General features: G+C 38.9%; 1 protein-coding gene across 1 annotated transcript; it reads left to right on the top strand.

The window, feature by feature from the left end:
• Nucleotides 1-11383: 11383 nt before the first annotated feature.
• mthfd1b (methylenetetrahydrofolate dehydrogenase (NADP+ dependent) 1b) lies at nt 11384-48665 on the top strand. Its single transcript, XM_041276372.1, has 28 exons — nt 11384-11551; nt 17557-17641; nt 18364-18423; nt 19380-19433; nt 19781-19917; nt 20645-20745; nt 21073-21209; nt 21341-21452; nt 23281-23408; nt 23970-24067; nt 27377-27550; nt 28077-28213; nt 28381-28427; nt 28697-28804; nt 29869-29943; nt 30799-30901; nt 32209-32285; nt 33596-33736; nt 34104-34172; nt 35366-35477; nt 36154-36293; nt 36974-37015; nt 38322-38422; nt 39490-39667; nt 40776-40883; nt 41492-41644; nt 47826-47927; nt 48531-48665. The coding sequence occupies exons 1-27, from the start codon at nt 11514-11516 to the stop codon at nt 47913-47915; spliced, it is 2805 nt and encodes a 934-aa protein (XP_041132306.1). The 5' UTR covers nt 11384-11513; the 3' UTR covers nt 47916-47927; nt 48531-48665.
• Nucleotides 48666-51652: the final 2987 nt, after the last annotated feature.

Genomic DNA, 51652 nt, shown 5'->3' with positions numbered 1-51652 from the left:
GGCCCTCACTGTGCCTTCTTGCCTTCTTTAGGAAACCCTTCTCCTACCCTTGTTCGGCAGTTCAGTCCTTTGTTAGTCCCACATAGCCCTTGTAGAGAACAGGGAATCACAGACGCAAAGAACCACAATGTTGTCCAACACCGATTCCAATTATTCCATTCTGGCTCTTCTATAGATAAACCCAGGATGTTCTCAGGTCAGAAAACAAAACAAATAACTCACCAAACTGGTGGTACATGTTCTCTTTTACCAGCCAGGCATTGGGCTGTTACAAGCTACAGGTGTGGACCAGTTAAGTCTAATGACAACGTAACAGTGGTAAAACCATAACCATCTACCAAACCACACCTGCAGCCTATTAGCCTGTTAACTCCTTGATGTTATGGCTGGCACGTATTCTGCCCACAGGTCTATCTGATCATTACTGGCAACACCCGTGGGCTCGTACCAAGCCTTCCATGAACGCATCCTGGTGGTGAACTTGTGAGCTGGCACAATGTGTTTTTCTTTACTGCCTTGCAGTTTAAAAAGAAAAAGTAATTTCAGCATGATTTCTCTACCAGGACCCAGCTCTGCAGTGTCCCACTGTTGAGTTGAAATAGCAGGCTTATTTTAGCCCGCCTACTTGGCGCGCTTGGTCACCCGCCTGGCATGGTGAATGTGTTTCTCCCATAGCTGAATGGTTGTGTGTATAAGCCTGTATTTTTTTCCTATCACTGCCTTTGCAGTAAAAAACAAAACAAAACCAAAAAGCAGTACACTTTTACTCCTGCCGCAGCTCCTTGGGCCTGTGCTTCATTCTGGCATATACTTGCACTGCCACGTTGTATGACTGCACGCAGTCCAGGACCAGATTATCACCACTCTGCATCATGGTGCACCATCATGCTCTCCCCTGTACTGCTCTCCTGATTGCCTACCGCAGCCACTTCAGCCCGTGTATCCACCACGGTATATGCAATGCGCTACCCCGGATTATGTTGACTTCAGGCGGTTAAGGCTGGGCACCTCTCAGTGCTCTCCATGCCTCGGTGCTTAGCGCCGCAGCATGTCAATAACACCTGCACTCTGTGCCCCCGATGCTTCGGTGCACCAGTAGTGTATTCTACCTCACTCAGTGTCCTCAGTGTGTCTGCACCCTTGGTGCCTGAGTGTTTCTATACACGGCTGACCCTTGTGTGGCGTTGAGAGCCCCTGGCCAGGCAGCTGGTTCAAGCCCTCACTGCGGCCCCAGCTCAGCCGATAACGCTGGCCCCAAAGCTGACCCCGCCTGTACCAGTGGTGGCCTTGGATGTTACAGAACCAGATTTCAGCTTTGCTGAGGAGGACCATGATGTGATTATGTCGCGGCCTTATGGGAAAGTGGCTCCTTCCTTCAAAAGCAGCCCCTACCTCCCCTGACCATTACTTTGGACCAGCAGTTGAGGAATTGCTACAGTATTCCCACCGAGAATGCAAGGCGTCTCGGCAGGTAGATAACAAGATGCGTATACCTGTCGGACGACAGAGTAGCAGCTCTCCAGCACCAACTCTCCCTGCTTCGACATGGATCGAGGGTGCCCCTTATCTTGTGCCAGAAACTACTGGGACTGATGGCTACAGCAATAACAGCCATTGAGCTGGGCTTACTGTGCATGCGCCCACTGCAAGCGTGGCCCAATGCATTTCACCTGCATCCCAAGCGTGACAGACACCGTCGGCTGTCAGTGTGTCTTGCATGCTTGGTGGCCCTGCACCAGTGGAGGACGACCTCTCATCTGCCCCAGGGGGTCCGAATTGGAGTGGTTTCCAACCGGCAGGTAGTGATGACGGATGCCTCCAACTTGGGTCAGGGTGCGGTCTGCAAAGGCAGAGGAGTCAGCGGGTCCTGTTCGGGCCGTTGGAAGTCGCTGCATACCAATATGCTGGAGTTGCGGGTTGTTCTACTTTCTCTCCAGCACTTCCTACCTGTGATGCGCAACAAGCATGTGTTGATCCGCATATGTTGACCCGTTTGAGCCTATATACTCCATTGAGTTGAAGTATCTGTCTATGAAGACAGCTATGTCCTGTTCCGCGGCGCATGTGCATGGAAGGGGTGTGGGTAATTCACTGACTAGGAGACAGACAGGTGTACTTGAAAACACCACACAGGTGCCCAGTTTTATTTTCAGACAGTTCTTACTTTTTCCGGCAGAGGGCACTGTTGACCGTGGGCTGCCTATCACCGATGATAGACAGCACCATGGAAATACCACAGCTGGTACGTGAACAGGAAATGCACTCGCAGGTGCTCAAAGAAATAATAATGAAAACAGAAGGCAAAAAGAACAAGGGAAAATAAAACAGTAACAAAACTACAAATAAAAGGTGCTGCACTCGGCAGCGTTATCCCGGTCGCCGCTACCCGCACGACCCGGATCACCGTCCTACTCTATCGGCTATCTAGCCTGCTCTTTCACAATACGCCGGGGTCTGCCCAAGGATTCCCTGCTCTCTCTCTCTGTGAATCTTTATTTCTCTCCCGGCTGATTCCCGGTCCTGAATCAAAGCTTCCGCACTCTTGGTGCGTCTAAGTGGGCAGACCTGAGGAAACAACAGAGCGTTATTTTATAGGACCAACAATCACCCAAGACCCGCCTCCCAGCCATTCAGAGAGGGGGAAAGTCCACACACACCCTTTCCCACCTCCCCGTGTCATTGCCATGACTCACAGGCGGCTGTTGGGCGACTGCCGCCCTCTTCCTGCAGCCCGTGAACACGCCAGCAGAGTCAGCACAGATCTCTCCCTGTTACAGTGCAGTAAATACATTTATTGCTGATTGCACATGCCATCGATGATAATATCTATTGGCAGCTTTCAGAAGCGGGTAACAGGAAATTTAAAAGCTATATCATAGCAGATATATTTTATTAGTTTGTTTGTGTATGTTAATTATTTGTGAAATCATTTTATAACAAATGTATGGATGAACATTACCTTTTTTTACCTACTTTGTCCAAGTAGCTACCGGCAGTTTGTAGTTTTACTGTACTATATTGCTGTGTCTTGATCATATTATGTTGTAATGTTATGTATTTCTAAAGTATCCAGTGTTACCGGACTGTTAAGATTTAATCAATACGCTTCTTTAGAGCGATGTTTCTGCACATGCGCCACCAAATGGGACAGTGCTCAGAAAATAGCATTTTTCATAATACTTATGTATTGTCATAATTTGCTAATGTTGTCGTTTTCTTCAAAAGGCCTTGGGTAAATGTGAAATATACTTTAAAGGCATTTTTTTTTTTTTAACATGGCGAAAACCAGCACAAACTAGCAAATTTCTTATGCCTCCCTAGAAATTTGTTTACCAAAGTCTCCATTGAAAATCAGCGAAGTTGAGTATCTTATTAAATAGGATAGCTTTTGAAATGCCCTTTCTAATAGACTGCAATTATTGGCTGAAGCTGTTTTGAGTGAAGCTGGATTTTCATTGGTTAAAATATTAGTGTGTGCTCCCATTGGCTGGAAAGGTTGCAGTGTTTTCGTCACAGTGCGAGATTGACAGTTGGAACTGAAGCCTCCTTTTATGTCAGGTGGCTGGGTGCTGATTGATCGTTAATTATGCCAATCAATTCCCCAGCCACCTGAGCACAATAAACTCAGGCAGGTAGGGGAATTTAACCCCATCCCTGCCAATCCATACAGGGCAGAGCTCTGCTGTGCCACAGGGTGCAATGCAATATTTCAAGGGACTGGGTGCATGCTGCTCATGCAGATATTGTTGTGTCAGTCATCTATACATATAAGCATGAAAGACAGTGAACACGGAACCTTGTTTTTGAACTCAGTAGATCTTTCAGTGTGAAATATAGACTTTGACAATACAAATCATGAACACAAGAAAAAGTAGTCACAGACCGATTAAGAAACTGAATCTCTTTAGTCTTCAACAGAGGAGACTACATGGGGATTAGATTCAAGTATTCAAAAGCTGAATGGGCCGAATTCCTCTCGTTTGTCACCTCTCTTATGTTCTTATTTCCAATTAGGAATGATGGGATAGAGTTAATGCAGAAACTCACTTGTGTGATGTGATGAAAAGCAGGCTTTCTGAATCACCACACTTTCCTCTGAAATTGACCTGAAACCAAAACCTTTCTATGGATTCTCATGTAGACTTGGAACGCTTTGATAGCTTTCTGACAGTATTCCTGGAATGGTACCAGAGGTAAAGCTCCACGTGCTTCATGAAATGTTCTTTTGTCATGTGTGGCAAATTATGTTTCATTTTCTTGACCTGTGCATTATACTGCAACTTGCTATCTGTTTCATGTTTGCCCGCTGTTTTTGTATCAAAATCCTGTTTGGGCTGGGATACATACATATGGGTGACATAGAAGGGTTCCTCCTGTGTGAGAATCAGCTTTGAAATGAGTGGCCCAAAACGATTTAACCCCCAACATACCCCAGTTACTTATTCAATTTGTGTTACATTTGCAGGATGCGATTAAGAAGCTGGAATGTGAATAGGAAGCTGGAATACGAATAAGAAGCTGGCAAATAAGAAGCCAACTTTATGCCCCATTTATAAACAAGTAAGAGCAAAGGGATTCCTAAGCATTTTTTTGGATACACTTTGGGGTGCTGTTGCTTGTGGGGTACAACTTGCTCACTGAAATCTTTACTGTTTTTGCAAAGAGGATGTTATAACCTATCTAGAGATACCTTAATATTTAGCGAGCAAGGTGTCTACGGTGGGTAAATGAGGCAAAACAAGTAGGCAATATAAGGTACCGCTATGCTGCTAATACAGATTTGTTATTAATATTTATTTTTTTTTTTTAAGGAGTGATTGTTTTTTTAAATAGTAGCAATATATTAATTGAGCAAATAAAAAAAAAAACACTGCAAATAAAAACCCTGGAATAAGTAATCAACTTCCAGGTGGTTTTCTAGTTGGTTTCCATTTTCAGCGAGGTTACTGCGCCATTAAGGGCAGATGTTACTCCCATCCCTCTCAATATACCAGACATGTGGCACTCAATTGTGGACATAGTGTGGGGCCAGAAAAACAACCCCTCACTGGTGCACAGTTGGGGACAGGTCCAGTCTATTGAAGATAAGGATGTTGAAGGTGCTGGGGCACTAGTATTTCCACATTTCATTATCAAGGGGCAATTACTATATAGGGTAAAACTTGCCATGGGCACAGGACAGCGTGTAACACAATTATTACTTCCCCCATCCTGTCGGCTGGAGGTTATGAGGCTGGCGCATGATATCCCTTTTGCAGGGCACCTCGGAGCTGACAAGACAAGGGAACAGATATTGGCTCAATTTTTTTGGCTAGGACTTTATAAAGATGTGTCAAAATATGTAGCCAGATGCCCAAACTGCCAGCAAGTACCTGGGGTCGAGTGTGCCACGCCCCTTTGGTCCCACTGCCGATTATTTCCACCCCCTTTGAACGCATCGCAATGGACATAGTCGGCCTTTTGCTGCCTTCTGACTCCGAGTAAACGCATATATTAGTGGTGCTAGATTATGCAACATGATACCCAGAGGCAGTTCCATTGAGGTCCACTAGTGCTGCTGTGATAGCTAAAGAAATGGTGCAGATTATGGCAAGAGTAGGGATAACTAAGGAGATAGTGACTGATCACGGAAAAAAATTCTTCTCAAATACGTTACAGCAAGTATATAAAATACTAAAAATACGTCCCATCAGAACGTCTGTTTACCATCCACAGATGGACGGTTTGGTGGAATGTTTTAATCAGACCCTGAAGGCGATGCTGAGGTGGTTTGTAAATCAAGAGCAAAAACATTGGGAATCACTTCTTCCCTACCTCTATTTGTAGTGAGAGAGGTGCCGCAGAGTTCAACAGGGTTCTCCCTCTTTGAGCTCTTGTACGGCCGACAGCCTCGCGGCATTCTCGATCTGTTGAGAGAGGAGTGGGAGGAGCACAAAGGCTTGTCCAAAAATTTAGTGCAGCATGTGCTCCTACTTAGAGATCGCCTAGATTTGGTCGATCGTTTGGCCCAGGACAATCTCAAATCGGCTCAGCACTGACAACAGCAGCATTACAATCAAAATGCATTGATCCGAACCTTTCGACCTGGATACAAGATCATCAGAATGTGTTAAATGAGAGGGACCATATGAAGTGATTCGCCTTAATGAAAAAGAGATTTATCATATAAATTTATTAAAGCCCTGGCAGGCAAGAGAGGTCGTATTTATAGCCGCAGGCAATGTAGAGGATGATTTGGGCCCCGAGCTAGAAACCTCTAGCACAAAGAATATTTTGATAGGGGAACAATTACTTCCTGATCAGCAACGTGAGCTGCGCATGTTAATTGAGGAATTTAGCAATGTTTTTTCTAACGTGCCTAGTAGAACTAACCAAGCTGAATATGACATTATCTCTCCACCAGGTGTCACCGATCATCAGATCTCAGAAAGTTGACGAGGTGGCGTTTGCAAAGAGGTATGGGACATACTCGAACTTGGGGTGATTGAACCTTCCAGAAGCGAGTGGTGCAGTCCGATTGTGATAGTGGCCAGAAAGGATGGCACCAACCACTTTTTATGTTGATTTCCGTAAAATAAACGCTATTGCCAAGTTTGATGCTTATCCCATGCCTCGGGTCGACAAACTTCTTGATAGACTGGGGAAGGCAGGGTTTATTTCCACTCTGGATCTGACGAAAGGATACTGGCAGATCCCGTTAACTCATAGTTTTAGAGAGAAAACTGCATTTTCAATGCCAGAGGGGCTGTTCCATTTCACAACCATGCCGTTTGGGCTACATGGTGCGCCTGCTGCCTTTCAGAGACTGATGGATCAGGTTTTACATCCACATCTTGAATATGTGGCAGCGTATATTGACGATGTAGTTATTTACCGCTCCACCTGGCAAGAGCATTTGGCTTAAGTCCTTCAGTCTCTAAAAGTAGCCCGGCTAACATCCAACTTGAGAAAATGTGCGTTTGCCAAAGAAGAGACACAATATTTGGGATTTATAATGGGGAATGGTAGGGTGAAATCCGTTGTCACCAAGGTCCAGGCAAAACCAAGGCTCAGGTGAGGTCTCTATTGGGGTTAGCTGGTTATTACCGCTGCTTTATCCGTGAGTATGCCACAGTGGTCAATCCCTTAATTGACCTTACCAGAAAGAGCGCACCAAATTTAATTAAGTGGTCAGTAGAATGTCAGGGGGCATTTGATACTGTCAAGCAGAAACTGTGCCAGGCCCCCGCTCTCAGCACTCCAGACTTCACCAAGAGATTCATCCTCCACACTGATGCCTCGGATGTGGGTTTGCATGCAGTCCTGTCCCAAATGGTAAACGGAGTAGAACATCCCATATTGTACATAAGTAAAAAAATACTCCCTCAGGAGTACAACTACTCCATCGTTGAAAAGGAGTGTTTAGCTGTTAAATGGGCTACTCACTCTTTGAGATACTACTTGCTGGGGCACTCATTTGATCTTGTCACTGACCACGCCCCACTCACGTGGTTAAGCACAATGAAGGACAGCAATGCCCGAATAACTCTGTGGTATCTGGCATTGCAGCCCTTCATGTACCACATGGTACACTGTGCGGGGAATTACCACTAAAATGCAGATTATTTTTCCTGTGAGGGGGGAGTAATGGGAAAGGTAGATTTAGCCGAGTGTTCCTTCGACTCCACTCTGAGCGGTGGGATATGTGACAGAGATCGAATGATTCTTGATGTTGATCTCACTCACTGTAGGAACTGTGTCTGTGAGTTTAATCAAATGGCATGACAATTTGTGTGGGTGAGAAAAGACTGGACTCACTGACCCGGACGAGGAGATGACTGGACTTTTGTGGATTGGGTCAAACCCGTGGGATTTACAAACAGGAGTGATACACGCCGATGTAACATTTCCATCATTATTATTGTTTACAGGTTTTGCCGTAAGGCTCTGGACATTATAATCATTAATAAACACCCTTTCACCCGTGAATCATTGTCCGTGTGATTAATGGGATTTTACTCTGCACTGCACTCACCTTCATTGTATTCACCACTTTGCCACACTTCCAAAAAAACACTTGTAGAAAATGTTAATCCGCTCTGCACTTATATATATATATATATATATATATATATATATATATATATATATGCAATCTCTACACCAGTGGCTAAAACCTCATTCTCTTTCCTAGTAAAATGTACAGCCCTGCTCTTCTTTGACGCCATCACTTAAACACATATATTCTGTGGTGCTTCGGATGGTGTCAGGTACCAAAGCTGGAGCTCTAACTTCAATTCAGACTGGATCAGTGATTTACATTTAAGATTGGCATTACATAGCATGAGACGCTTAGGAAATTGTAGACACTGCTTGACTTAAGAAATGTTTTTGTAAGTTAGAAAAAAACCTCATCAATGACATGAAAGATAAGGTAGGAAAGCAAGTTAGGAAATTGTTCTGTAATATGGCCCCTGGAACACACATTCAGTATTTACCATTTACGTATTTTCGCAATCTAGGATTTTGGCTTACAAACCTTACACTTGAAAATTTAATTCTGAAGAGTAATATAGCTTCAGTCTTACCTTCTTAGGCAGCCATTCTGAGCTCTGGTTTCTATTGCTCTGATATTGAGTTGTAGTCATTTTTCTCTATCTCTTTCATGAACTTGCCTTGATCATCTTTTTAGTTGCCAAATTGCCGGCTGACCTTGGAAAATAAAATAATCCTTGAACTCATTTATTAATGTAACAAGAGCAAATCTACAGAAGTGCAATACAAAGTATAACAAATCCTGACAAGTTTTCACCATGATAATGAATCATTTGTGAATCAGTCAAAACCTTCCCACACGTTGTTTAGACAGAGTTGAGAGCAATAGTACAGAGGTGAAAGGTCAGATTTTTGCAGAGCACAATCTATTAAATATGTTTGTTTACCATGCTTTTGGGCACAGATTCTCTACAAGCAGAGGTTGTAGTAGCATTTTGCTACTACACTGTCGGGCGTGTGTGTAAGAGAACTTACACAGAGGTCCTGTTTTATGTAAATCACTTGAGTAATCACAAAGTCAACCTTGCCCAATTGAAATCTATTACCACAAACATTAATATTAATATTTCTTGATAAACGCACTTCTGCAATTATTGATAGCCTACATCAGTTAATAGTGTCAAAACTTTTAAGTATGTTAAAACAAGCATTGCTTAAATACATTCAGAAAAATTGTTTTAATCTTAAATGCCACACATTATAAAAAGGTGATCTTTAAACCAGGTAAATTATTTTTATGTCTTCTGTAAAATTACTTTGCATTGTTTCTATTTTACTTTAAAACAAGAGGTTGTCAATATTTTTCAAAATGTATCACAAACAAGAAAGCAAAATTGCACTACAGTGTAAATATGTTGTGCATTGTCTCTTAGTATTAGGCCTGTGAATTAACATAATTGAGAAGTGCCACTTTATGGAAACTATGGTGTGTTTCTGAAAGGGGAAGCCACCTGCTAATCATGTACATAATCAAATGGTTCCCATAAATAGCCCTGTCGTCTGCACCTCCTTGTCGTTTCTTTGTCTGGTTCTCCTCCTCCACTGCCACCACCCTGCAACGTGCCTGGTCCAGAGAGATGTGGCCCAGAGTACAATTTTTCCAGCCTGCTGGCACTAAGCTATGATTAGTCATCATTCATCATAGTTGGGCAGCACATGGGGCAGCTTTCGAACTCCAGTGGACAAGGCCAGATTATATGACATGGTCATCTGTCAAATACAATAAAAGAGTTCATTTCAAATATTGTGGATGTCTCCTTTTTGAATTGTATATTAAAATACATATCCTGGGCACAAGCTCTAGGGGGCCTGGGCCAGAGCTTTGTTTATTGTTTTAATTGTATTGCCAAAACACATTTCCTTATGCCCAGGAAATATTTTCAAATAATGTTTGCATTCAAATCATACAATAAGCTTTAAATGTTTTTTCTCCCCTTTCCTTTGCTGAGAAATGGTTTGCTCGTGAGCGCGCGACAGACTTCACACATACCGTCATCACCAGGGACCCTAGCTTTCCAGAGTAAAAATAAATACAAATTCTCAGATTTAAAAAAAAAAACCTAAAAAAAAGTTACGCAACCTGTGTAAATACATGGCTACTGTACAGAATGTCAGAATTTAGTGACAAGGACCAACTACAGTTCAAGGCATCCGAGCACTTATCAATGCTGGTGCACCACAGCTTGATGGAAAAAGAGGCAGGCCAAGTTTGACTCCTCCTCTGACTGAAGCGCAGGGCAGTATCAAAGGCACCCCCTGAAATCAGGTTCAGTGTAGGACATCACTGGCCAAAGTTAACTAGTGCAAAACATGCCAACAGGTGCCATGAAGCTACTGCACACGAAAAACAAAGTATATTTGCGTGAAGTGCCAGGAGCCATTGTTTCCAGGTTGCTTTGCAAACTTTCACACCAAGCATTAACATCCACAAAATTCAGTTTACATGTAAATATTAAACAGAAGATGTATGGTAGGTTGCACTAAATGAAGCATGCTTTGAAGAAACCAATACAATACACACACACACACACATATATATATATTTTACATTCAGGGTATTTTTTATGTTTACAATGTGGATGAAAATGTGAACAAGACGCTACAGTATTCATTGGACTGGTACAGGGAGGTTGTCCTTTGCATTTGTGTTTACTTTATTTGCATAAATAAGAATTTCAGATTTCGTTTTACAACTAGATGTGCCAACAGCATGGAGTAATTCTATATTTCCATAATGTTGTTGTCCATTAAAATAGGCATTTCTGTAACTTCTTGAATTTTTACCTATTTTATATTGCCTAAAATGTAATAAAAAATATTTGAAAAAAAAAAAAAAATGTTACTTGATGCTTTTATAATTCATGCATGAGAGGGCTTGCTATTAGGTGCGCCCTCGGGCAACTAACAAGATAACACAATTCCGTTACCGGAAACACAATATTTAGAAAATACATCACAGCTCTCCAACTTAAGAGATGCACAGCTTTATAATGTTACAAAAAATATGTAAGCATAAAGGCAAAAAACTCTGATCTGCAATAAAGCTACACATGCTTTCACTGACAAAACACTACAATGCTTGTTCTGCATGCTGCGATTTCAATTATGGCAACGCTCATTCCACCGCGTGGGTTCTTAGAAAGTAATTAGAAGCCAATTCCAGTCTTGTAAACCAATACGGCGCGCACTTCCTAGAACGCTGGTAAACCCACTGCATGTAATCAGCCTTCTGATTTGTTGGAGCACTGTAATATATTAATCGAAAAATGAATTACAAAACCCGATTGGTTAAACATTTTGCCTCTTTCTTGCGTAGCGGGATGCGCCAAGTTCTTAGCTATTCAGAGAAGCCTGTACGATTACGACAAGGCAAGTTGAACGGGAGGGTTTAGTCAGAAAAGTTTGTGTAGGGATTCGTTCCTCATAGAGTGGAGTTGCCGTTTCTAGTTCTGCAAAGGTTATAGCAACTGTGTTCAACAATGTCTGCACAAGTTCTCAGCGGTAAATCTGTCTCGGCGTAAGTTAATGTATTTTTTCTGACACTTTCTCCAGCGGCAGTTCTTGGGCTGAGTACATGCAGTTAGTTAATACGAATCTTGTAACTAAAACACGTGGTATTTTTCTTTTAAGTGGTGAGTACGGCAGTTACATAATAAGTCGATTTTCAATAATACAGTATTCTTCAAATTTTGTGAAATACTGAATTGTGGCGAATTTAAATTGTATCTCATTGTGGTGTGTTTTGGGCGATCACGTGCAGTCAAATCGGTGCTACGTCTCGAGGTAGGGTACATAACAATTAAAAGTTTTAAGTGCTGTAAGGTAATACAAAATGGACTGCAGCCTGAAAAACACATTTCCGACTGTGCTCGTGATTCTGCATGAAAAGTTTAGACATCTGTTTGCAGATATGCCAGCAGAGTGTTTACAGTACCAGATTGCAATTTACAGTGTCTCATAATGTTGTAGTTCTGCACAAGATTGAGCCGGTACCGCAATGCATTCAAAATGTTTATCCTTTTTACAAAATCCTAATTTCACTGAAAATTGGAGATTTGCATGCATTTTGTCTAAACAAAGGTGAATGGAACCTACTAATGTGCGAGTTTAGAAATACTACAATACACAGAAATGTCAATGACACGTTCAAACGTGGAGTTTGCACAAATGTTGAAAGTAGTTGACTTTGAGTATACCCATACTGACTAATGTAAGGTAGGTGATGTGGAGTGAAACCAAGGTCACATATTTGGCCCTTGTTTCTCAATACTGTAATTAGTAGATTGGAAATTTTAAATAACCTGACAAATGCAGGAATGGCAACATTGTTTCAAAACCAAGGAACTGCAGTACAACTGCATTACAGTAGTTTGATTTAGTGTGCTGTCTCCTGAGTTTACACCAAATGTTCACTGTTAATTTGTAACTTTTGCAGTGTTACTGTGAAAAATAGTCTACAATACAAAGCAAAGCACAAAATAACATTTTCTCACTCAGTAAATTGAACTGTATACTGTATTGCTGCCGGTTAGCTTTAGTTACAATAGGGGACAGTGTCTGCTACCCACATGTCGTCGTTTGCCAGTTTTTCTAGCACAGGGCTGTAATTACATTTTAAATAGCTGGGATTAAGGAAATATTAACAAGGGAGTCTGGGGACTGAAAACATAAAGGTAATTGAAAAAAAGGTATATTTTCAGAGAGGAAGAAAAACCTAGCAGGACATGCCTTAGTTGTTGGAAGGACCAATTCAGGTATTATTCTGAAGTTTTATTTCTCTCTGAAAAGGATGTGTGTGAGGAGAGCATTTTGTTTGCCCAACGGCAGGCTTGAAAATGAACTTCATCCTTGTATGCCCTGTTCAAATGAATTTATAAAATAGCACACATGAGGATTGTACTCTGAGTGCAGGGGTAGATTTGTGTTTAAGTCTAGATTTGAGATTTCCTATTATCTACTTCACTTTCTGTATTAAGTAATTCGATTACCAATTGTGACTTTGTAGTACTAGACATACCCTGGATTAATTATATTAAGGTCATGTGCTTCAATGGTAATAAGTTCCATATGATTCAGAGAAATCTGCAAAAGGGGTACTATAGAGTATTGAGCTTGATGCGTAAAAGAAAAAAACACTTGAACCATTTAAACCAAGACCCCAAAAATGTACTTTAGATTTACGATTTATATGGTCCAATTACATTCTCTCACTGCAGCAGCTCCCCACACAGCTCAGGAGAACTGAAAGGCCTCCTCCAGTCCCATAACCAAGCCAATTGCCACTGAGGAACTGGAGCGTGTCAGTGAGCCATCGGGCTCTAGAGGACAAAGGCCATCTTGAGCTCACCTGGCGCCTGGCCAGCAGGGTCTGCTGTAGCGTGATGGGTAGAAACAGTCCCTGTGAGGGGCTTCGAAGTGGCACATCTGGTAAAGTCAGGATGCGCTCTATATCCTGGAGGTCGCTGGTTATAGTCCAGGCTATTGTGTTGCCAGCCATAGACGGGAGCTCCCAGGGGGCGGTGCACAATTGGCTGAGCGGGGGTGGGCTTATGTCGGCCAGGATGTCCTTGGCGCACAGAGCATCAGTGACCCCTGTATCTAGCCAGGCGCCAGCGGGCTTGCCTGTAAGCTTCCCAGAGCTGTGTTGACCTCCGATGCTGTAGCTCTGAGGTGGCTGCACAGTGAGTCTGCAGTGTGGAGAAAAAAAAGCTGTCAGCTGACAGCACACGCTTCGGAGGCCAGCGTGTGCTCGTCTTCACCGCTCGCGAGTCAGTGTGGGGGTGGTAGCGGTGAGCTGAGCCTAAAAATAATTGGATATACCAAATTGGGAGAAAATGATAAAATTATTGCAGATTTGCTAAATAAAAAAAGCGATGCAAACCCCCTGTTAGTATTTTATTAGCATCTTTCACCTGCCTAACCTAAGCAAGGCTGGTACCAAGCTACTGCACTCTGGAGACAAGGGTACATCCTGAAAGTCAGTATATTTACAGACAGTGCATGCTTGAGTACAGGTTTGTGTTAATACTATCTGGTTAAAATCTGCATTACATGCTATTTCTCTGGTGTTCAGTGCCAACAGCGTGATACTGTGTAGACTTTGCTTTAGTCCAGATACATGACCTGTCACAAGACAAGGTCCAGTTCATTGATTTTATTCCTCTTCCTAGGTACTCGGTTACAGATTAATCATAAATTGTCATCACAGGAACAGAGAGGGCCTCTACATTGAAGTGCATAGCTGTTGTTTAAAACATGCCTTATTGAGTGTATTAAGTGGAAATTCACTTTCATCAAAGGACTAGCTGCTGCTGATCAAAGTTGACCTTTGTATAAATTGGGGCTATTGTAAAACCAGTATTTACTCTGCTTACCAAAACATTTCCCATACAACGCTTGTATTCCTAAATGTGTCCAGCTAGACCAGAGATTTCAATTTGATTCAAGTCGAGCCTTTGACTGGACCACTCTAGACATTCATTTTCTTGTTTTGAAACCACTCCAGTGTCGTTTTGGCTGTGTGCTTGGGGTCATTGTCCTGCTAAAAGGAGAATCTCCGTCCCAGTCTTAGGTCTTTTGCAAACTGAAGCAGGTCTTCCTCAAGGATTTGCCTGTATTTAGCTCCATCCATTTTGCCCTTTACCCTGACGAGCTTCCCAGTCCCTGCCGATGAAAAGCATCCGCATAGCACGATGCTGCCACCACCATGCTTCACAGTAGAGATGGTGTTACCTGGGTGATGTGTTGTGTTGGGTTTGCCTGACATTGGTCTGACCATTGCCCTTCTTACCTGGCTGCTCAGTTTGGGAGGACGGCCTGCTCACAGCAGATTCTGGGTGGTGCCGCGTTCCTTCCACTTCTTAATGATTGACTTGACTGCACTCCAAGGGATATTCAGTGCCTTTGAGATCTTTTTTTTTTTTTTTTTTTATACCCCTCCCCTGATTTGTGGAAAGACACAGTTTTATCCCGGAGTTGTTTTGAAAGCTCTTTGCTTTGAATGCACTACCTAACTGTGGGACCTTACAGAGACAGGTGTATTTAATCTGAAATCATGTGAACCACTTTTATTGTATGTGTGTGTGTGTGTGTCTCTCTCTCTCTCTCTCTCTCTCTCATATATATATATATATATATATATATATATATATATATATATATATATATATATATATATATATATATATAATATATATATATATATATATATATATATATATATATATATATATATATATATATATAGTGTGTGTGTTATATATATATATATATATGTGTGTGTGTGTGTATATGTGTGTGTGTATATATATATATATATATATATATATATATATATATATATATATATATATATATATATATATATAAAATTGCAGCTAAGGGTTAAACTCTTATTATTCTTTAGCAATGTGTGGCCCGCTGTACACATTAGGTTAAACTAGTGTTCTGGATATGCGGCCCGTGTGGAATGTGGCTGGGTCGTAGTTGAATAATTGATCATCAATTATTATTTAAATAACATTTCAAGTAATAATCGGTAATTGTAATTAGCAAGCAATTCATTGTTATGAGTTTTAACCCAATTTGGCTACTGGTATGAGCTTAGAACAGTGTTCTTCACTAATTTTCAGAGGGGGGCCACTTTCGCAGATTAGACATCAGTGGGAGGGCAGCTACACCGCATTCTTCACATTTGTGTATTGTCGCGGGCCGCAGTAATGTCCACCAGGGGCCGCCAGTGGCCCACGGGCCTTGCAATGAAGAACACTGGCCTAGAAAATGGAAAGAAACTAATTAATCATGTGTTTACTGATTTGCTACCTTTGTTGGATTTTTGTATTATATTCTTAGGTTTTAAAATAGAGTAGCGTGAAGTCTGTCGTTGTATGGCCTCCTGTTTCAACGTGGAAGTATGTGATGGCCTTCTACACCACTGTGTTGGAACTGCATTTTAAACCTTACTTTCAGTGGTCACCCTCCCTCAAAATAATGATTATCATGTCACTAGTATTACTAATAAAAGGGTAAGCGAATATGCTAGGTGCTAGAGCCTGAAATTTGTTTCTGAATCATAACCTTGTTACAATACATCTTTGTAACATTATACAAATTCAAAAGAATAAACATACAGCATTAGCATGTATTTGTTTATAAGTGTATTGGTGCTTGGTGGTTTTACATTACTTTTATGCTTGCAGATTCATCTAAATTCAACACATGTTAAAACTGCAGTTTCCTCCGCAACCAATCTCACTCCCTGTGTTTATAGGTCTGCTTTCCTCTAGTGGTCTTGCTGCTGTCTTACCATGTGACCTACAGCACAGGAAGTGCTTTGATACCACGAAGCAGCACTTTATAATGAAGTGGTGTATTTGAAAGATCAACGTATCATTATTCCTACACAAAATGTGTGAAGTCAACAGGGCAGCAAAGAAACAAAAAAAGCTAACAATTCATTGGTCATTTGTAACATGAGAAAGTTTGACACATAGAGACATACAATGCATATGCGCCCCTGTGTCTGATGCACATAGTTTAATAAGAATTGTATAGGGGCTCTAGTAAAACTTTTAAGCGTAACAGTCAGTCAGTAGGACGGACATAAAGCCTCCATATACCTCGATTACGGTACAGTAAATTATATAACTGCTAAAGAAGGTCTTCATGACTATTGAACAAAAGATTATCTGAATTATGGCAGGGAATAATCAGAGATATAAAAATATATACATTTTAAAGCCTGTGTCACTTTAAAATAAAATATGGCTGAATGACACAGTTGGAATAAAACCACAACTTCATTCCTCTCCTTTTATGCTTGCTGCACACTCCCATCTGCAGAGTTTGCTGATTGGCTTTCACTGCCCTCTGAAAACTCACAGAACTCACAGCTGTATCGCCCGTTTACACTTTAATCAGCTATCTGCTGTACTTTCAACACTGGAATCTGGCACGCTGCAAGTCAGTTAGCCTTGGCAATTCCTGTTCTAGCCTCATGCTTTGCTCTCAAACCTGTAGTAGATCATGGGGAAAAAACCAAAGTGCTAATCCAATACCATGATACGGTACTGCAGGAAAACAACACAGCTGTCATGCATGCTGCTGCTTGTTCAACAGGGTTATAAGAATAGCCAGGTTACAGGCACGGGGCTTTAGACTGGCAGACTCCCAAAGACTCCTTTTGTGGTGCTGCTGGAAACACGTTTTGTGATTCTGCACAGGTTTAATTAGTCCACTGGGCTTCTTTCAGCCATTGCAGGACTGAGTTTTGAAAAATAAGCAGACTCTGTACCCCACCTTTTTCTAAAGGGGCTTCAGTCCAGCTGTTTGCTATGTTTTCCTGTTTAGCTACAAGGCTGAAACCTCTGCCAAACTGCTTTGGAGGAAGAAGGTTGTTGGCTGCCATTGTTTCAGGATCTAAAACGTCCTTGTAAGAAATTTACAAACCTGTCTTCAAAATCTTACTTGATAAATAATGGGCTCCTTACTGCTTCAAAACTGACCTGTAATCTTGCCTTTCAGGCTAGTGAGAGAGAGACTGAAGAAAGATGTAGCTCAAATGAAGCTGGACCTGCCTGGCTTTAGGCCGGGTCTTGCTATTCTACAGGTATGTCTCAAAAAAAAAAAAAAAAAAAAAAAAAAAAAAAAATCTTTTCTTAGATTGGCAACATAATTTTTCATTTTTAAATGTAATATATAATTTTCTATTTCCTAACCATTTGACATTTAGGGAATATCTTTACCCCCTTCAGGCACTCGGTGTAAAGGAGATTCATTTATATGTATGTCAACGTGACAGCTGTTTATAATCTCATGAAACTTTTAGTATTGAAAAATATGGGTTAGTAAAGCCTAGATCCTTGCAGGCAAACACTAGCAGGATTAACACAGACTTAAAATCAGACCTGTGTGTCTCTTTATAGCAATAGCTGACTCTAACACAGTTTATGATATACTAAAACTTTAGTGGGCCTAAACCTGGCCTTTTTTATTTCATGTTTATGATTGCAAATGTAGACTATGGTCAAGATAAGTCAATCTGTGCTGTAAAATATAAAACTGTATGTTCTGACTGTCTTTATATATAAATCATTGAATGTTTTCTTTCTTCTAAACTGCAGGATTGAAGATGTAAGTTTTGAAAACTAATCTTAATAAGGACCAGACCAACTGTTGACTGCTCCCAGGCCTTAAATATAAGACATATAACGAATCAGGATATTGGTTTACATTTGGGAAGTGACTAAGAAAAATGAAAGTTCAAGTAAAAAAAGATATATATGAAGGGCCATAAGCATATTCAATACATTACATGTCTTTCCTTTTCAGGTTGGTGACAGAGATGACTCCAACCTTTACATTAGTATGAAGCTGAAGGCTGCAGCTGAGGTAATGGTTAATCAAAACAGTTTGAATGTATTTGTGCTAATCAAAATACTATCAGTTTAAAAGTGTCTCCATCAGGTAAATGTTGTTTATCTAGTAGAGTAAATTAAAATTACAGATGACTGTGTGTATGAATTTACTATTACGCAGTCCAAACTAAACCATGTGACAACCACTGTTGTTTCTTTTCTGGAACTTTTAAAGGCCTCCATTTTTTTTCCCATTTAGTTGAAAACAGATACTTAATTGCTGCACAAATGCTGTGTAATCATTTGTGTTCTAACAGATTTGATAGGTTAACTTTCTGGAAAACCTTCATTATTTTGAGTTATTTTAGTTGTTGCTGACAATATGGCGCTTGTGTCCAGCTGTTTTCTGTAGAATTAGACAGCTTGTCTTAAAGACCAATGCAGAAACATCTCTTATTTGCTAGGAAAGGCAGATGATCAACCCAGCCAGCCATGGGCCAAAATAAGACATTGTTTGGCCAAAAAAGACAAAATAAGACATTTGTACCTTTTTTTTTTTTTTTGTCAACAGTAACCCCCAGTTCCTTTTAATTAACCTACTGCTGCAAGTTGTTTTAGACTTTAACACTTACATTTCTTATTGTCACTTAGTATTATAAACTATGACTGAAAGAACATTGCCTGGTCAGGTTTCAAGCACAAAAAAGCTGTAGACACAAACTAAAATATTTTTTGTGAAGAGCAAGTCAAATTGAGGATTCATTTTTCACACCAACCATGGGCCAGAAAAAGGCATGACCTGGCTGGGGCCTTGTCTGAGGCATAAAACAGCAGCCTGCTTTTTCTTAGTCTTCTTTGTCAATCATGACATTCAACTTCAAATCACTTTCAGACTCGTGTTTAATATCTGTTGCTTAACACTTTATTACTTTAAATACATCAGTTTTTTATATTTTACTGGAAGTTTGTTTTCTGTTTCTTGTTTTTCAGATCGGTATCAACGCCAGCCATGTCCGGCTGCCAAAGACTGCCACAGAAGAAGAGGCAAGTTAAGCAGATAACATTGTTTTGTTTACACATGCTCATTTATTTGTTGAGCTTTAGGGACATATACAGAAAGCCTTTGTCTCTGCTTAGCAAATATACTATAGTTAAGTTCCAGTAAAAATTAGTCCTTTCACTGCTGCATTGTTTTAACCTCTGGCTATATCAATGATACAGACCACTCCCTTTCTTTACAATTGGTACACTACTGTGCTCTAGGATTCTCCCAATAAAGTTCCATTACAGGTTTTTATAGAAACTCGTTCAAACTTTTCATTGACACATCTGGACAAAATCAGTGATCCACATCTTTTTCACAGTTTCGTTTTGATCTTCTATTGTTCTAGGTTTTAAGAAGCATTATTCAAGTGAACGAGAACCCAGAGATACATGGGCTCATAGTGCAACTCCCCCTGGATTCTGTCAACCCCATCAATACAGAGAGAGTCACCAATGCTGTAGCACCTGAGAAGGATGTGGATGGGTAAATGTCTGGTTATTTATATACCAAATGTGCTCTGCCTGGTCGGTCAAGGTTCTGTGAGCCAAGGTCTGGTCAAGGCTCTGTTTACAATCATATACAGTAGGTGCCCAGAGTGCCTGAAAGTTGGAGTGATGTTAACCAGATTCACAGGTTCAGTATTGCAGGTAAAACAAGTAGACAAACGATTCTTCTAGAGTCTGTTTCATCAGCAACTGAACAGGGTGTGAATAGTTTTCAAAGATTGTATGAGCTGTATTTTGAAGAAAATGCAAATGTTCCATAAAGAATAAAACTATCAAGAAACAATTTGGTAAGACAGGTGAACTGTTGTTTAAGTCGGTTTTATGTCGTTTCTTTCTCTTCTGTCGTTTGAAATGACTGTATTCATCTGAAAATGTGCTTTTGCTGTTGCTCAAAATAAGTTCTTAAGATTAAACACTGCAGAGAAAGAATCTTAATTTTAAGTATTTTATATTTTGTATGTGTGCAGTGTATTCATTTCTAAAATGACCTGGATTAACATTGTCCTAAAGCATAGTTTGTTATTGATTACATATGTTAGGTAATGTGGAAGCATCTAGGTGTATGTTAAACCTGCAGTTTTGCTTGTGCTTTCAGTGGATGAGTGTCATGAAGATCTATTTCTTCACGTTACTGATGGATCAAGTTTTGTAATTCCAGTCTTGGCTGGGGATGACTGCCACTGACAAGCTTGTTTTTCTTTTAGTCTGACTAGTATAAATGCAGGAAAGCTTGCTCGTGGTGACTTGGGAGACTGCTTTATCCCCTGTACTCCTAAAGGATGCATGGAACTCATCAAACAGACAGGTTTGTATTTCAACTTTGTTTTGCTCAACCCTTCAATGGGTTCTTTCCTATCAATAACCAATCGGCTGCTTCCCCCGTTGAGTGACATGCTTTCAGCCAGTAGCAGGCTGCGACCATGAAGATACTGAGTTGAAATAACCCAAGTGCAAGTTTAACATATTTCCAAGACAGCAAAAATGGAAATTTTCTGTTAACCTAGTGTAGTAACAGACATTACATTTTAAAATGAAAATCCAGTTTGCTGTAACATGTCGAAATAGATACGATTTATGGAATTGTTGTATTGTATACAATTCTGTACTTGAACAGAGCTCTGTCTCTCTGAAGGTACCTCCGTTGCTGGGAAGAACGCTGTGGTTATTGGGCGCAGTAAGATCGTCGGGGCACCCATGCATGACCTGCTGCTGTGGAGCCACGCAACAGTAACAACCTGCCACTCCAAGACTGCCGACCTAGCTGAGCAGGTAAAAATAATGTTGAGTCTTGCTTCTAATCAATCAAAATTGTGAGTTCAGTCTTATACACATGAATAAGCAAGTCCAGACAGAAATTTTATTTATTTCATTTTTTATTTTTTTTCACTTTCCTTGTCCAGGTTCACCGGGCTGATATTTTAGTCGTTGGGGCTGGCAAGCCAGAGATGGTGAAAGGATGCTGGATCAAGCAAGGGGCTGTTGTGATTGACTGTGGCATCAACCACATTCCAGGTAGGGGGCTGATGGGGGAGCAGTGATGGTACTTGATGTGAAAAAAAAATCGTTGGTTCAGGGCTACCTGTCAGAAAACCATTTGCGAAACTGAGTTTGGTAGATTTTTTAAGTGTAAGTTTCAATTTTTCTTTATTTTATTTCCCACTTTGTATGGTGTTTGGTATTGGGTTATGTTGTTCCAGTACTGAGTTATCATTTGTTGTGAGCCCTAAGCAGCCTTCCTCCTTCCAATACAGTCAGCCCCACCTACTCTACTTATATAGACAGATAGTCCCAGCAGAACCCAGAACCACTTGAAATAATGCAAATTGTAAAGGGAATATTCAATTAAAATGACTATATCCTGTTTAAATGTTGTAGTTCTATTAAACAGGCGTATATTTTAATAACAGTTATGTGTTGACCCTCATAGAATGCAGAGCAACAGAACGCAAATTTTGCAGCAGCCACAGAAGTAAACTATACTTAAAAGGAGTTAAACACTAGGTGGCGTCTGAGTTCTTGAAAAGGTTGACTTCTAGTAGTCCTCAGACTTGAAAGTACAATTTGAGTTTCCCTCAATTTTATGGACATAAAGGGAAGTGGCTACAGCGTGACCTTTGTTTTATAGAAAGCATTGACTACAATGTAGCTCAATCATTTAACGTTGTCTGATTTGTTTTGTAGAGTTTAAGTTTAATTCATTGGGCTCTTATGTGCAGTTTAAATTCCCCAGCCAACTCTCATTTTACAGCAATTAACATCCTCTCAAAGTAATTTTTTTTTATTTTTTTTTATTGAGACTAGGAAGCTCTACACATCGATTTATTTATTTTCATAAAAGTATAAGTAGCCTTTGTGCTAATGGAGATGTGTTTGCAAGAAAGATTCAGGCAAGACTGTTTTTCGGAGTGTATATAACCGGCTGCCTTTGAAGGTTTTCGTGAAGTCTACATTTTATTGCTTCTTGCATTTTATTAATAATGTTTTCACAATGCTTATTTTATTACTGTGTGTAGTAATATGCATATGCAGGTTTTCAGTTCTATTTATTGGCTTGTGTACAGAATCTCTACACACTTCTTGCTTTTGAGTAACAGTGTTTCTTAATACTTGGCTGCTGCAACTGTATAGGTATTGTTAAGCATTCCTGTAGGGGTTTTAGAATCTGTCATCACTGTTTTTTCAACGTTGTATAATTTTTGAACACATGTCCCATTCACTGTACAAAGAAATTACTGTCGTTGATGGTAATCTAGCAAGAGTTACCAGAAAGCTTAACTGTCAATGTGGTAAAACCACAGTTATTTTATAAGGATTTGGATTTCACTAAAACAAACAGCGTGTGGTATACTATTATACCTAAAAGAAATACACTCCAATTTCTGATGGTTTTAAGATTGATAATAGTTATTGTCCAATGCTAACTAACTATGTATGTATGTATGTATGATCCATAAACTTAATAGTGCGTAGAAATACTAAAAGAAAAAAATATAGCTTGAAGACTTCTAGTCGGACCGTTTAACATTAAATTTAAGTTTCTTTTGGTATTTCAATAAAATTAACTGTTAAGTGGTTAAAGAAAAAGGGCTTGTAACGAGGAGGTCCCCGGTTCAAGTCCCGGCTTACTCACTGGCTCGCTGTGTTACCATGAGCAAGTCATTTAACCTCCTTGTGCTCAGTCTTTCGGGTGAGACATTGTAAGTGGCTCTGCAGCTGATGCAGTTCAAACACCCTAGCCTCTGTAAGTTGCCTTGGATAAAGGCGTCTCCTAAATTAAAAAAAATAATAATAACCTTAGTTATATGTCTAGTTCTACTAGTTTGTTGTTGTTCTCTTACAGACAGCACAAAGGCAAGCGGGAAGCGAGTGGTTGGAGATGTTGCCTACAGTGAAGCCAAGGAGAGAGCTTCCTTCATAACCCCTGTACCAGGTGGTGTGGGACCAATGACCGTGGCCATGCTGATGGAGGTGTGGACTATAGATTGCTCTAGACTCTATAGCTGTATCTTTCTGTGACATAGGTACAGAAAGACTCTATAGCTGTATCTTTCTGTGACATAGGTACAGAAAGAAAATGCATATGGGTTTATATAAAGCTAGTTAGACTCCAGTAAAAAAAAAAAAAAAAAGGCCTTTGTTCATGTGTCATAAATATCATGCAGTTTTTATATTGCTCATTCTTTAGGCACACTAGTAAGAAACATAACCATTTCCAAGGTTAGGACAAAGCTGTTGAGTGTCAGGATCTAGGGATATAAGGAGGTGACTGCATGTTGTGTGTATATTGCTCTTACATTTTTACACATATCTAGAGTAGCTTAGCCAATTGTGATGAAACTTGGGTAAGACATTCATTAGCACAAGTTATTGACAGTCTCAGAATCTCTGTATATATGAAGGAACCTTCTGTCTCTATGTGTGTCACCCTTTCATATGTACAGTTTTGTGTATTATATGTGTCCCGGGAAACCATGTACAAATTCACTGCTCTCTGGTAAATATATGTTGTATTTTGTTTATTGTCAACAGAACACGGTAGAAAGTGCAAAGCGTTTTTTGGAGAACAATAAATCAGGAAAGTGGCACATTCAGCTCACAAGTCTGAATCTTCTAAACCCAGTGCCGAGGTAAATAAACTGGTTTACATTAAGATAATTTAGGAAACACCTACAAATATTAACAAAGCTAGTAGTTTATTATGGTGCTGTATGTATACAGAGCATCAGAAGAAGCATATCACTGTAACACATTTATTTTAGAAAAAAATAAGGTATGTAAATGACGAAATGATATTGACAATGTTTTTATTTTCTTTAATCACTTGATCATTCATCCTTGGCAATGACACACTTGAGTGACTATGACTGAAGCACATGCACTTAATAACCTAGTGAGACTAGGGATGGGTCGGTATACCGGTTTTTCGGTTTACAGCAGTTTAGTTTCATTATGGTATTAATAAAGTTTCTTTTATTCTACACCGCAATTATCGTAATTCTGTTATATACCAGTTAATGCATTTTTTTCAACTGCAAACACGCTTCTTCTAAATCAAGCGGTGGTATTTGCAGCCTTAGCAAAGTATCGGAGGTAGATCTTTCTGTGAACTGATATTTTATTTTGATAATGGTTTTGAAGGAAACTGTCAACGACAGAATACACGTTTCAAGTGCAGCGTTCTGTTATCCAGAGTTTGCTGCGCCGGCTGCTCTTGGCTGCTGTCTTTCTGACATCACACGCAGCTTTTTTAGAGAAATGCCTTCTCCAAACCTTGCAGCAAAGCACACGTTTTCAACGTGCTATATTTACATTTGTCTTGATTATCAACAGTCAGTTCCATGTAATAGATAAACATTAACTTTATTGTAAAATTATACATCACTTATCACGGATTTAGTACATTGTTTGTTTTAATCATTGATTTATTTATTTAATATAGTGTGGACAAGGCTGTTCACGGCTTATATAATTCGTATAATGATAACATGTCGTTAGCCTCTGCTAACAAGGTGGCAACGATAGTTTTAGTGGTTATTTGCAATACGATTAGCAGGTCACTCATGATCTTTGCATCAACCCTTTGGTTCACAGTCGCAGCCAGCCTCCCGTAATAACGTTTCAAAGCTATCCTGGGCTATGCAGAATCTGCACAGATTTCTGTGGGTGTTGAGTGATATCTACAGGGCATCTCTATCAAATCTGCCCTATAAGAACATGACCAATGTCTCAAACAAAACTAGCACAGACCCGCAACTGCAGCAGGATAGCCTACTTATCAACATAGTTTTGTTTAAACTAGGGTACGCTATTCCAATTTTCTTTTTTTTTTTTTTTTTTTTTTACAAACTCCACATGTGTGATAACCATTGGAAGCTAACTTGAGCAATGTTGTAAATGTAAATCCAATAACATGTTTTAGTATTAAAAAAAATATATATAATTTTTATTCGGTTGAAAAAAAAAATGACTCATCTCTGCTCTTAAATAATAACCTGTACGGGTACATGTTTGTGTTTTAAGCAAAATTTTCATTTCCCAATTCTATTTGCCACCAGCTAAACAAGGTATTTATTTATTTATTTATTTGTTTGTTTGTTTATGTATTTAATTTTATATGTTTAAAATGTTTTAACTAACTGTAGCACCACGTCACTTTGAGCAAATAATATGTCTTAATAATGTTGTAGTATAACATTGAATGTACAACTTTGTTTTTTTTTTGTTTGTTTTTTTTTAATTATTATTCTGATTGTCTTTATAAAAAAAAAAGTTACCAAGTTATTTGGCATAGTAGAATACTAAATACCAAATGTTTAAATCATTCCATGAAAGGAAGTGTGTTTTGTTGGTTTTATTTTTGTGAATTATTTGATAACTTTCATGATGTATACCGTGATATTAAGGTTACCATTGTATTTCTTTTAACGGATATCATACAGTGTAAATTTTATACCGTCCCATCCATAAGTGAGACAGTTGATTGTACACTGGATATGGAGTGATTTCAGCTGTTGAATTACAAGCTTGAATAAAAGCAATAAAGAAAATAACAGAAAAAAAAACAATATGCCACGTCTGTCAGTAGATCAGTGCCTCCATGCAATAGGCATGTTGGAGGCTGGACTAGGGCAGCATACTGTGGCTCACTGGCTTGGGTACTCGCAACCAGCAATTTTAAACCGGGAGAGACTTTATAACCAGATCCACTCTGTCAATGACAGGCCACTAACTGGGAGACCAAGAGTCACAACATTTTGTCATTTTTTTTATCATATCTAGTGAATTTTATCCAAATATAAGTGATACGTTTCTTTTGATGCTCAGTATATTTGTTGTCTTTGGGCAATATTTCCAAAGCTTTAACCATGGTGCTAAATGTAGACCTGTTTTGTTTGTTTTTGGTGAGAGTTTGAAAAAAAAGTATAAGTTAATTTAGCACCGATATAAAATGGCCCTTCTGTGTCTTTGTGGACTGTGTTTACTGCTCAAGGACAAAAGCTATGAGGTTTCTATTCTTCTCAGTCTTGGCAGTTGACATGGGCCCTGTTTGCTGACTGCCATTTAAAAAAAAAAACAAATGCTCCTGCCAGAAAGGCTTTGAGGGGATAAAATATTTCTGTATTTATGATATGGTGTCTCCACACACTCTGCTCACTCACTGAGGCCCTCTGGTGCTTTACTTTTTCCTGTGTCTATAGTTCAACATTCTGCCTCAAGGCATCTGCATCTGTCTGGCTCTTTTAAAAACAAAAATTCTACTGCTGCGATTGCTGTTCAATTCAAGGCATTTTTTTAAATGAAAATCCAAATTTGTGTTGCTATGACAGCCCGCTTGCAAATCAAGAGAGATACAAGAAAGTTAGCATGTATATTATTAGATGTAATTGCTATGTCATTGTTCTTAACACACAGTTTATTCACTGTACAGAACACTGTTCTTTCTTTTTGACACTCACAAAGCTAGTCATAAGTGTTATATTAAAACCTTAACTGTCATGATGGTGAAACAATATATTTACATGACTGAAGTGCAGTATACTAACATGATCTTGTCACTTGGGTAAGTTGAACTAAACCTGTGAAGCAGAAGTGGGTCATGGCGGCCATTAAAATAAAGCTTTCAGTTTTTGCCTTTGTCAAAGGATGTGATGAACCAATAACTTTTGGTACAATTATGAACTTTCCTGAAAGTTCCTGTTCATTTCAAGATCTGCTAAACAGGAATAGATGCAGCTGCTATGTACAGTAATGGCAGCAGATCCTAAAATATATGATTCTAGCTTAAGAATTTGGATTTGCGTTTTAATACATAGGTCATGGCGTACAACTAATCCTGACAACAGCACCAGTCCCCCAAAAAGTTGTTTGAGAAGCCATTCAAACTTGCCTTAAGTGTTCACTGCATACATAAGAATGAGAATTGTGTGCCTTTACAGTGACATTGAAATCTCAAGAGCCTGCATTCCAAAACCAATCGATAAGCTGGCAAGAGAAATTGGCTTGTTCTCAGACGAGGTGGAGTTGTACGGGAAAACCAAAGCAAAGATTCTGCTGTCAACCATGAAGAGACTCCAGGACCGGCCGGATGGGAAGTACGTTGTTGTGACCGGGTAAGCCAATCTAACTTTTTTTTTCTTGCCTCAAATAAATGGGTTGTTTGTGAAGTGTTTTGCTGTTTTGGGGGGGGTAATTTTTAAGCTTAGTAAATATAGAGAAAATCTGTTAAAGTTCTGAAATTAAAAAGACCCATCCAATTTTGTGCATAATTATTTAAACAACGGGGATGGAAATAAAACTCTTTTTGCATAGCAGTTTGATATGTTCCCATTTTACTGTGAGTTCAAGACACACCTGAACCTGTTACCTGTACACTGGCTGATAAACATGGCAAACCAGTGTAAACTGTAGTAAATGCATAATATAAGCATGGTGAAAGCATGTGTAAACTTATAATGAGTAATGCAGTGCTACTGTTAAGGATTTTGACTCCTGCTGGTGAGCTAATATTAAACGCTCTGCACACAGCCCCCCTGGCTCTTCAGCATTGTAAATACTTGCAGTGTGCGAAGTCTAGCACCTGTAGTGTTGTTTTATGACTTGTATTTTAGTGACATCCCTTTTTCATGTCTCTTGCAGTATTACTCCCACTCCACTGGGTGAGGGTAAAAGCACTACCACAGTGGGTCTGGTACAGGCACTGGGAGCCCATCTACTACTCAACGTGTTCGCTTGTGTTCGCCAGCCATCTCAGGGCCCCACGTTCGGAATCAAAGGCAAGTTTGTTTTTAACTTTTATGTTGCTTCAAAATGGGGGTGACTTTTTTTATTTATTTTTTTAATGGTTTTTATTTACAATATCTTGACATTAATAAAAGCCACGAAAGCTGATTTTTATGTATGTGAAATGGGACCTCTCTTCACCAAAGTTCTCTCTGCACAGGTGGAGCTGCTGGAGGAGGATATTCTCAAGTAATTCCAATGGAAGAGGTATATTGTCCCAATCGTCTTGGAGTTTAATATCTTCTTAATATAAATAAGAGCTAGAGTCTGTAAATATTGATACCATCATGAATCTTGTAACACTGTAAAATCCCTTCCTGCCCTTTCCATTGGGCTATCAGGGGGGTGGGGGTTGTATATTACAATAGCGCGTTTCTTCAAATATTTTGCAATGACTGTTATATTTCTTTCGAAACATCTGTTCTACATGATTATGGTACAATGTAAAGTATTATATGGTGCCCTTTGTATTCCAGTTTAACCTGCATCTCACGGGTGACATCCATGCCATTACTGCAGCCAACAACCTGGTCGCTGCTGCCATTGATGCCCGCATGTTCCATGAAAACACACAGAGCGACAAGGTACTTCCAGTTCATGAAGGAGAACACTAAACGATTTGGCATACTGATTCCCTACTCTACTTAAAAGTGTGTTTGATAATGCAAAGAATGTAATGGCAATGACCAGTTTAAGAACTGTTAGAAAGTTTTATAGATAAATACTGTAGCTCTGCTGGATGTCAAGCAGCTGGCTGCCGTATGAGTCTTTGTTATTGGTCCTCTCTGTAATTTTTAGAGGGCCACGTACTAGGTTAGAGGGTCATTGAGTTCCAGGAAACAGAGGAGCTTCATTATCCTATTTTAAATAGCACTTTTTTTAAATAGCACTTTTTTTTTCCAGGCTTTGTATAACCGGCTAGTTCCTGTAAACAACACAGTGAGGACATTTTCTCCAATTCAGATAAAAAAAAAAACTCACAGTAAACCATCTCCTGTCATAATGACAATTCAGTTCCATGGATTTTCCTGGTGCTTGGAGAGGTTTTTTTGTAACAATATCATAATATTTCCCCTATCTCCTAGACCAAGCGTGGCCCATATACTTCCTGTAAGACTGTTCTCTGACATGGCTCTTGCCCATTCAGATTCCAGTGCCAAGGGCCAAAGAAAATTTTCCAGCCTGGGTTGGCTAGGTTTGAAAGACTGGGGCCTTTAGCCAGCATGGAAAGCTAGTGATTTGCCATCTGAAGGGCCACATTAACATTGCAATTCTGTTTACAGGGGTGTGTTTTTTTTGTTCATATAGTTTTAGAAACCTGACTCGGTGATCAATTGTCATTTTGTGTAAACGATCACACATTAAAAAAAATCCCCCCCCCAAAAAAAAAAAAAAAAAAAAAAAAAAAAAATTTCCCAAAAAAAAAAAAATAAATAAATAAAAAAAAAAAAAAAAAAAAAAAAAAAAATTCAAAAAAAAAAAAAAAAAAAAAAAAAAAAAAAAAAAAAAAAAAAAAAAAAAAAATTAAAAAAAAAAAAAAAAAAAAAAAAAAAAAAAAAAAAAAAAAAAAAAAAAAAAAAATAAACAAAAAAAAAAAGATAAAAAAAAAAAAAAAAAAAAAAAAAAATATAGCACTTTTTTTTTCCAGGCTTTGTATAACCGGCTAGTTCCTGTAAACAACACAGTGAGGACATTTTCTCCAATTCAGATCAACCGGCTGAAGGTAAGTGGTTTTGATTTATATTAAATAACCTGTTCAGAGTCTTCAAAGGGTATTGACTCACAGAAACATCTCCTGTCATATGACAAGTCAGTATGGATTTCTGGTGCTTGGAGAGTTTTGTAACAATATCATATATGTCTATCTCTAGACAAGCGGTGGCCATATAAACTTTCTGTAAGAGCTGTTCTCTGACAGGCTCTGCCATTCAGTCCAGGGCAGGCAAAGAATGTCAGCTGGTGGCTATGTTGAAAGACTGGCTTTAGCAGCATGGAAAGCTAGTGATTTGCCAGCTGAGCCACATTACATTGCAATTCTGTTCAGGTGTGTTTTCATATAGTTTAGAACTTGACGGTGATCAATTTAATTGGGTATAAATACACACATGTTCTAAGATGGCAGTATACGCTACTTTTATTAGGGCCTACCTACCTGATTTGGATTTGGCATTGCCCTGGTGTGGGGCATCTTCTCCTGGTTTACCCTGGGTCCCTTTTGATTATTTTAGATGACCAGACAGATGTAGTTTACTTAAACAGTGCTGCACTTTTGTACTCTGATGGTGCAGGCTACTTTTAGAACAATAGTGCAGCCATCCAACATGCCAGGATTGTGCGTGAATGGTTTTAGAATCATGACACATAATTAATGCATCTTCCATGGCTACCACAACCCCTGGATTGTATTGGTCAGGATTGGGATGAAAGTGAATTATACACACACACAAACATCAAGACTTTTTGACAAAAATATATATATATTGAAAATAAACTGCTGTGTTGTTTTTTTAAAGTTATCTTAACACCATGCATTATAAAAATCTGTAAAAGAGATGTTAATGTGTTTCTGTTCATCCAGAAACTGGGCATTGATAAGGTCCACCCTGACACACTGACAGAAGAAGAAATCGCTGCATTTGTCCGGCTGGACATTGATCCTGACACAATAACTTGGCAGAGAGGTACCTGTGCTTCACTGTCATCTTCAGTAATGGTAACTGTGGGACAACATGCAGAAAAGTTGGCTGTAGCTTTCTTAAATATGAAAAGGTTGTGTCCTGGTTACTAAGATTTCTTACTGTAAATTATTTCTGGCAAACAGAAAGGGAATATATAAAGCTAGTAAAGATGAATTGTATCATCATGGCAACTTTGTAATTAATCTTTTTTGTAATTGTGAGAAACAGAAAGAAGTTGAGCTAATTCAGTGGAATGAAAGTGGAAACCAGAAAAGCTCTCAATAATAAGACATCAGAGACCTAATTCACACCAAAATGCAATTTGCACATTTTTTGTAAAAAGTGAAATAAATCTGGTAATGTTACTGGTAACAAACGCCTTATGGTTTTTTTCACCTTACCTTGATAAATCGGGCCCAAAATGTGAAATATGTGAGTTTTCCAAGAAAAAACATATCCCACAGTTTCAGATCCACCTGGAAAACAATAAAAGATTTGGTGGAAAAACTCAGGTTTTAGGTAGTTAATACAAAGCAAGGATAAGTTATTGAGTTTTTCCAGGACACGCTTAAAGATTTTTGGGTCACGTACTGCTGTTCTATAAGTAGCCCACGTCGTTTTCACTGACACGAGACCTTTTGTCCGACAGGCCAACTCCATCCACACGTAATTATAGAACTGACGGCTAAAAGCCTTTTTTTTTTTTTTCTTTTATATATACAAGCTTTCAAAAGTTATTTTCCTGCAATTCCTTAATGTATTCAGACAGATAACTGGGGGCTTCACAGAAAGATTCTGTGACCGCGGGTGTGAAGTCTAGCTATGCAAGCGGGTGTGAAGTCTAGCTATGCAAGCCTGCACAAACCTGTGTCCTGTGCAGTTTGCCACTAGGAAAGTAAATGTGACAGCCTTGCTATGGGGTGAGATGTATACACAGTTTAATGTGAGATACGTTTTAGCTTTTGGTGTCTGACTGTCTTATTGTGATCACTACAGGTTCTACAACCAAATGTGTAACCAACCCAATACCTAAAGAGATGCTGTCAGTCGTACACATGTATATACATCTCCAGCTATATACATGTATCATTGTATATACATCTCCTGTAGTTTTAAAGTATGAAGTTATATTAAAGTTCAATTGTTAATAGTTTTGCCCCTCCCCCCCCACCCACCACCTTTTTTGTTTGACCCTTTGTTAACCTGCCTATAAGGTATTGAATTATCTGTGAATCGTGCATTTTGTTTGGCTGAGAAGATGATGGCAGCGGTTACAATTAGATGCTAAAATGATGTTTTTCTTCTCTTAGTTATGGACACAAACGACAGGTTCCTCCGTAAGATAACAATTGGCCAGTCTCCAACTGAAAAGGGATTTACAAGATCTGTAAGTACCTGTACCTCTGACAGTCAACATGGTGGAGTGCACACATTCAAAATAAATACATGTTTACATTATTAGATTCTCTTAAGTGATGGTCGTCATCAAAGTTGAAGGAATTAGTTAAACCATATTTTTAGATTTTCAAGGTATTTATGGTCATTGTACCTTTACTGTAGTAGGTAACACATTTTTGAATGCTGAAATCTTCTGGTACTATGTACAGTAGGTAGATTCAAATAATGTATTCTTTAATAGGTGTGTGTGGTTTTATATATATGCAGTACCAGGTGTCTGCCACGACAGCGTTCTTTAGTATAATTTATAAATTCTTTCTTGTCAAGTTTGGTAGCACACATCAGGAAACTTAGTCATCTTATAATTAAAGAAAGTGATCAGCTCCATTTCCATTGTAATAAAATTTGTTGTCTATTATTAAAATATTGCTACAAAAAATATATATATAACTCAGATTAGATCAGAGTCGGTGCCATCTAGTGAAAGTATTTAAAGGATCAGGTTTCATTGCTGGCAACACACAGCAGTGCACCAGATGGCACTGGCTCTTGCTTTGAAAAAAACTAAAACAAAAAAAACTTTAGCTGATCTAGTTTGGCCTTCAAATTTCTATGGCAAGAAACAAGAATAGAAGAGCAGCTCCTGACCTCAGTTTAAGAAAATGAACTCAATAGCTGATATGACTGTAGATAATAATAATACAGAAAAGGTTGTCGATTATAACGCGCCATTGATATAACTCTCCTACAGTATGTCCCCCAAATCCCTGTACTAGTGTTTCATGCAATATATCTACAGTAAATACAGTACCAGTGTTCAAACTCTAAACAACTTATCAGTTTAAACTAAAGGAAAGCTGCTTTGGCACTTTATAACACAGACATCTTATTCAGCATTTGATTTATAAATAAATATTGGATCTGTTACTTGTTTATTTCCTAATGTGTTTACTTTTTTGGTGTGAGAGGAGCTGCGGCTTTCTCTGCGAGACGAGGCGGTTCTGCTTCGCTTCAGCCCCATTCTGGAAGCCTAACCCATTCCCTCTTCCCCTCTCCCAACCCGCTGTCCTTCTTGCTTGTCTGTCACTTCAAACTGAACTCCCAACCGCCGTTTAGCGTTGATTACATGGTGCTTTATGCATGGTTAGCATTGTGTGAGACCCACGTTATAGCGAGCGGTGCACTGTAAAAAAATGTTTTTTTTTTTATATATCACTTTGAGAGGCTAAAATATTTAATTGTGTCGCTTTTGATCTATTTTAATTGCTTATGGCTTAAAGAAACCTTTCTCCCTCATAGACTCAGTTTGATATCACAGTAGCCAGTGAGATCATGGCTGTGCTGGCTCTGACAGGCGGGCTGGAGGACATGCAGAAACGCTTGGCCAACATGGTGGTGGCTTCAAGCAGGAAAGGTGTGCCAGTTACTGCTGAGGATCTGGTGAGTACACGGTTAAGGGAAAGGTAAGACCTGGCTCTGCTCAACAAGAAGCACTGCACCTTCCCTTCATAACACTGTAGTCATGAGGCATAGAGACGTGTGTTCCTCCTTATAACACAAATGCAGTCTCAGGTGAACTGGGGTTATGTAGAAACAGAGCCATAACTATACTGTCTTATACCCTGTTCCTCAGTATCAGGGGGGTCCCCTTATAACACCAACATTTTTAAAGTGTTTTTTTGTGTGTCTTTTTATTATATCTTTTAATCCAATTTGTTGTTTTATTGTTGCATACATTACATGTTTGAATTTGTACGTGCCTTTAACAGCTCTCTCCCCCCCCCCCCCCCCCCCCCCCCCCTTGCAGGGTGTGAGTGGTGCTTTGACCGTTCTTATGAAGGACGCAGTCAAGCCAAACTTGATGCAGACCTTGGAGGTGGGTAGAAGAGGGAAATGTCACAGTTGAATTAATTCTGTACCTGAAGTATTTGAGCAGTTAACTCCATCTAATGATTGTGGGCAGAGTCGCCAGCACAAGATAATGTAGGCTTTTCTATGTAACTCACTCAATTTTTATAATTGCCTACCTAAATCCCAGGAGTTTGTGTGGGCAGTTTTTTTTTTGGCAGAATTTGTGTTAATGACAGCCTTTAGGATTCAGTCCACAATAATCCAGTCAACAGCTTGCATATTAAACATTTTGACTTGACACTATTATAATTATACAGATGGGGATATTTTGACTTTATCTGTGTCTTGGTGCATGCCTATGACCAGTTGTTTTATCAAGATTGAAACATTGCATTTGGCTTGCTTTTGTTGAATATAATTGAATGATTGGTTAACACTGCCATTGGCAATGTCCACACTAAAGATGACTAGAAATGAGGGCTTATCACAGTTTTTGTAAAGTGTGATTGAAAGAGATCAGATTGATAAACAGACTGCCAATTGTGGGGTTATCAGTTATGCTGTTCTTGTTTTGAATTTTAAAGAATAAGTTGCTCCAGGCTAAATCAGTCCTTAAAGTAAGTGAACAGCTTTTTGTATCAAGGTTCCTTATGTATGTCTGGCAATACACAGCTGGTGCTTATTAATACAAAGACATTGGTTAATACATACAGCAGGCACACAAATAACAAAAATAATAATAATTGAATAAGCACAGTATGAACCCTTGCAAATATTTACAAATATCATAAATTTAAGACGGTACAAAAAAAACTAAGAACATGACGTTTGAACCTAATTAATGTCTCTGATTCCATGATCTGCTCCTGCAGTTTGTGGCACTTGAGTAGAACTCCTGTAGATTGTAGACATCATCATATACAGGCCAGGGATAACAACATGGCATGTGAAGCTACTTTAAGATCTGTGCATTCAAACTTTAAATTACACTGACCTTGATTTGTTCACAGTATTGATTGTAATCTGTACCATAACAGAATGGCCTATTTTATGTTACTTGCATTTTTGTCATAAAGGGTTTGATTATGGTAGCAGACTATTGGTCATTTGTGACTAGCAAGAGTCTGTATAGATTAGTGTGTGGAGTAACTGCATGTATTATGGAAATCTAGAATGAAGGCTGAATAACTTTTTGGTTTTAATTATTTATTTCTCAAGGGAACACCTGTGTTCGTTCATGCCGGTCCTTTTGCTAACATTGCCCATGGCAACTCATCCATCCTGGCTGATAAGATCGCCTTGAAGCTGGTTGGTCCTGAAGGGTTTGTAGGTAGGTTCCTTCAGACCTGTATGTTTTCCAATTCAGCAGGCATCACAGTCCTACGTTTCATCAAGCACACCATAACACAACACAATTACACTATGAAATCTCAGAGCAGTATTCATTAGAGAATGAGATGTGTATAGACAGAAGCTGAGCACCATTCCTTTAATGAAACACTTTCCATCGATCTTACTAAACTCATTTTAGTATTTATAAATTTGGCACTATTGAATTTTTTTTTTTTTTTTTTTAATAATTCAAATAACATTTTTGCTCCGATAGATAAATACAAAATGTATAGTGCTCATGATTTAACTATTGATACCCACATGGCACTTCAGCTGCTTTGATTCTATCAGTAAAGTTCCAAAACCGGTGGTGTTCCGTAAAAAAAAATAACCATTTCACAGCAACATAGTTTTAACCTCTGTCCATATCAATGATATAAACCACACAATTCGAAATTCCGTTTTCACATTTGGCACACATGTCTTTTTTTTTTTTTAGGTTCCAATACTAGTGCTGTCCAGATCACATTCTGTACATGAATTGACACAATGCACATGGAGACCTAGAGTAGGCCAGGCCAGGAACTGATCTGGCTTGGTCAGTCTACAAAGGAATCTAATAGTGTTCTGAAGAGATACGTGGTCATTTCTTACTGACCTGCTTTCTTTGCTAGTGACGGAAGCTGGATTCGGAGCAGATATTGGCATGGAGAAGTTTTTCAACATCAAGTGTCGGTACTCAGGCCTGCGCCCACACGTGGTGGTCCTCGTAGCCACCGTGAGAGCTCTAAAGATGCACGGAGGCGGCCCTGTTGTAAGTGCCTACTTACACGTGAACATTTTAATAAGTGCTTTCTTAAGACTGTTTGTTTAGTATTCTTTCGAAAGCTCTTGTTATTTCTGAGGCCTTGTTTTAACAGCTACTTGATACCTTCCTGTTTAATTGGAAATACCAGAAGTGTTGAATTAAAAGACCACAAATTAGGAGATGTGATGCAATTCAGAACCAATTTCAATCTTAGAGCAGTGGGAGAAATAAAACAAACAGTATAAAACTAACAAGAATCAGTTTGATTGAGGGAAGGAGTAGATGTTGTTTTGAGTAGTTGCTTGCTGAAGTTGCACTGTAAGATGAGCTTTAATCCTCCAAAGTAGTGCCCTAGGTGTTCTATTAAAAGATACGCACCAGCGTTCGCTGTGCACTGATGTGTCTGTCTGTTTGGTGCATCTGTAAGAGATTCCCACTGAACTGAAATGAGCTGAGGTTAACCCTTCCAGCCAGTGCTTTTTACTGTATTTGAACCACTAGACCTAGCACTGTTTCAGTTCTGTGTTGCTTTTCTTATTATGCAAGCATCAGAGACTTGCAACAATAGTTGTGAAAATACATATATATATATATTTTTTTTCTGATACACAAGTATTTCTTAGGGACTAAACTGTGCCTTTTCAAAAGAATATCTTTAATATTACCTCTTTTTTTTTTTCATATAGGTCACAGCAGGCCTGCCTCTCCAAAAGGAATATACAGAGGAGGTAACTGGCTTAATTGAATATATCCTTTTGTCACTTGTTTCAGTATGTGTTACTGTGTTCAAACATTAAGTAGACCAGTAAACGCATGTTTTAGGCTAAAACGTTCAATATGAATTCTAAGTGGCTGATTCATGTGCTGCACGATCTGTGTCAGGTATTTTATTATTCATTTGTTTACATGTTCTTTGTTTTGTTTTCTAAGTTTCTGTTGCAGGCTGAGAGCTAGCATATCATACCTATAAAAAAAAAATACAATTTGTATTGGTTAGGATGTCCTTGCTATCAGCCAGCTGTGTGTGTGTGTATATATGTTGCAGGGTGGAATGAGCTAGAGCAATCTGAAATTCCATTTATATTGATTGATGTTTACGCTAAGGGGTGGATTTGTTCAACATATACCCTGCTAGGATAAGCCACAGATGGATTATGTTGGAGCATATTGTAGGGGTGGGCAATATACCTCAAAGTATATTATGATATTTTAGCTGTTAAAGATGATATACAATATTTATAAAGATATATTAAACCTTCATCATGTGTGTTTTTTTTTTTTTTTTTTGCAATTGTAACTAATCCTGGAAGGATAGAGGTTGATCAAACTGACCCCTAGTGAGACATATCAGTAAAAAGGGAGAAGAACCTAAGAGAATGTATGAATGAGAGGAGGCCATTTGGCCCATCTGTGCTCATCCGGTTCCCAGTAGCTGATAGAAGTCAAAACTATGTCAAAATGGTCTTTTAAAGGATCCAATTTATTCACCGTCAACAGCACGACTAGGTAACCTATTCTGTACCCTCGCCACTATGTGTCAAGAAGTTTCTCCTTCCCTCTATACTAAAGCTATTTCCAGTTCATTTCCAACTGTCTTCTGGTCCTGGCTTCTGTGGTGGACATAAAGTATTGGTTAGGGTTGACTTTGTCAAATCCTTTTTAAGATTTAAGACTTCAGTCATGCCCCCAATTCTTCTGTGTTCTACTACAGTAAATAAATTCAGTTCTTTCAGCCTATCTTCATAGATTACTTTTAAGGCACACACAGTTAGCCTGAGGGCTGGTAACGCCAGCCGGTTATTAATTTAATTGGAAACACCTAGGCCAAGGGTGTTCTTTCTAAAATAAGAAGGAAAAAAAAAAAAAACTTTACATCTGTGTTCTCTGAACTTTCCTTGAGCTCCTGCTGAATCGTTCTGCAACAAGCATATCTAGTGAATTAATGACCTGTGCAGTAACCAGTGCTGCTTTTATATCATTTTTTTTTTTTTTATCCCCTGTAACATACCTAACCTCAAACCTTTGTATCCACAGAATTTGGATCTGCTGGAGAAAGGCTGCAGTAACCTGCGGAAACAGGTTGAGAATGCCATGGCGTTCGGGGTGCCTGTGGTGGTTGCTGTTAATGTTTTCAAGTAAGTGCCTTTCCATTTAGGATCTGTACTGTTGCCAAAACACTTAAACTGACTGAAGTGTCACAAATTGTTAGGCTGTGTTCCATCATCCTGATTTCTTGGATTTCAGTAGCTGGGAGTTCAGGCACATAATGCTTTCTACATTAAGCATGTAGATAGACTGAAGAAATAACGTTTACGTTTGAATGAAATGATCATTAAATGAACATGTTTAATGTAAAAGATTATGGTTAAGTATTGAAATCAATAATACATACACATCGATTAAAAATAAAAAATAGAACATGCATACGGACATACCAATTGATAATTCAAATACAGTTTTGAATACAATTCAAAAACACAGTTTTTCCAGAATTGTGTATTTTAAAACTTGTATATATATGTGTGTGTGTGTGTGTGTGTGTATATATATATATATATATATATATATATATATATATATATATATATATATATATATATTATATATATTATATAATATATCTGTCAGTATACATTTTTGAAATTCTGCATTACTGTTCAAAGATTTAGTTTTAAATATGAAAATTGAAATCTTTGGTGTGATCACCAATGTTTGGCTTCTGAATGGTCGTTAAGTCTGTGTTGTGAAGAACAAAAAACAGCTTCATCAATCTTTCACACACTTTTACTGTTGTAACCATAGCAACACCATATACAAACTAAGCTAATGACTTATATCCACTAGTCTATACAGAAAAGCAGAACCATAATTCATCATAATTGTGACATTTGGGATAACAAAAGTCAATCATTTCTAACACAGCAAAGACAAGCTCATTTAGAGGTACATTTCCACTGCAGATAGTCTTGTATGTGTACACATTCCTCCCTTCAGGCTGGCTTTATTGTTTGTCCTGGGGGTCTCCTTCAGCCATAGCTATGACCTTTTATAATTCCTGTCATACCCAGGATACTCGGTTTTTTACCGTATTTGAATAAAGACTCGTTTGGTCTTTGTCTGGCCTGCAGTGTGGTTCTGGGTTTGTATGCCTGCCCTGATACCCTGATTCCTGGCTGATGCAATGCCTCTTTATTGAATACAGAACTGACACAGACGCGGAGCTGGAGTTGGTGTGTCGTTTAGCTAAGGAAGCAGGGGCTGTGGATGCTGTGAGGTGCACTCACTGGGCTGAGGGGGGGAAGGGGGCTGTCGCTCTGGCTCAGGCTGTACAGAAAGCATCAGAGACACCCAGTAACTTCAAGTTTCTCTATGATGTTGAAGTAAGTACAGTGGCACCAAAACTGATTCGGCAAGTTTCTGATTTATAGCCATACTTCTGTATATTATAGTTAAGTACAGTTCCAGTGAAGATACATTTAATGCCTAAAATATGGTATAAAATGGATAACTAATGGAATTTTCTGTATGGTTCAGAAAAATGATTCTAACAAAGCAATGCAGGGACAAACGTGGGTTTTTCTTATTGTATTCAAATATTATTTCAAAATCTAAGTAAATATGTAAATATTCTTTAATTTAAAATTAGCTTATTAGCTAATTAGCTTATTATCTGGTACTTTTTTTTTTTTCTTAACCTTGGTTTTCTCCCCAATTTGGAATGCCCAATTATTATTTTTATCCCGGGGGAGGGGGGGCTATAGGGCACATCCTGAACCACATGGAGCGCCTTTACTGGAGCTCCCAAGTGGCGCATCCATAAGTTTGGTACTGTTAATGAAAGCAGTGAAACACTCTTCTGTACAGTTGAATGTCTGATATTTATTTCTGATGTCACTTATGCATTTTTTTGCATGATATATTTTTGATATAGTCTTTTATAAATTCTGTTCATTTTTGCCACCTTCTCATTTCAAGCAGCATTTGTTCGAACATTCAGATATTCTCTTTGTATATAAATAACAGCTTGCTCACTGTGAACCAGCAGGGGTGGTTGAATACTTTTGAGTCAGTACATTTCAGCGGGTTCCTTTGTTTCAATCCGCCAAACATAAACTAATGACATTGGTGGGTGGTAATGGTATGTCTTCTATGGCAATAAACATGTGAGCATTTCAAAAGATCTCTGGTGGTTTATGTGTGAGGGAGAAAAAAATAATTTCATTAATTACAAGTGGAGTTAATTGTCCGTTGCTATTGGCAACATGCATTTAACTTTGCTATTGATTTATTGTATCTGGAATGCCGGCTCCCAGTGTGTTAGCCTAGCTAGTGGGTTGTAAACTTGTCATACTAACAGAAACCTCAACGGAGACATAAAGTATTTGTCGAATAATGAATACTTTTGTATTACTACAGTACATCATTGACTTTAGTAATAATCATCAAGAATATAAATAGAATTATACTTTGTTATTATTTATTTATTAGCTGCCGATCATAGACAAGATCAGGATCATTGCTCAGAAGATCTATGGTGCTGCTGATATAGAACTTCTTCCTGAGGCCCAGCAGAAAGCAGATCTTTACACCAAGCAGGTGGGTGCTCTGTGGGCTGGTGAGGGTTACAAGTTTTCTACAGTTGGATTTGTGTTTTTACAACAGCAGCTGTGTCCCTGTGGACCAGCAGTTTAAGCATTGGACCTCTAGGTTTAGTTCTGCCCCACTATTAAAGTGATTGTTTGTACTGTACCTCACAAAGCCATAGCATACATCTGACCTGTTGTGTGCTTCAATTTTCTGGGAAGGCCTCTAATGTGTAGTTACAGCAAACGTGGATTTTCATTTTAAAACACGAAAAGAACGTTCTCAGTTTGTGCCTTATTCTCAGGAAGTCTGTTACACTGGGTTATTTTACCTCAGGAGTAAAAGACCTTGCATATGCAGCATGTATGTCTCTATATAGCATATGCTTCTAAAATAAATATTAGCCTTATGCAATATTGACTTTATGCAGTTTTAGTCAAGAAGCCTATATTTAAGTATTAGATATACTTAACAGCTATTACCTGCTAGGTAGCTTTAAGTCAGCTTTAGCGTATGATTGACTGAGACTGTTTAATAGGCAATAGTTAAAAATGGTTAGATATTCCATTATTCAAAGAAATCTTAATTTTATTGAATTTAATCTTTTCTTTTTTTTGTAGGGATTTGGGAACCTGCCGATCTGCATGGCGAAAACCCATCTCTCCCTCTCCCACAACCCTGAGTGTAAAGGAGCGCCTACCGGCTTCGTTCTGCCCATCCGTGACATCAGGGCCAGTGTGGGTGCAGGATTCCTCTACCCACTGGTGGGCACGGTAAGAAAAGGGCTAACTGTTACCATATCAGTGCTGAGATTCAGTTAAATTCAAATATGCTTTCAAAATGTGTGTGGGTGCACACTGCAAAAATATTAATCCATTATTTATTTATTTATTTATTTATTTATTTATTTAATGAAGTTGGCTCCTTGAGCAAATTATATATATAATATATATATACACAGTACTGTGCAAAACAGCATCAATTCTTCTAGGTACACTTGCACAAAGTCAGGGATTTTGTATGCATATAGTCAGGTGTATGATTAAACAGTTATACCAAACAGGTGCTAATGATCATCAATTCAGTATGTAGGTTGAAACACAATCATTAACTGAAACAGAAACAGCTGTGTAGGAGGAATAAAACTGGATGAGGAACAGCCAAACTCTGCTAACAAGGTGAGGTTGCTGAAGATTTATTGTCAAAAGTCATACACCATGGCAAGACTGTGCACAGCAACAAGACACAAGGTAGTTATACTGCATCAGCAAGGTCTCTCCCAGGCAGAAATTTCAAGGAAGATAGGGGTTTCCAGGTGTGCTGTCCAAGCTCTTTTGAAGAAGCACAAAGAAACGAGCAACGTTGAGGACCGTAGACGCAGTGGTCAGCCAAGGAAACTTACTGCAGCAGATGAAAGACACATCATGCTTACTTCCCTTCACAATTGGAAGATGTCCAGCAATGCCATCAGCTCAGAATTGGCAGAAAACAGTGACATCCTGGTACACCCATCTACTGTCCGGAGAAGTCTGGTCAGAAGTGGCCTTCCTGGAAGCCAAAGCGCCATACCTCCGATGTGGAAACAAGGCCAAGTGACTCAGCTATGCATGAAAACACAGAAACTGGGGTGCAGAAAAATGGCAGCAGGTGCTCTGGACTGATGAGTCAATTTGAAATATTTGGCTGTAGCAGAAGGCAGATTGTTCGCCGAAGGTCTGGAGATCGGTACATGAATGAGTGTCTGCAGGCACCGTGAACCATGGTGGAGGTTCCTTGCAAGTTTGGGGCTGCATTTCTGCAAATGGAGTTGGGGATTTGGACAGAATTAATGGTCTCATCAATGCTGAGAAGTACAGGTAGATGCTTATCCATCATGCAATACCATCAGGGAGGCCCCAGATTTATTCTGCAGCATGACAACGACCCCAAACATACAGCGAAATTCATTAAGAACTATCTTCAGCGTAAAGAAGAACAAGGAGTCTTGGAAGTGATGGTATGGCCCCCACAGAGCCCTGATCTCAACATCGAGTCAGTGTGGGATTACATGAAGAGAGAGAAGCAACTGAGTCTGCCTAAATCCACAGAAGAACTGTGGTTAGTTCTCCAAGATGTTTGGGCCAACCTATCTGCCGAGTTCCTTCAAAAACTGTGTGCAAGTGTATCTAGAAGAATTGATGCTGTTTTGAAGGCAAAGGGTGGTCACACCAAATATTGATTTGATGTAGAATTTTTTCTGTTCACTCACTTTGCATTTTGTTAATTGATAAATATAAACTATTGGCATGTCTATTTTTGAAAGCATTCTTACTTTACAGCATTTTTTCACACCTGCCTTTTGCACAGTACTGTGTGTGTGTGTGTATGTGTGTGTATATATATATATATATATATATATATATATATATATATATATATATATATATATATATATATATATACTTTATTTATTTATTTTTTTTTTTTTCTACCTCGATTAATTGGTGGATAACTCTACACCTTCACTTAATTTGACAAACAGTCTTTGTCCTGAATGCTCTCCATATAAAATATATGTATCCTGGCTCTTGTTTTTTTAATTCGACACCATGCCTAATAACTTGACAGGAAGTAAGGTCAAGAACCGGAAGGATTAGACAGTGTGTGGATAGACACGGTGAGAATAGCAGAAGCAGTGCGATTAGTGCTGGAGAATAGTAATAAAGATCACTAACCCTTTGCAGTCCATTTATTCAGTGTTTGTCAGGCGTGTCGGGTCCAATTTATTTTCACACGTGCTGTTTAATTTTTTTTTTTTCAGAGTAAAACATGTTTAAAAGGCATTGAATCGCAAAAGGACACTCAGTGCTCTGTCTCCAGCCAAGCCTCACCCCTTGTTCACTGTATTTTTCACATACCTCTTTATAGACGTGCATACTGATAAATCATCTCCTGATAGCTTGTTTTATCACCAAACTCTTCAGTAATGAGATCCAAGTCATTATTTTATTACTATAACATCTCAAAAAGCTTTGCAAGTGTCTGTGATATTCTTTGAGCGCTGGATGTAGAAGCAGCTAACTCCTTTGTTATGTCCTTTTTATCTCTGTAGTGCATGGAGCTATGAGCCCCCCCCCCCCCCCCCCCCCCCCCCCCCACTTCATTCAGCTCTTATCAGTCTCACTCAGCCATTGAAAGGTTTTCTCTGCTTTTTCCGGAGAAAAAAGGACTAGAGACCTGTGCTTTTCGTCTTTGACATCGGACTGGAAAGGAAAAATTGTAAATTCGGGTTAATGTTAACTAATAAACCTGTATACAGTGCCTATAGAAAGTCTACACCCCCTTATAGCCTGGAATTAAAATAGTTTATTTTTTCATTAATCTACACATCCTACCCCACAACTTCCAAGTGAAAAAAAAATATTCTAGAAATGTGTAGAAAATTAATTTTAAAAAATAAAATAAAATAAAAAACTGAAATAGCTTGGTTGGATAACTGTCCACCCCCTTTGTAATAGCAGTCCTAAATTAGCTCAGGTGTAACCAATCACCTTCAAAATCCCACACCAAGTTAAATGGCCTCCACCTATGTTAAATTGTAGTGATTCACATGATTTCAGGATAATTCAGCAGTTCCTGTAGGTTCCCTCTGCTGGGTAGTGCATTTAAGAGCAAAGACTCAACCATGAACACCAAGGCGCTTTCAAAAGAACTCTGGGACAAAGTTGTTGAAAGACATAGATCATGGGATGGGTGTAAAAAAATATCAAAGGCCTTGAATATCCCTTGGAGCACGGTCAAGACAATTAAGTGGAAGGTGTATGGCACCACCAAGACCCTGCTTAAATCAGGCCGTCCCTTCAAACATTACTCAAGAAAGCCCACCTTGAATCCTGTTGGAAGTATGCCAGAAAAACACTCGGGAGATTCTGTAGCCATGTGGCAGAATGTTTTGTGGTTTGACGAAATTAAAATGGAACTTTTTGGCCTAAATGCAACACAGTGCATCACCCAAAGAACACATCCCTACTGTGAAGCATGGTGGTGGCAGCAGCATGTTATGGGGATGTTTCTCATTGGCAAGGACTTGGGCAATTGTCAGGATAGAAGTGAAAATGAATGGAGCAAAGTACAGAAGTCCTTGAGGAAAACTTGCTGCCCTCTGCAAGAATGCTGAAACTGGGAGGGAAGTTCACCTTTCAGCATGACAACGACCCAAAGTACACAGCTAAAGCTAAGGAACAAAAAGGTAAATGTCCTTGAGTGGTCCAGTCAGAACCCCGACCTAAATCCAATCAAAAATTTGTAGCATGACCTAAAGATTGCTGTCCATCGGAACTCACTAAGGAATGTGATAAAGCTTGAACAGTTTTGTAAAGAATGGTCAAATATTGCCAAAATAGGTATGCAAAGTTGGTAGAGACCTATCCCAACAGACTCACAGCTGTAATTGCTGCCAAAGGTGCTTCCACCAAGTATTAACCCAAGGGGGTGGAGACTTGTCCAATTGTGATCTTTCAGTTTTGTATTTGATTATTTAATTTAATATTTTTTTTTCTCAATAAAAACTTTTTTCCCCCATAAGTGTGGAGTATGGTGTGTAAATAAGTGGGGAAAAAATCCTAATTTAAATGCATGAAACTGGTTAATATATATATTCTGTTATTTTGCTTAGCTCATTATATACCAAGATTAGTATATTGCAGCAACCACTGTGTCTGCTTCTGTAGCTGGTTTCTGGCATTCCTGTGTCTCAAACTGGTGATGTTTACAGATGTATTCACTCACTAACACACAGTTAGAGGGGGTGAAATTTAGTGGTCCTTGCTAAAACCTGCTCGCTTATAAAAATTCCGCTTCAGTAGTCTTTTTGAGTATTCCCCGTGGTTGAAAATGGACACAAGTTAGTAAGCCTGGTTAATACTACTCAAATCAGAAGGAGCAATTGAGAATTACATTGTTCTGCAAGGATAGATGGTTTCACAAGGAACATAATTCATTTGCGCTTTTTATAGAAGCCGCCATTGTCTTCAGCTGTGTTGCTACAGGGAACCATCATCATACTTGAGAGCTGTTTGTAAGAGCCGTGCAAATTTATAATTGTGGGTAAATTGTAGGCTGTTAAAATCCGCGCCCATTGTCATTAAAAGGTAGGAGGCTATAATGACACGTTGACAGACGTTATAAAGAACACTGCTTTTTTATTGAATGCATTATAAATGCTTGACAATTTAGAACAATTTTGTGCAGTATTTACATTGTAGGTTAAGATTTTTGCCATGTGTAGGTGAGATTAAACGGCTGTATTAAGTCAATGATTGACAGACATTTTGATTGAATTTATTGTCCGGATCTGCAGCCTGCCATTTAAAATGTGATAATTGAGATGGAGGTAGAAAAAGGATCTGGCACTGCACATTTTAACAGCAGGAAGATTATCTTTTTTAGCAGCCCTCTGAGATAACGCTGCATATGATTGGGCAGTATAGTCAACACCACAATCCTGAGTCTTTATTATTCAACATCTGTTCTCCTATAAAAGTTTCCAGTACTGAGTCTAGTGAACCTGTAAGAGTCAATTTACGTAGTCTGATCTGTAACATACTGAGTTAAGAATATAGGACAAATGCTAATGGGATTTTCATTTATTGACGATGGATTAGAAAATGTCATTATAGTCATTTCAGGTGTTTGAAATATCTAGCATCAAATCATTACCGGATCTCATTTTGGAATCTATCTTGGAATCATTCAAATCCAATGAAGAATGACTGGGTGAATCACAAATATTTAGCTGATATCAGCTGCTCAGTATACTGCAGGTTTAAACATACTTGGTTACTTTCCAATCATTGTACTTGTTATATAAACAGAATACTCCGTGCCGTGCATATTTCCCTATTTCCCCTCATAGCCGTGATCAACCCAGTCCAACCGTTTGGGGGTTATTCCGCTATCCTCATTTGTGGAATAACTACCGTAGTCTCATTTTTCTGAGCTCCTATTTTAACGCTCATTAACTTTCACCCTTTGATTATTGTTCCAGCTACTCTTTGTAAAGATAATTGTCAATATGGATCAGTCACTGAATAAGACTGGCTTGTAAAAATAATTTTAGGAAAACTCTTAAATATTTACGGCAATTGACGACCTTCCCTTCACTAGCTTTGTGGTTGAATCATGGCTAGATAGCCTGGTTTTAAAGTTGATTTGTTGGAATAATAGCAAAGCTTTGTTCTGACATCACACAAAAAATCATCTTCAAAATGTAAAACAGAACTTGTAGTGTGTGTGCTTCCCGTCTCCCATCCCTGTCCCCCCACAGTGTTAAAACCAAGTACAATTGTACGGAAGAGATCCAATCAAATAATTTATGACAGCTGTCCTTTAAATTTAATATGGAATACTGTGCAGGGTGGTTGCCCTCAGTCATCATGCTAGAAGTGGATATAACTAGAAAGCATTTGTATTTCTATTACGTGCATCCCAGTGCTATCCAGAATCTCACCAAGACCAGACACAGTAGGGGTTAACATCTAATGGTTTAGTTTACTAAAAATATCCTGGCTGGATAATCTCTGGCTGGAGAGCCGCTACTCGGAATACGTTGACTGCTTACTTGAGAGTTTTACAAAATCGCTGTTAAAGAAGGACTTGTCTGCTGAAAATGTAATTGTAACTCTAATTAGGTTTCTATTGATGACATTTAAGAATGTGTTGTATATTGTAATGTCCACAGATCTCGGAAGGCATTCCATCCTAGTTAAATAAGCCTCCCCTCAATAAGTGATCGGGTGTTGCTATGAAATCAGGTTGCTATGGATTTATATTTTTGCAATGTGCTTGCCTCAGTAGTTGATGACTGTGATCACTAAGTGGCTGCTTGTCTGAGTTGGTGGTACTTGCTTACAGTTGATGATCGATTGTGTGACACATTGATTCATTGCAGGTTGACGTGTTTCTCATTGCTTTTAGATGAGTACTATGCCTGGACTTCCCACTAGACCGTGTTTTTACGACATTAACCTGGATCCCACGACTGAGCAGGTGAACGGACTGTTTTAAATGGAATCAAAGGTTAGTAATGAACAATTCTTGCCGTACACGTTCATCTGCAACAAGTGGTAGAAGCGGGGTCAAATTTTAAAGCTACCTTAATATACATGTTCCATTATTAGCTTAAATACCATTTTACATGCGACACTATCCATTTACTTTTCTAATATACTTTGTGAAGGTACAATACTGTATTCATGTTAGCCCACATCTGTTGGTCCTTCCCTGTTTTCTGTACTAAAGAGATTTCGCTTACATGTTTACATGTACATGCTGTGGCTAAAACTTACATTGGACAGACCTTTTGCTCAGTGGGGAGGACATTTTCCAGAACATTTTATCTACTTGACTCAACATATACCCTGCCTGGATAAGTCACTGCCTATATTATTAGAATTTAACAGCACTATTTCTGTAGCATTAAATAGTGGATATTCGTCATGGTGACGTACATTCTTGTGATGCTTTTTTTTGCTTTTTCAGGCAGGGGAAGTGTGTTACCATAGTTTTACTAAACAGCTGTTCAATTAAAATGTGCAGTTCAGAACCCCCACTGTTATTCTGCCTGTTCCTCTCAGAGTTTGATTTTAGGACTTGATTAATTTTCTTTTTTTTTTTTCCCAGTTGCTGGGCAGAGGTCTTTCCAAGACGACTCCCAATCAAAACTGATGGAGCAATTTCCTGTTTGTGATCAGGGGCACAGGAGGAGCTTTCATGTTTTTTTGTTTTTTGTTCATTTATTAAATTTGGGTCCTGTTATCGGTTCAGTTTTGAGTCTGTTTTATTGCTTTAATAAGGAACTCTGAGGATGTTGTCCTGGCAATGCAATACAAGTCATTAGGTTCAAAACTGTTTTGTGATTTAGTAATGAGTAAATACAACAAAATAATTTCAAGCATTTGAGGGCAATAAGCCATGTTGTGTGTTTTTTTTTTTTTTTTTGTTCCTTTATAGATGTGAGTTGCAAACAAAAGGTATACTTTTAAAGTTTTTGTCTGCGCCCGCCACTTTGTTTTCCAAGTACTGTAGCCTTAAATGTCAATGGTATGTTGGTTACAAGTTATTAAAAAATGGGACTGTAGAAATGTGGTCCATACTTGATAGCTACCATTTTGGTTGCCATAAGCAACAACGGTTATCATGTAGATCTTTCTAAACATCAGTTTACTTCAGTTATAGCCAACAGGGGAAAATTTTTTTTTTTTTATTCTTGACTACACTTCGCAGACACTATTACATGTTTTAACTATAATAATTCCATTAAACCACATATCATTGTGATGAGATTGTTAATAAAATGATTGTAGATATTTCAGGCAGTGGAGCTTCATCCATCTTAGTGTATTTTACTGTCCTTTTTCATCATGCTTATAATGGGCAATAGTTAGATAAGTTGTTCTTATTGCATACTGTGTGAATGTGCTGAAAAAGCAACCAAGACCTCCCGCTAGGGATTTGTTTTTGTTCCTATTTTTAGGAGGTTGACATTGCTTTATTCTGACATGGTTCAAATCCTGTGTTCCTCGCCACCTTCATCATCAACTTCAACCCTAATAGAGTCTGAATCTTTCTCTTTCTGTAATGGATGGCATTTGCAGGGTTTAGCAATAAAAGTCCTTATTTTCCTCCATTTTTAAATGAGCGAATATTTGTCGAACTTGAAACTCCACTGGGTTGTTATAGTGGCAAGGCTGAGAGGATGTGTGCAGTGGAGTGTCTCTTCTCTTTAAAAAACCTTCTATTTACCATAATTGGGATGAAAATAGTGTTTTGCATTTCAAATTTAGTTTTATAAGTGGAGGTTGCATCTTGTTTATATGTACAGGTACTTTTATACCAGGTGCCATCATGAGATGAGTGTGCATGGTGACATTTTATTTTTAAAAAGATGAGAGTTGTGCTAATGGATGTGTTGTATAGGGAACACTGAAGACTGAATTCTTCTAATATCTACATTAGGTGGGTGGTCATCATTTAGCCCTTGACTGCTTATGGGGTAGTAACAGTAGACCATGGGGAAGAGCATGGTATAGTTGTCATTTTGCATCATCCAACATCCTTGCGACAGGTGGATGCATGGTGGATGACTGTTTTTTAAAATGTAATTTTATAAGTTGATAACATCTGGTTCCAATCGTAAATACAATACTTAAGTGTTTTGTTTTCTCGGACTGCATTGAAGTGATACAGCACACGTCCTTAATCATGGGTATTGTAAATGAAATATATTTAAACAGTGCCTGCTTGTGATAGAGATCGACCAACGCTTGGTGTTAGATCTCCTTTCCGACCTGTGAGGGTACTAGAAAGAAGGAACAGAGTAACCTTAAACAAATGGCAAGACAATTTATTCCATAGGGTAGGTGGAAGTTGGCCATTTAGGAAGGGGGCGGAGCTACAGCACCCAAGCTCACTGACCCGGGTGGTAGATGGCGTGGCATCCGAGGATTGGAGGAGCGGATGCGCTCGTTAACCTAGGGATCGTGGGCGAGAATATAAATAGGGGACGTAGAAGGAGCCCGTATTATTGAGACTGAAAGCCGTGAGTGTTTTGTCAGTTTGTTTACTAACACTGTGTGTCTTGTGGTGTTTGTCTTGTCACTAAAGAATACTAAACGCAATCCGGAGCTGCAGTCGCAGGCCAGCGTAAACCCGGATATCACAAGTCGCCTTTTGCACTACAGGAACTGTCTTTGCACCACTAGCACTAAAATCACGCACTGTCGGAACTGTGTCTGTGTTTGTTTTGTGTGGGTGAAAAAAGACAGGACTTTTTCGTTGTAGGTCAAACACGTGGGATTTTACAAACAGGAGTGATACACGCCGCTGTACCACTTCCATCATTGTTATTGTTTGCAGGTTTTGCCAGAAGGCTCTGGACATTATAATCACTAATAAACACCCTTGCACCTGTGAATCATCCACTCTGCACTGCACTCAGCTGCACATATTCACCACTTTGCCACACTGCTATTTGAAAAAAGACTAATATTTTAAAAAGTTAAAAGCTTTTTGTTTTAAAAGCTGTATTTTTCACCAAATACTTCCCTGTGTATTTCATTGTGAAATTCTGCCATTGGTGTACCTTTTGATTCTTTCAGGATTTTCTCCACCATACCAAGCAGAGGAAAGTAGAAACATTTTGCTTTGGATTCATGACTTAAGTACACCACTGGAGAGAAAAAAAAGGTCTCTTTGATTGTTCATCGGTCAGTTTTACCAGCCAGTTCTTGCTTTAACATTTCTGCTGCTGGGCCAGTTAAAATTAAGTGTCCTGTACTAAAGGGTCTGTAAAAGAAGGCAAACATTGTGCAGTTATCTAGAAGATTACAGATTGTCTAGTCGTGCCTCATGGTTTATTCTGTGTTTTGTGTGGCCTGGACACTGCTTCAACTGCCTTATGAAGTACTGCTCAATAACAGTCACCCAGTCTTTTATATAAAAACAAGTTATTTTGTTTTATTTTTGTATTCTGGTTATTGAATACATTATTTTTTGAGTGCAACTGTGCAATTTCCACATCAAAGAGAGCACTTCAGCTGGACTTGTATCCTGTCACGAATCTTCAAAAAACTATTGCTAAACCTTCCCTGAATCACTTTCTGGGTGGGTGTGAATGATAAAGGGTTTTGTTGCTGTGGCTGTAGTGTTGCTAAAGTTTAGCTACATAGATAAACCTGTTCACATTTTCTATTCGGTAACAATAATGGGAAAGCAGAATCTCATGACAAAGGGTATTCTAGTTG

The sequence above is a fragment of the Polyodon spathula genome, chromosome 17 (genome assembly GCF_017654505.1).
Source record: "Polyodon spathula isolate WHYD16114869_AA chromosome 17, ASM1765450v1, whole genome shotgun sequence".
Classification (NCBI taxonomy): Eukaryota; Metazoa; Chordata; class Actinopteri; order Acipenseriformes; family Polyodontidae; genus Polyodon; species Polyodon spathula.
Note: the sequence above shows the minus strand (reverse complement) of the source record. Positions and strands in the feature narration are given on the sequence as shown.

What these genes read in the sequence shown, in the direction of transcription:
- mthfd1b (XM_041276372.1), top strand. Translation starts at nt 11,514, where the DNA reads ATGTCTGCACAAGTTCTCAGCGGTAAATCTGTCTCGGC. An exon ending in CTGCCGACCTAGCTGAGCAG is followed by an intron (nt 21,210 to 21,340) that starts GTAAAAATAATG and finishes TTCCTTGTCCAG; the next exon opens with GTTCACCGGGCTGATATTTT. An exon ending in TTCAGATCAACCGGCTGAAG is followed by an intron (nt 29,944 to 30,798) that starts GTAAGTGGTTTT and finishes CTGTTCATCCAG; the next exon opens with AAACTGGGCATTGATAAGGT.